Source organism: Schistocerca cancellata, chromosome 8, assembly GCF_023864275.1.
Source record: "Schistocerca cancellata isolate TAMUIC-IGC-003103 chromosome 8, iqSchCanc2.1, whole genome shotgun sequence".
Lineage (NCBI taxonomy): Eukaryota > Metazoa > Arthropoda > Insecta > Orthoptera > Acrididae > Schistocerca > Schistocerca cancellata.
In genome coordinates, this window is record NC_064633.1 from 400,111,631 (window position 1) to 400,183,719 (window position 72,089).

Consider the following 72,089-nt stretch of genomic DNA (forward strand, 5'->3'; position numbering starts at 1 on the left):
AACCATGTCATCATATGACAAAATTTCATTAAGTGTATTGATTGTATCCATTAATTAGGAATATGAAGGTATGGATTTCAGTTTCAGTATATCAATCTGCTTGACTGATTGTGATGTGGAACCCTGTTGTGTACAGCTGATTCGAAGAATCTCATTTTGTGTTCCTTTGAGTAGCATTATGTGCCAATATTGTAAACAGAAACACAAGTGACGGTTGGGGAGGAGCAGTGGTCTTTATAACGGAAAGGTTTGCTTATTGTTATGACTTGAGATATTCAAATAAAAGTAGACACTCCCTTTGTTACCTGATGTCCAATTAAATCTCTGTATTTACATTGTTCAAAATTCTTTGTTCTTAATTTCAATATTGGAGTAATTTAATAGTATTAGTGATCTACATACGTTTTATAATATATAGTCTTATCTGTATACTAGGGATGGTTATTTGGTTGGCCTACAACACATGAGGGCGATCTGTACTTTCAACATGACAATGCACCACTCTGCACGCACTGAATTGTGTCAGACAAGTTTCAGTACTAGTCTAAAAAAATTTAAATGCTTGTATGGCTCCTCTTTTTACCTTACCTGCAATGCACGGACATCTGCGACGAGGTGTAACCATCTCTGTTTAATCTACTCATTCTTTTTTCGTCCCTATGATCCTACTGATTTTTGTTCTATTGTCCCGTCACATGTAACTTTTCCTGATAGCTTTCGTTCTTCTACAGACCAGTCAATTTTTGCTATAGATTTGATTCCTTACAAAGGCTACGAGAAATCACTTGATACATTCTCAACTATAGTGAAACCTCTGAAACATCATTTACTCGTTTCGACGTTATTATTATTTATTCACTTACACTTCTCGTACGCTACACACATCTTATTATTAATTGACTAAGTGTGTCTGGTTATGCGTAAGAGAGGGCCTGAAAAACGTAATCTTAACAAGTAAATACGATATTTCACTCTCTGTGTTGTTCAGAAGTACGTTGCAACGTTGCGAATTCAATAATTAAAATATCTCCAGTGTACAGGAATGTACATAACTAATATACGACTACAAGTTGTGGACACATGGTTCGCGACTTATAGAAGTTTGGGACTGTCCATGAAGTATGCTCGGATAGCGTAGTGGTACACTTTTGGCTTGAAGTAGTCTGCTTGTTGTGAGGAATACAAGTTAACGTTCAAGGATAGCTCAAATCCCGAAAAGAGGCCTAAGGAGCATATGGGTGAATAATCTCCGATGCCTTACTTGACAGCCGTTACTGCGAGGATGTTAAATTATAATTTAATGGGAGTTTCATTAATCTGCGGTTTGTCCCAGAATGTGACACTGGAAGAGGTTAATTCGCAAAATGCACTACAGCAAGGGAAATCAATTAATAACAGTGTTAACAGTGTTTATCGACAGGCATAATGAAACAACCGTACCGGTTGTGTGATAACCCGAAGATATTTCCACAAGACAACAGCCTGAAAAATAAGCCTACATTCTTTTCTTGAAGTCACTAGGATTAGATATACGCGTGTAGATTGGTACAACGAAGAGGCCCAACTGTGTCTGGGTTAGGCGAGAGCTTTTCGTCGACATATATCATTAAAGCATGCCCAAGAGAAGATACACATCAAACCAGTTGGCGCTACGTTTGGAAAAATAATTGGCTGTGTTTTGAAGGTCAGAAACTGGAAAATGACAGTGATCCGCTGAAAAATTTGGGAATATGGAATAAATGTCAAGTTAAGTTTTATGAAATAGCTCCGAGAAAAAGGGTTAAAACTGACAGTAATTGTTAATGTGAAATATTTGATTACGTGTGATTTAGATTAGTTGTCTTAAAGAAGAAATATTTTGCCACAGACAAAAAAATAGTAAGACGACCGCTGGCAATAAGCGGGAAATCCGGGTTCGAGCCCCGGACCAGCACAAATTTTCGTTGCCGTCATTCCATTACACAGATGATGGCTATCTATATTCAGAACTGTGAATACCTTTCATGTAGTTAACAAGAAAAATAAATATGTAAATAATAAATAGATATCTTTGGGTACTGGGGTGGTCCTTGTCTTTTATCGTTTTCTAGTAGAGTCCACATTGCAACTCGTTGTCGGCAGCATTAGTCTGATAGGTGTTACGTGATGTTAGGTGTAAACGCTCTGATACTTCGACGGAAATGAAAGGTGTTACACCAAGATGCATTGGTCGCATATTTATCAAACCTTGGAAACGTTCATCAAAGAACGGGTATTGTAAACTTTCATTCCTTTCGGAAATGACGTCCATCATCAAGATAAGTATGCGATGTGAGCCCCGTAGCAAAGAAGATACTCTTCCTTTCGTTGTGGCAAGGAAGCAGACAACCACAGAGTGTCATCTTGAAGCACTTCTTGCCGTGCTTGGAACATGTTCTGTGTCATTTCATGACGACTGCTGACTAAAGACTGGTATGAAGTTATACGTTTACTGATAGCATCCCAGACACGTCTACCGGGGAAAAGTAATATGACAGGCAAGCCAGTCATGGATGAGTTCATACTTCAATGAGTCTGTGGTGTGAAGTGAAGTGTTCAGAATTGCATTATCCTGCTCGAATATGACATTTGGTTCTCCGGTCTTGACGGGTTTGAGAACAGGATGTACCATTCTTTCCACATATTGGCAAGCATACAAACTCCCTTCTTGTAGTGGCGTCCAATAACTCTCCACACAGTGATTTCAGAAGATGGGGAGGGAGAAGTCTTGAGAGTCGCTGCTTCCTGTGGCGTTTCATCAGGCCGTCGACGGATACATTGATGTCGATCTGACCGAGAAACAGGAGGGAGATTCATCGTGGGACACCATAGGATGTCACTCAGTGCTCCGTAAACCATGCTAGTTTCTGTTGGCTGATACAGCGTCAGCGGTAAACGATGCAGCTTGAGGTTTCACAGCAATCTATTCCTGACGGTCCGTGGCCGCGCATTCAGTTGTTCTCATCCGTGTATCCGTCAGAACCAGTCTAACAATCCTACGATCTCCTGGTGGTGGTCCTTCTTGCCGCGCTGTTGTCGCAACTCGTTCTGCAGTCATTGCAGCATAAGAAACTGTCGGTGTTATATGTCGGCACGATGCTTCCATGTCACTCATGCCAATGGCTTGATCTATGTCAGAGTCCAAATGATAGAGATAAGTTGCATGCGCACGTCCTCTGGAAAGGCTGTGTCGTGATCTACATCTGAAAACATCCAGTAACGTTATAAATATTTAACAGCTATCTTTCACTCACTCCATTCATCATCCATAGTATTGGTATTTTTCTGTATTGGAAATGTGGTCGAATAAGCACAATATTCCAGAATGGGGAGACGAGGTACTGGCAGAAGTAAAGCTGTGAGGACGGGGCGTGAGTCGTGCTTGGGTAGCTCAGTTGGAAGAGCACTTGCCCGCGAAAGGCAAAGGTCCCGAGTTCGAGTCTCGGTCCGGCACACAGTTTTAATCTGCCAGGAAGTTTCAAGGATAATATTGTAAGCAACATATCCCACAGACGTGGAAATACTGATGTATCACTTTGGAAGCGTTCGCCCTTGGTGGGGCCCCAAGAAGACCCTGAAGCGCCCTAAACGTCTGTTAGCCAGACGATATATCATCAACTTCGGCACTGCTGTCGTAACCTAATACCATAATAGTACAGAAGCAAACATGGATTCTGACCTACCTGCAGACCTCGAGGATAGCAGGTGGTGTGAAGTGGAGCAGCCTCCCGCACTTTCACCGCCGATGGTCACCCTGCTGGGGTCACCTCCAAAGGCTGCGATGTTCTTCTGCACCCACTCCAGAGCCATCACCTGATCTTTGAGACCCGCATTACCGGGAACCACCTCGTCTTCCAGACTGAGGAATCCTGTAGATAAGACTAACACTTGTAAAGAATATATTACCCTACATAGCAAAGAAAGTATCGTATTGCACTGTTGGCTGGGAGACTTGGATCCGCAGGTTCAGCAGCCTGATTGGAAAAAGGATTATATTTCTATATATATATAACGCGTTTCAGTGTTCTATTGTGATGCTGAAAACTATGAGTAAGAGAAGATTGAGGCTCAAAAACGTTACTGAAAGAAATGCCACCAACGCCAAATAGAACAGTAGGATATCGTTGATGTCAACGGCTCCTTCCAACAGACGAATTACGAATGTTATGGATTATTAGCAGCAATGGAGATGGCGAGAAGTTATTTGTAATTGTGATAACCAGTTTCGGCTTAAACAGCTAGCAGTCTTCAGATTAATAAAGGACAAATACTGCCGTGTCTAATCGACAGGCCGGTGGTAGACACATTGGCATCCCACTGGTCTAGGTATGAGACACAGCAGTGTTCACAGTATTTGATCTAAAGATGACTCTTCGTTTTAGCTGAAACTGGTTATCACGATTATAAATAAGACTTTGCGATCTTCACTAAGAAGATTTACTTGTCACAGTCCATAACCTTTAACATTAACAATCGCCTGTGTCCAGTCTGGCCATGTCAGGAAACAATAGGACGAACTATCATCAACAGTTTCACAGACCGCCCTTCCGTTAGTCGAGCCAAGACATTAGAAATTTGATCCAAGACATTGCTGCAGCAGCAGATGATTAAGAAAATGATGTAGCCCACTCTCTTTACCAGTTGAATATTGACACCCAAAATTTCTTCTATCAAGAGGATTCGAAACTGTTACATCTGAACTGAGAGCCAGAGGATAAGTGTGCGCTAGTGAAGCCGTCTATGGAAGTACTTTCATACTTAAGTGCTTATAGTGAAGACTGCGATTGAATAGTATGCAATTCTAATTTACATTGTTTTGTGAAATCCCTGTGTCTCTTAACGTATTCTGTCTCGTTGCATAAAAAGAGAACACTTCACAAGAGATAGAAATTTCGCTAAAAGTAGCTGTATCTTCTTGTTGCGGTTGATTTTAACCGAAAGCCATTGAAAACCACAAATAGAGTACCGTACCTCAACCTGTTCAAATATTTGGACTTACTGGGTGTATGGATTAGGGATTTTGTGAAGATGAACTGTGGCAGATTGTTGGAAACAATTGTGGCTATCATTTTCAATGTGTAACAAAGTAATATGAGTTGCAAGTTTTTTGTGATACATTTATCATTAGTTTCAGTAAAAACTCACATCATTCATTTTAAATATAAGCTGTTTCAGTTTGTTGCATTTTGATAGAATACATTCTTTAGAATTTTGAAGGGATCGGAAAACGAAAAGTTTTTTACGAATTTTTCAGAAATTGTACTTTATTTCTAAAAGTCGAAGGACAGGAAACGGACATTAAATGAAACGGGAGTGAGACTGAGTTGTAGCCCATAAGACTTATTATTTAATCTGGAACAGAGTGAGCAAACTTCAGGAGAAGTAGGGGAAAGGTAATGAAAATACAGGGAGAAGAAATAAAAAAACAAAGAAAGTTTGCCATTAGAGACGAATAAAGACTAAGGGCTTGGACGACACTTGAACGGAATGGATACTGTTGTCAAAAGAGGTTATAAGATGAACGCAAATAAAACAATGGGCACAGAGTGGGAAATGTGACGCTCTATGTAGTGGACAAGTTTGCTATTTGGACATCAAAATAAATTATGACGGTAGTGGGAGTGAAAATATAATACACAGGGTGGTCCATTGATCGTGACCGGGACAAATATCTCACGAAATAATAGTCCAACGAATAAACTACAAAGAACGAAACCTGTCTAGCTTTAAGGGGGAAACCAGATGGCGCTATGATTGGACCGCTAGATGGCGCTGCCATAAGCCAAACGGGTATCAACTGCATTTTTTTTTAAACTAGGAACCCACATTTTCATTACATACTCGTGTAGTCCGTAAAGAAATATGAATGTTTTAGTTGGACCACTTTTTTCGCTTTGTGATAGATGGCGCTGTAATAGTCACAAACATATGGCTCACAATTTTAGACGAACAGTTGGTAACAGGTAGGTTTTTTAAATTAAAATACAGAACGTAAGTACGTTTGAACATTTATTTAGGTTGATCCAATGTGATACATGTACCTCTGTGAACTTATCGTTTCTTGGAACGTATGCTGTTACTGCGTGATTACCTGTAAATACTCAAAATGATGTCTGTCAACCTCAATGCATTTGGCAATACGTGTAACGACATTCATCTCTACAGCGAGTAGTTCGCCTTCCGCAATGTTCGCACATTCATTGATAATGGACTGACGCACGTTGTCAGGCGTTGTCGGTCGATCACGATATGAAATCTCCTTCAACTTTCCCCACAGAATGAAATCCGGGGACGTCAGATCCTGTGAACGTTCTGGCAATAGTGTATGGTGCTTCGACGACCAATCCACCTGTGATGAAATATGCTATTCAATACCGCTTCAAACGCAAGCGAGCTATGTGTCGGACATCCATCATGTTGGAAGTACATTGCCATTCTGTCATGCAGTGAAACATCTTGTAGTAAAGTCGGTAGAACATTTCGTAAGAAATCAGCATACATTGCGCCATTTAGATTGCCATCGATAAAATGGGGGCAATTATCCTTCCTCTCATAATGCCGCAACATACATTAACCCGCCAAGGTCGCTGATGTTCCACTTGTCGCAGCCATCGTGGATTTTCCGTTGCCCAATAGTGCATATTATGTCGGTTTACGTTACCGCTGTTGGTGAATGACGCATCGTCGCTAAATAGAACGCGTAAAAATCATCTGCCTTCGTTCCGTAATTTCTCTTGTGCCGAGTGGCAGAACTGTACACGACGTTCAAAGTCGTCGCCCTGCAATTCCTGGTGCAGAGAAATATAGTACGGGTGCAATCGATGTTGGTGTAGTATTCTCAACACCGACGTTTTTGAGATTCCCGATTCTCGCGCAGTTTGTCTGCTACTGATGTATTAGCCGCAACAGTAGCTAAAACATCTACTTGGGCATCATCATTTGTTGCAGGTCGTGGTTGACTTTTCACATGTGGCTGAAAACTTCCTGTTTCGTTAAATAACGTAACTATCCGGCGAACGGTCCGGACAGTTGGGTGATGTCGTCCAGGATACCGAGCAGCTTACATAGCACAAGCATTCTGATCACAATAGCCATACATCAGCACGATATCGACCTTCTCCGCAATTGGTAAACGGTCCATTTTAACACGGGTAATGTATCACGAAGCAAATACCGTTCGCACTGGCGGAATGTTACGTGATACCACGTACTTATACGTTTGTGACTATTACAGCGCCATCTATCATAAAGTGGAAAAAGTGGTCCAACTAAAACATTCATATTTCTGTACGTACTACACGAATATGTAATAAAAATGTGGGTTCCTATTTTAAAAAACGCAGTTGATATCCGTTTGACCTATGGCAGCGCCATCTAGCGGGCCAACCATAGCGCCATCTGGTTTCCCCTTACAAGCTACACGACATTCCTTCTTTGTAGTTTTTTCGTTTGATGCTTATTTCGTGAGATATTTGGCCAGGCGACTATCAATGGACCACCCTGTATTCATTGGAAGAAACAGAGAACATTTTGTGGTAAAGAGAAATATATAAATGTAGAATATAAATTTTAGTCTTTGGAAACCTTTTGTGGAAGTGTTTCTGTGGAGTGTAGCCTCATATGGAGGTGAAACAAGGACGATATACAGAACAGACATGAAGGGAATATAAGTTTTTGAAATACAGTGCTACAGAAAAATACTAAAGATTGGATGGGTAGAAACAGTTACTAATAAAGGAGAGTTGAATTGAATTGAGGAAAAAAAAGAGTATTAATGGCACATCTTGAGTAGAAGAACGGATGAACTGGCATAACACGTTCTAAGGCATTAGATTATTCACCAAAAAGGCCACAACAATCAACCTTTTAATCAGCGAACAGATGACAGTTTTGTATGAGAAAGCCTGCTATATGACCACGGTAGAAATTTCAAACGGTTGCATCCTGCGCAACTGCTCAGCCCTCGCTTTCGACCAGCCTTCTTGCTGGTGGTGGATGCTTACTGCGCTGCCGCCGAAAACAGACCCATCCGTACTGATGGCTAAGTTGTTTCAACGCCATGAGTCGACGTCGCAGCACGGCGATAGCTGCGCGGTGGTTGTTTACCAAACTGGATTTTAAAATGTGTCGGAGGATACGTCCTACCTAACGGCGTCTTTCTTCTGGTGTCACAGTTTAGGCCTAATTTTCGATAGAGATATTAAGCAAATATACCTGTGTGGCAGATAGCGTGAAGCTTGTATTACGGATCTGAGCTAATCGCTGACAAATGAAACTATAGTCTGAACGTACCATACAAAAGACGCAATCTTGTAAACGATAGCAACAACCAGTGTCCACATATTGCAAGTACACAGCATGTCTAGAATTATTTTTTCCAGGAATGTTAACTAACGCCCACGGACGATGTCTCGAAAACATGTGAGTAAAAACGAATACCAAACTGTGTTTTGCTACAAAGTGAGCCGTGCCGCGAGGATCGATAAGTCACGGCACCCTGCTGGGATCCAAAGATTCTACACCATAGAGAAGAGCGTCAGCCGCCAGGAGCCTCGCAGTCCGTGTGCCGTGGTCTCATAGCGTGGTCGGAGATCGAGGAGGGACTTAATCTAGGGTAGAACATGCTCGCTGGAAGAAGACAGCCTTCCGTCGTCCGAGGACGCTTCGTCCAGCTGAGTCCAGGAATCGCTGCCCGTGTTCAGCGAGCACTGTGGCTGTGAGGAACTAAAGAGCAGCGTGCAGTCGACAGGATGGAGCAGTACTGAGTCGTCTGGGCGGCACCAGGAGTCCGCCTTAGTAGCCGAGGCAGTAGATTTTCCGCCAGGGGAACAGACACGCAGCCTCAGATGGTGTTGGAGCGCGGGTGATCTCACCGACACCCGGAAGACATCAGATCGGCAGCGTCCCGTCAGCGAGTTGCGGACAGGATATCGTGTGGAAAGCAGCTGTCGAAGGAGGGACTCGTTGGCCGTGGTTGTACGACCACAACACCTATGCGGGTCTGGTACTACAGGCAAGACCCTACCAAAACACTGTAGAAGGTGAGCGCGTTTTTAAAGTAATTTACACTGTGGCTGCTCTTCTGCATTATGTGAACTCGAATGAAATGATTACACCCCGGCATGTAGTTTTGCCGGGAATGTTGTGTGACTCACTCCTAGTATCACTCAGAATTGTATAGCGTTGTGTTAGCCACGTTTAATGCCATTTGGTTAAACCAGCATTGATATGAAACACTCAAAAGATACAGTGTTCTGATCAGCCTTACAGTTCAGTTATTCATGAGTTTTATTCTTTTGTTCCCGTGTTTTATAATAAGCTTTTGAGGGTTATTTAAATTGGGCTGTTACTGTGTGCCAAAGGTAACAGGACTTGCTCATGTAATTTTACTTCCAGAACGAGACTAGATGTGCGATTAATTTGTTCATCTACTTATGTTTTGCTTGTTGGTGAGAAAATTGTGTCTGCTTTAAGAAATTGTTGTACATCTGGAACCGTGCCGAACGATAACGAACTGTTCTCGTTCATTCATTAAATGTCTGGCGTTACCTTGTGAACTTGGTACCTGCCTGACATTTGAATTCCATTGTGTAATGTTCATTCAAGAAACAATTGTGTATTTTTCTTTCAAGAAAGGGGTTTTTGATTTTATTCTGTGTCATCAAATTAATACTGGGTACTTAAAAGAGGTACCATTTGTCTGAGGGAAACTCATTACCTTTCTACATTGTTTCTTTTATTAATAGTTTGATCGGTTCAGAGTATTCGAATTTTTTATACGTGTTTTAAGATATCTTTATATATGTGTGTTCTAGAGGTGCCTGGTGCTTGCGATACAAGACCAGTGTGTGCTGCGGCGCGTCCAGACTAATGGGAGATACCGGAATTTGATTTACGTCTCACGGTGCGTCACTGTGAAGTGGGCTAAGTGTGTTCTGCTGAAGCAGCTGGTCGTTGTTTTTGCATTGTTAAAACTGCTATCTTGTTCGTCACTTTACCGTAACACGGAAGGTCTAATAAACTGTGTTACTGCTACGAACTATGTTCAGTGTCCCGTTAACCGGTCCTTCCACTCCCTAAGCACCCACATCGGTTGGCCGTGTATCACAAGATAACGCAGTTAATCATATTCTGTATTTTGGAGGGATAGGAAAGGAGAGCTTACCGTTTGGTGCATCTGTACAGAAACGTCCTTATTGCAGTATGGTTGCTGTTGTGGTCGCGGAGTGTAAAGATGTGGCAGGTCGTGAGTACTCACCCAGAGCGGACAGTCGGTAGTTCATGGTAACGACAACGATGCCGCGGTCGAGGAAGAAGTCTGGGCCGAAACCAGCCAGCGAGGCCCCTCCATGTTGGTAGCCGCCCCCTGGAATCCAGGCGAGTACGGGCAACAGCTCCCCAGAGGCGTTGGCCGCCGCCGCCGCCTCCTCGGGCACGAAGACGTTGAGGTAGAGGCAGTCCTCGGAGCCCTTGTCCGGCTGCAGGCACAGCGGCGCCTCCTCCAGGGCGTCCCGTACGCCCTCCCAGGCGACAGGGGGCCGGGATTTCTGCAACAGGCAACGCTTTGTTCCCCTGACTCACTCGGCATTTGGCCCCTTCACTGGTGGGCTAGGAAGTTGGATGGCGAAGTGGGCGATGTATACGCCCTTATTATGTATTTCTCAGTTACAAGTTACTCTAGCCTTCAGCCCCTAGCACGTTCAAACAATTTGTCAAATTTTCCGTGTTTGTCAAATTATTATCCGGTGTACTTGCTTGTTTCATGTTTGGACGAAGACATATGAAATTTTGGAAGAAATATTGATTTTTTTTTTTTAATTATCGGCCGATTCGACAGAGACCTTGCAGTCTGAGGAGATTGTGACCAACGCAGAAACGTAGCGCAGACCCGTCCGATCTCACGCGTGCCACCCGGCCGCACAATGTTGGAACGTGCGGACACTCTCATTCGAGGCGATCGACGGATCACAAGCAAACACCTCGCTGCTCAAGAGGACGTGCTGACGCACTCTTTCACTAATTGAGTACCAAATGGGGTGTGTCCGTTGGGCTCATAGCCGCATAATATAAGACCACAAAGAGGAACGAAGGACTATCTGTGCTTGCGCGTCATGAGGCTGATTGTGACAATTTTTTGTCGAGTATCCTCAGATGCTACCAATAATGAGTTTATCACTTCGAACCGGTAACAAAGAGGAAATCCATGGAGTGGCGCCACACCATCTCTCCTCCGAAGAAAATGTTCGTAGTCGCACCCCCAGCAAGTAAAGTCATAGCGACGGACCTCTGGGACTATGAAGAGGCTATTCTGTTTGATGTCCTTCGCCGTGGTGCAACGATGAACTCTGAAATGTATTGTGCTACTCTCTGCAAATTGGAGAAAGGACTTGAGTTTGATCGCTGCCACAAAAATACAAACGAACTTCTCCTTTGCCATGACGACGCCAGGCCACACACAAGTATGCGCATCCGCGAGAAGCTCACAAAACTGCATCGGACTGTTCTTCCTCATCCACCCTACAAACTGGATCTCGCAACTTCCGAGGTCCCTCTGTTTGGCTCAATGAACAATGCACTTCCAGGGAAGAAGCACGTGGTTAATTGGAACGTTATTTATGCAGCCAGTCATTGGCTCCCAAGTTCGTCAGTGGAATGGTGCCATTCAGGGATGCAGGTGGCGTAACGCCGTCACACTGAACGGATATTATGTCTAAAAATAGCCAAAAGAATGGGGAATAATATGGTGCATTGGAATGCTGAATGAAACCAACCTGCTTCCAGACAAAAGTATTGCTTTACTTAACGAACAATCCTTGTAAAATAAAAGCGTCATAGGGAAAGAAAGAAAAAAAGATCTCAGGCCATTATCAAAATGGTAGAGATGTTGCATCCTTTACATACATATGTTAAACACGAGGACGCAAGAAAAAGAGCATCAATATTCAATGTACGACGCGCCATACCTCTTTTACTCCATCACATGTTACTATAACAAAAATTCGCTCTGCGAGCATAGCGCATTGACGTGATGCTTCCGGGATTCGGGGAGGAGGGCATGATCCGAATCGAATACGCTTGGCAGATTAACGATGAAGGCTTTTAGGCTGTTTCCCACATTTACTTAGATAAATGCTTGGCTAGTATCCACGTCCGGCTTCAAATAAACGCTACACAATCATTTGGAAAAAGTTCTCGCACTTGCACATGTGCTTTACTCGAGACGCAGACAGGTAAGGTACAAAGATCCCTCCCAGGTGGAGTGGTGACGTCAGGGTCATCCGGCCACTAAGTACCACTGACATCTCTGCAAGCCCGTAGGGAAACAGGAACTGTTAAGGAAGACGAAACAGAAAGAGAAGGAGATATTTCCAATGTAAATTAGTCTATGAGGTGCAATGAGACATAAAACATTTTCCAATTCTCACATATTATATACAGAAAAACTGGAAAATATTTTCGCCTAACACGTTTTACTTTTCAATCTGATAGCGAAGTAATTCTAACAAGTTTTTAAAAGTTTCATTATTCAGTCGGAGAAACTTTCGATATAACCATCAGTTTCTGGGTGTAATATTTCCTTTATCAGAATTTCATGGGTACATTTAGCTCTCAGTTTCAACTATTTACTCAGCCAGCGACTTTTTTCTGTGTCTTTTTTATACACAGTGATAACGCAATGCAAGAAACGCTCTTGGTTCATTCGTTGCCTTTGGAACTACTGTAAAAATACTCATACTTCGCGACGGGATACACACAATGTGAGACCTGAAATACTTCAAAACTGAGATAAAGTTTGACAAACTTGGTTTTTACCTCAGCTCGCTTTTTTGACAATCCCTAGTAAATCATCAATGAATTTAACAAATTTCATCATTTGCTGTGGTCTTCAGAGGCAGTAAAGTTGATCCAGGGCGGAGTGAGAAATCTGTGAACGAGATGCGGAAAACCTATCAAACAGGTTTGATCCTCTTGTAGGCAGAGACCAGGTTGATATCAACTGTCGGAAGTTGTGTTATGTTGGGTGCCCACGGATTACAAAGGACAAATACACTTCCGTTATTCACCATTCTGTAGCGGATAATGGATTATATTATACTGTGAACACCAAACGCCACTTAACTTATACTTTAGATTTTACATCCCTGTTGGCTATGTTAACTTAAGTTTCATCCTTATAAGAGTTTATTCCCACTACAGAAGAAAGCCATTCCAACATCAGAAGGAAAGTTTGCGTACATCACGGCTACTGTGTGTTACTGAAGCTTTCAGGGTGACATCGCAACAGCATGCCCAGAGGAGACTCACGTGCAACTTACCGATATATGTCAGATTTTGAGAAGGTGAATCATTCTTGAAATACCGAAATTTAATAAACTCGTGGCTATTTGCCCAACTTGCTACTGAACGATCAGATTCTGTTTCCTTGTTCACAACTTCTAACAGCAGATACTGCAGATAAGACTGTCCACACTACTTTGTAGTCTACTGCTCTCAAGATGTGTCTCACTTGCAATATTAACTTCTTTAACATGATATAGCCTCATACAGTCATCAAACTTCACTGTTTTTTGCTCAATTTGTTTTTTCTCTGAAATTGCTGTAATTTGTCATAAAATTAATTAACTGAACTTGTCATATACAGTGACGGGAGAAAAACCACAACACTAAATTATATTTAACGTAGAGCAATAAAATTTCGGAAACATTCTTGTCTTGGTAACATATTTAAGTGATTAACATTGCAAGATCATAGTTTAATGTAAGCGCGAGATAAGCCACTGCAAATCTGAAGTGCTAGTACATTAATAACAGTTGTAGCCACCAGAGTGTTGAATACAAGCATGAAAATATGCATAAATTGTGTCGTTCATGTGTCGGATATCAGTTTATGGCATGGAGTTCCATCCTGTTGCATTTTGTCGGCTTGTAGAGGGATGGTTAATGCTGATTGTTGATGATGGAGGAGCTGTCGGCCGATTATGTCCTATATGTACCCGATTGCAGACAGATCCAGCAGGCCAAGGCAACGTGTCGACACTCTGTAGAGCATGTTGGGTTACAACAGCGATATGTGGACGAGTATTATCGTGTTGGAAAACACCCCATGTACTGTTTTTCATTAATGGCTGATCGAATCACTAAACTGACGTACAAATTTACTGTAAGGATGTGTGGGATAACTACGAGAGTGCTCCACCTGTCATACGAAACCGTATGCCAGACTACAACTTCAGGTTTGGTTCCAGTGAGTCTAGCATGCAGACAGGTTGGTTTTAGCCCTTCAACCGGCCTCCTTTTAACCAACACATGGCCATCACTAGCACCGAGACAGAACCATGTTTCATCATATGAACAAGAACTTCCATAATGCCCTCCAATGAGCTCTTTCTTGACATCACTAAAGTTACAAATGGCGGTGGTTGGAGTCAGTGGAAAACACGCTATGAGACGTCTGGCTGAGAGCTGTCCTTGGAGTAAGTGATTTGTAACTGTTCGTTGTGTCTCTGTGGTGCCTATCTACGTATCGATGGATGAGTATGTGTGAGAGAACTTAGGTCTACCTTTTATCAGCAAGTACAGAGGTGAGACTTGGCCACATATTAGTTCAGAGTAGACATTGATTGAATTCTGACTTATTCTAATCAGTCAGTAGTATGGTAAAGAGACAGTTATTCGAATTTTGGTTAACAACAGTAATAGTTAGGTCATCATTCATGTACTATAGTACTCAACGGTATCCGAGCGACCTGAATTGCGTTTCGCCTGAATAGTATGCAACTCACACTACTTAACAGTCTTGCAGGTCCTGTGCTCTCTCTTCGGTACTGTCGTTTGACTATACAAAATGTCTACTACAAGAGGCCACATGAGAAAACGGTTCTGTACACCTATCAATCCAGATGCAAATTAAATCACAATAACGTAAATATCAGTAAACGCGTTGTTAGAAATGACATCCATTACGCTTGTGAAATCAAAAATTATTGCAATAAATGACATTTCAAAAAGGAAGTTTCACCTTGAAATTATTTTGCGAGCATTTTTCTATTGGGCTGAGACCCGACCTGAATTGCGTTTCGCCTGAATTGTATGCAACTTTCACGACTTAACAGTCTTGCAGGTCTTCTGCTCTCTTTTCGGTACAGTCGTTTACTGTACAAAATGGCTACCACAAGAGGCCGCATGAGATAACGGTTCTGTATGCCTGTCAATCCAGATGCAAATTAAATCAGAAGAATACAAATATCAGTAAACGTGTCGTTACAGATGACATCTATTACGCTTGTGAAATCAAAAATTATTGCAATAAATGACACTTCAAAAATCAAGTTTCAACTTGAAATTATTTTACGAGCAGTTTTGACTGGGATGAGACCCGGCACTGAAATTTAGTAATTACTTTTCCAGTTAACTAACCACGATAGATCCTACATACGTTTGCAGTCACTAGTAACAAAGTGTGCGCAGGTGTAAACTTGAAATAGCAAGGCATAGTCTTTTGTGATGGGCTGGGATTCAACCCAGAAACTCATCGGATTGTTAAGAAAGCGCAATCAAATGTTAGAAATCGGAATTTTTTACAAATGGCGTGCTGATTGGAACTGAAATGACAAGACGAATAAATTTTGACCAACCAAGAGTAGAACGGAACACCTATCGTCATTGACTTCCAGTCACGAATAGACATTAAAAATGGTTTATTTCACCAATATCAAGATGTAGACATGTCTGAACTGGAATGAAGTAAAATTTTGTGCTGGATGGGATCGAACACTGCACATATCATCGTCGCTGACTATCGAATTCCTTTCACCAGTAACTAAGACAGGCATTTTGAATCTGAAATGGTATGACGAAAATTTGTGTGGCTGAATGGAAGTCGAAACTGGTACCAGTCGCTGTTACTGAAAACCCACAGAGAAGTGCTAAAAATCGGAACAATTTGTCACCTGCAGCTTGGTGTGCGCATGCTGCAACTTGAATGGCACGATCAAACCTTTTGTTCCACACCAGATTCGAAGGAGACACCCGCTCTTATGGAGATGTTGAGGAGTTCGGACTCTTGGGGAAACAATGGAACGAGAGTACTGCATCGTCTCGAAGAGGCCAAACCCACCGAGAAGAGAGATCTGAGTTGGAATCCCAGACCAGCATCAACAATACCAACATCTCCATATCAGATGCAATAAGAAATAAGTGTCCGTTGACCTTACACGACTAATCGCTTATTAATTCAAAAAAATTCGTGTAAGAAAGGAAAGTCGTGACAAGAGTTTCTACCTGGAGCAACTACCGCCTCCGTCATGGGCCAACCTACAGCGACTCTCCTAAAGTAGACAGCGAAGTGATGTCATACTTAAAGCGGATTTGGAACAACTGTCCATTCCCTACGTTATTCAGCTTGCGTTACCAGGGGGGAAGAGGGTGTGTTGGTGGTTGTTAAAAATAATTGCCTGATGCCTGAATCGATCACGGACCTTAAGCATACACAGCTACAATCATTCCATCAACTTACAGACTGGCTCCTGACTATGTTGTAAAGAAGGATGCTCCACACGGAAATAGAATATTGATGCTCTGAAAGCTCACTACAACCTGTTCAGTCATTTCCTTGTTCGTCCCCATGCGTGTTTTTGACTTGATTTTTTAACCGCTGACTTAAAGGCGAGAACACGGTAGAATGAAGAAATTCCTGTTGGAATCGTTCCTTTCCACTTGTGCTTATGTGCTGAAACACGCATTTACGATCTACTCATAAATATGGTGCAGTGTAAACGCAAAGGCCAGATATGGTACACATTCTCATCTTCAAGCTTATAAATCACGTTTCGTCTGATATACTTACGTAGATAAGGGCTTAGTGATCTTTTCTCATACAGCGTATTATGTGAAGAGTATTGATGTATGTAATCCACCAGCCAAACGTATACCTAAAAAACCATCCAAGCGCGAGTATGACTGAGTATTCCGTTCAAACTTGATTTCGTTTATAGATAATAATAATAATAATAATAATAATAATAATAATAATACTAGTAGTAGCAGTAGTAATTTCGTTTGGTGCAGTACCATGGTGCAAGTACTTCTATTGGGCGCCACCTTCTTAGTTCTTTTTATTTTTGTTTATTTCTTAACAGCATTATCTCGAATGAGGTACTTAAATGATCCCTTTTAAAATACAGAATAATGTCTCACTTGCAGAGAACAAAAAATAAATGCTTTGTACATGAGTAAAATGTGGCAGGTATGATGATACAGCAAATAAAAATCTCTTTTGTTTGAAAATGAAAGAAGATGTTCTTCATAGCGTACCTCAGTAAAGCTAAACGCGTCTGGTGGGAAATATCAAACATTTTTGTAGTTGCAACGACAAAACAAAAATACCCTCAAGTAGTGTAAATAGTGATTTGTTTTGCGAAATCTGGGACAGCTATGATTGTGCTAAAAATGGTGATGAGTGGCTTGGTTTCATCACTTTCCGCCGGGGAAGCGTGCACTTTAACGCCTGTGTTATTCAGAGAAATATAGCGGTACCTTGCACCTATTAAGAGAGAGACTGTAAGCTTTCTGAAGGCGGCTCCTGTATTCACGGTTGTCATAAAAAGGCAGTAAGTAATCTCTGTGATTTACTTAAGAATTTGGCAGCTTGAGTGTATCGGTATTAATACCTCGTCGTTTTTGTGCTTCGTTAAGAGACATTGTTACAAAAATTCTGCCTTATTCAGGGTTGTGCTGCAATAAATATTGGGCTATTTGTTAAAGTATTCAGTGGCGCGAGTGAAGCTCTGTCTGTTATTCAAAGAGACCGCCATATAGAGGTTAAAATATGGCGATGGTAAATGCTGCTGTTCTAAAATTGGGTAGTAAATTCTCAAGTGATTTCGAGTAAATATAATATTTTATTTTTTGTGAACCGTATGTAAATGGCCAACTGTTTGAGCTCGACCATCTTCTGTACGTATTTGTCATGCACTATCTGAATGTATAACCCATTCGTCTAGAGTGGAATTCAGCAAGTATTCTAGCCACATATGTGCAATAGAATTAATTATTCTATGTTACACATTTGTAAAGAGTCTAAAATTTTGAAATTGTCACCAGTTTTGGTGTCATTGTAAGTGCACATTCCTTCAGTAATAGATTTGTACCCCTATCTTATCAAGCCAAAATTGTGCAATAGTTATATTAACTAAGTTTGAGAGAATTTGTCTTTAGATCTCGGGGTCCATTCCTCCCACTCAGCAACTGATTGTGCTGGCGTCAAAGAAGCGCTCATGGTTTTACTGGTGTCTTGAGATTGATTCTTACAGGGGGCATCAAGAGCTGTATTTAGCTGTTCATGTGACAGGAATTTTATCACGACGTTATGATCAATATAGAGTACTTATCTACCGATCAGCATTCTTCTTACTAGCTAGCGTTTGTTCAGTTGCCCAGTCGTGCTTCTCAACTTCCGATGTTTGAAGTGTTCCGCTGGACTTTTAATATCTCTGTCGCAAGAGTTTGCTTATCCAAGAAAGTTATACGAGGGCTGTTCAGAAAGTAAGCTCCGATTGATCGCGAAATGGAAACGACTATGATAATCCGATAAAGCTTTGCACAGATGTGTTGGGCAGTGTCTCTAGTATGACCCTAGATAGCATCACGTCACTCCTCTCATTTCTGAGCTCACAGTGATCGCGTAAAGTTGTCTAGAGAATAGTGTCTCCCGCCAAGTACGAGGACCTGGTGAGAAATCTCGCCTGAAGCTATACAGCCAACATTACATAACTGTCGTGCAGTTTCTTCTACAAGGCAATATTCTCAGCCGCATTCTGAAGGGGCAATGAAGATGCTCCTGCATCGTTTTCAATTGGAAATGTTTGACTACCCACAATACAGCCCGTAATTGACTCCCCCTGCGTTTCATTTCTGCTCCCATGAACCGCTGGCTATGAATACAACATTTTGGCACAGAAAACGAGCTGTAGGCCAGCGTAGAGAATTGGCGGAAAGCACTGGCGGCTGTCTTTTATGATGAGGGTATTGGAAAGTTGGTACAACGCTACGACAAATGTCTTAGTCAGAACGGCAACTACGTAGAGAAGTAGCTGGATGGTGTAGCTAACTGTTAAAAATAAAACATTTCTAATTTTCACTGTAGTTCCCATTTCGCGATCAATCGGAGCTTACTTTCTGAACAGCCCTCGTATATAGGCAGTACTGTACGTTGCCAAAAGTGGCTATCTGCTGTCATATCCCTTGTTGACTTATTTTGAAATGCGGAAGTGCTGTGTGAGTTTGGTTAGCTCCTACCAGCAGCAGATTACAGTTGGTGACTGTGCCTGGCAACTCACATGCAATTGTCGGTTTGTTTTCGTAGGACCAGCAATAGACTTGTGTGTACCTGGTCTGTTCTGTGTCCTGTGTTCGGGAATTGAGTATAACTCGATGAGGAGTGGTCCCGCTGTGACGTGCGAGCAAGAGTTAGTTACACATGACGGATATTAGTTGGCAGTCCAACGGTTAGAATTGTTCCTGCCGTCCGTAACCACAAACTGCTGTCAGAGCCGGTTTGTAGCATCATTGGTGGTGTGTTCTCGTTTGTTTGGATGGCAAGTTCGGCATTCGGTTAAAGTTTCCCTGCGATTAGTTCCACTGTGACGTCTAATGAGGAACTGGATTGTTATGGGGGAGGAGACCAGACAGCGAGATCATCGGTCTCATCGGATTAGGGAAGGACGGGGAAGGAAGTCGGCCATGCCCTTTAAAAGGAACCTTCCCGGCATTTGCCTGGATCGATTTAGGGAAGTCACGGAAAACCTAAATCAGGATAGCTGGACGCGGGATTAAACCGTCTTCTTCCCGAATGCGAGTCCAGTGTGCTAACCACTGTGCCACCTCGCTCGGTACGTGTAATGAGGAACAGATGTGTCATGTGTGTTTGCTAATTCAACCACGTGACATAGTGTCGTATATTTGGCTGTTTTGACTGTCTGCTACGTTTTAATAGTTTGTTTTAAGACTGTGTAGCTACTGTCTGAAATCTGACTGGGCGGCCAGTGTGTCCGAGCGGTTCTAGGCGCTTCAGTCCGGAACCGCGCTACCGCTACGGTCGCAGGTTCGAATCCTGCCTCGGGCATGGATGTGTGTGATGTCCTTAGGTTAGTTAGTTTTAAGTATTTCTAAGTTCTAGGAGACTGATGACCTCAGATGTCAAGGCCCATAGGGCTCAGAGCCATTATAACCATTTGAAATCTGACTGAATCGGTTCTTACTGACGGGACAAGAGTAGTGTTTACTGACGACGAAATAATTTTCCGAGATGATGACTTGAAAATATTGCGTGCGTATAGTAAGCGCAACACCAGCCACCAAAGTGAGATTGGAGGTACAACTGTTCGTTAGATGTCACTTAGTAGCGTGATGTGTCAGTATGTTGTTTGTGAGAGCTGTGTCTGACACAATACCGTATTTGTCTGGTTAGATTTTAGTTTGCTATGATCTCGTCGTTGTTCCTGCTTGTAAGTACGTCAGAGTGCTTAAGGCTATCGTCGTCGTGTTTCCTTCAATTTGTTTCGTTTGTTCCCGTTGTAAATTGGGGATGATAGTGTCTCCGATTGACTTGTGGTCTCAGAATTGTTGTTGTGCATTTTGATTGCGTTTTAAAAAATGCGAGGGGCTTTTGACGCGTACTATAAACATGTTTTATGCTTTTCCATGTTTTTTTATTATGGGTGTCTTCACTGTGACTTAACTGACCTCGTGTTGAAGAAATAACGGACGTGTGTTTGTTGTCGCAATGTTCCTCGTCTCTCAGTGGAGGCCCTTGATTGTAAGTTATGGCTAGTGCCTGTTTAGTTTTAAGCGGAATAGGTCCCCCCACCCCAAACACACACACACACACACACACACACACACACACACACACACACACACACACACAAACACACGTGGACTGAAGTCCTAGTTTAAGTTACGACTTTTATCGGTAATAGCAGACAAGTTAGTTTTGAGGGACTATTTACGTAGTCGTAAGTAATGCCAAGCTAATTAAGGTACTGTGAGTTCACTAGTTTGAGTAAGCTTAGAGCGGCCGCTGTTCCCTTCTCAATATACTGCTTTGGGTTACTACGTGGGCATGTAGAGAAACAATAGCTACGTAGCTGTTTGACGGAGACGTCTCGTCTGTGTCCATTCTGTGTTTTTCTTATGTTCAGAATTTTCTGTGGCGTGATTTTCATTAACGTGTGAAACGGAATGCGCATAAATAAATAAGATGGCCCAACTCGTTAAGGTTTTTCGGTTAAATTTTATGCCAATGTTTAAGAAATGTTCTACTATTTCTCTCTCTCTCTTTTTTCTTTCCATTTCATCGAACATTGTTGTTGTGTCTTGCAGTGAGACTTTGTCACTTATTCAGCTCTGTGTTATAGAGCAAGATAGGTCCGCTCTCCTTGTGTCTTGCACCTTCAGCAGCTGATGGGATGAGTGCCGTCGTTCACATTGATGGCGCATCAGTACTGGTGTTACAGGTCCTTGCTTCCAGCACATGGGTCAAGGAAGGGACATCGGGCGTCTGGATGGGCGCTGCATGCAGCCAACTGTGCATACGTTTTAGAAAAATAAATAAAGAAATAAAAAATAAGGAACATGAAACTTCACAATAAAAATCGCTATTAGCTCTGAGCGTTCTCTGTTGTAAGCAACCCCCTCTCCACTGTCCCTTTTCCACGCTCTCGGCACGTTTCAAACGTCACTTCAGACTTCAGACACATCTTTGTTCCTAACCTACCCTAGTTATCCAGCCGGCAAATGGGCTCTGCAGTTCAACATGAACTCCTCACATCGTTGAGAGCTGAAGGCTAGGTTCAAACGAAGCTTCAAAATTCTATGATCCGAGCGAGACTCGAGCACACCTCCTGTCGGTTTCCTGGTACGCGCCTTACCTCTCTTTTCACATTTATATATTTAATAGTTTCATACAACGTTTCAGTACAAACAAGGTGGAAGGTATAACGTAAGAATAATATAACGTTACGAACAACGTTAGCTCCGCAGGTGTTTGTAAAGGAACTGAGTAAATGGCAAAACAGTGCAAATGAAGTAAGTAATATGTTATCTTATAAGTGTATTGTAGTCTCAGGATAATATACTGATAAAATGGAATAAACGACTGACAGAGTACGTTAACTATGGATTGATTTCTCTGCTGCGTGAGCTGAAGATCACCGAAATTCGTTCACCTCCAGCACGCGTAACAATCATTGGCATCTCTATCATTTACCCCTCGGACTAATGTCTACTAGAATTTATCTGTGGGGTGTGTGTTTCATTTTAATTCCGACTCTCCCTTTATGACGAGAAGCCTCTATTTCACGGACACTCCCTCTTCTGCATGAAATCCGTTCAGTTAGTTTCGCTGTGGGATACGGCGAAATTTTCTGCCGTTTCCAAGCAAGCTTACAAACAGAGCTCTGAACCGATGAAATGCACATGACAATAACAGGGTGGGGCGAGGGGAGAGTCGAAGAAAAGGGGGAGAGATGGTGGCAGACGACTCCAGCCCTCTCTGTCTTCGTATACATGACATGGTGCAGGTCCAAGTAGGTGGAGTCCAATTCGTGGGCGTGTGCTCCCATTGGTTGCTGGAAGTCCTCTGTAGAAGTTTTGAAATCCTTCGAGAAAATCTATCCTCTAAAACTGCCGAACAAGGATTTCATAGTGCTTGCTTCCTACGCGAGCCGATTAGGCTCGTGTTAAGCTCGGAAGCTAGAGATGTGATAGGCCGGAAGTTCGCCTCTTACCGGTGCAGTGGAGCGAAGGTGGCAGTTGAAGACGGGGCGAGCTACAGGCTGGAACCCCCCGCCCTTCCGCCAACACCTCCACCTAGACGGAACCCAACTCCCCTGGCGCAGAACCGCCAAGTATGTTGGCGTAACCTTGGACTCTCGTCTCACGTGGAAGCTCCACATAGACGAGGTCTACAGGAAGGTCTGTGCCAGAATGTCTATCCTATTCCCAGTCCTCAACACAACCAGCTCCCTTCCCTACTCTGTAGGAGTAAATGTATATCAGGCCCTTATACGGGCCCAGTCTGGGGATACACTGCGAAGCAGCATCTAGACAAACTCCGGATGCTGCAGAACAGCCCCTCAGGAGGGCACTGCATCTACCTCTGGGATTCCCCTCTCACGATCTGCACGCCAAGCTGAAATCTTCTTCCTGAGAAAGCGTTTCCAAGAACTGTCAAGGGCCTTGAATGAGAGCTCTTCCAGAGCAGGAAACGACCTCATCCACTCCCTAGGTCGGTATGACATGTCCCGCGACAAGCAAAAACTCCCTCTGACGATCTTCAACGACTAAGTCGAAGGGAAAATCCCAATCTCCAGTCCCTAACCCTGTTCCCTCCCCCATAAAATCAATCATCTCACCAACCTCAGGCAAGTACCAGACACACACAAAACATTCATCACATTACACAGACATCCAAAAATCATAGACAAGAAACGCGTGGAGTAAAGGCGAAAAGGCTACAAACCCCCTGCCGGTCGGTGTGGCCGAGCGCTTCTAGGCGCTTCAGTCCGGAACCGCGTGACCGCTACTGTCGCAGGTTCGAATCCTGCCTCGGGTATGGATGTGTGTGATGTCCTTAGGTTAGTTAGGTTTAAGTAGTTCTAAGTTCTAGGGGACTGATGACCCCAGATGTTAAGTCCCATAGTGCTCAGAGCCATTTGAACCATTGCAATATCCCAAACACAGTTCCCCAAAGAGGGTAAAGTAACAGATGAGAGTGAGTGACGGGCTGTAGGCGTTGGAGATGCTGTTGGCCGGTGGGATAAGGTGTGCAGCTGCACCGTGAGGCAATAACGGCGAGGCGCAACGCAACTGCTTGATGGTGTGCCGTCAGTTAGTTCGTGATCGGAGGTGGTTAGTAGGCCCACCTCCTTATATCAAACTCTTCTTGAACTGATGAAATCTTTGCTACCTGTGTCGTGAACAAAATTCTTTACACAGCTCTGTTTTAGGTTGAACAGTGTTTTCGTTTTCGTGTTTCAGTGAATTTAATTAGCATAAGTTGTTTTTTCTCACTCTTTGCTTGCCCCGTGCAAATCGGTTAACCAAGTTTTAAGTCTATCAACACCACGAATATCAGTGAATTGGTAAAAACATCTTACTCTCTTGTTCGTTACCCTCAGCAATGATTATCTCTGTTGCAGAATGTTGTATCACGCACTAACTTATAAAATTATTTCCCTTGGTCCTATAGAGGCTCTCTCCTAAGATGATCACTTCTACTGCTAAGTTATTATCAAGTCTGCGTTTTGTAAGGGACCTCAGCGTTTAAGAACATTATTTACTACGCAATTACACTTCCTCTATGTAGAAAATAACTGTAATAAATACAAAGTTTTCAATTCAGTCTTTTACTGCAAGCATCCTAAGTCATTTTCAGATGTATTAGGTAGTGGTTTATATATAGAGCTAAATACTGGGTTCGTCTCCACAATGACAGACTGCTCTGCATGTTTTCATTGCGTCAGGTTGTCTATAGGTGTCTATGCATGTCAATTATGAATTTAATTTAATGCATATTGCTTTCTTTTCATATCGTTATTTTTATCGGGGTATTTCTTGGCTGAAATATTCACGTTTTCAGAATATTCTGCTATGATACTGAATTTTTCTGTCACAGTTGAGTCAGTTATATTCAATGCGAAAATGTTTTTGGATAGAATGGCTGACCATCATTAGATGTATTCGGAGGATTTTACAAGTGTCACATTTGTGGCAATTACATGGTATTGACAAAAGGTTCCTCTGTCAGGAACAACCGACGAATACATGTGGAGGTGCAGAAGGCGTGGATTGAATTGGATACAAGAATTTATCCACAGTTTATCACTTTTCGCGTTTTCGTAGTTGGTGTGTGCAATGATACTTTTTAGAATTTTCATTTTTAGAGCTGTTGTCTGTACTACTGTGGACAATGACGAAGTTTGTAATGGATATGTAGATTTGACCTGTGTATTTGAAACTTAGTTATCGATTACGAGTATACGACTTGTGTGTTTGTGAAATATGTTGTGCAGTTCTTTCCTTTAGCATTTCTGTTTTCTGTGTTGCTCTCTGCACTGTTGCGAAAAACAACAAACTTAGGTTTTCTATTTTGCCCTTTTTCAGTAATGCCTAAAGAGAGCAACACCCTACAGTTAACTTCTTAACGACTTATCAGTTCGGACCTATTGGAAATGACACATAACAACGTGAAATCAATATTCGAATTACCGATTCCAGTGTCTTCTCTTTTTGACAGTAGTTCAGAAACTGACAAATAAATCAAAATGCTATAACAAAATACTTCACAGACCTTCTACATTAACGGTGAAAATACTGAACCATGGTGTCACTGATAGTTTTTAAAGTAGTATTTGTCAGACATACTTCGTTGTTTCCTACGAATGTCCCACGTTTTTTTGCGAATTTAGTTAGGCAGCAAAGCAAGAGTACAGCTTTGCACTCGCTTATGTGACAATTTCTTAACTGTTTTGAATGAATATTTCACTGTTTTCGACAACGTGGTTAGACACGCACCTAACGACGAAGCTGACATTTACATCAATTACAACGTCTTTATTTTCCCAGTAGTTCTGAGAAGATCAATTTAGCAATACAAAAACCACTGTAATAACCTATTCTAAAAATGGTGAAAATGTTAAAACATTTTATGGCCGGAATACATAACTACAATAAACCCATATACGTCAGTTGTAGTTACAGATTACAAGCTACTCGGAGAATAATGCGAAATGCAGACTTCCTATAAAAAGCTACTGCACTCACCTGCTGCAAAAATGCTATATGGGTCAATCCTAATTATTGATTTCAGTATTTGTTACTTTTGTAGATTTCCAGTGCTTGTGTTAGGAATTTGCTGTCAGTTTTTCCATGTTTTCTGTTATTGACATTGTCATTTTTACATTCCCTATGTGTTACTTTTTACTTCATTTTCCCGATGTGTTGATTTTAGTTTCTCCCCGTCCATAACACCCAGTTTCTCGGGATAGTTTCACGTGGTAGTAGTAATGAGAGATGAGAAAGGCTAATCGAGCTCTGCAACACATTTCAGCGAATACTCTGTTCTAGAATCACAAGAAGAGGAAGTAAACTTGGAAAAGGGCAGGAGACACGAGGAGATTTCAGTTAGATTACTTCAACGTCAGACAGAGATTCCCAAACAAGATACTGGATTGCTAGACTTGCCCAGGAGCAAATATAGAGTCAGATCAAAATGTAGAAGTGTTGAATAGTAGGCAGAAGTTCAAGAGACTGATGAAGACGAATCAGTGCACAAAGAAGTGGATTACTGAACTACAAAGAAATCAAGTGAGATGCTTGAAGTTCTCCGATGCTGTAGATACGGCATCAGGAATATCTCAGTAAGTAGTTCAGCTGAAAAAGAGATAGAGAAGATCCAACGGACAGCAGCGCGCTTCGTTACAGGATCATTTAGTAATCTCGAAAGCGTTACGGAGATGATAGATAAACTCCAGTGGAAGACTCTACAGGAGAGACGCTCAGTAGCTCGGTACGGGCTTTTGTTAAAGTTTCGAGAACATACCTTCACCGAAGAGTCCAGCAGTATATTGCTACCTCCTACGTATATCTCGCGAAGAGACCATGAGGATAAAATCAGAGAGATTAGAACCCACACAGAAGCATACAGACAATCCTTCTTTCCACGAACAATACGAGACTGGAATAGAAGGGAGAACCGATAGAGGTACTCAGGGTACCCTCCGCCACACACCGTCAGGTGGCTTGCGGAGTATGGATGTAGATGTAGATGTAGAACGTCTCTAAAAAGGGCAATCACAGAAATTAGGAAGGAAAACATAGTTACAAAGAAGGTAAGACCGAAGAAACCATGGGTTACAGAAGAACTACTTCACTTGATCGATGAAAGTTGAAACTACAAAGATGTCCAGAGAAATTCAGGTACGTAGAATAACAAGTCACTTAGGAATGAAATAATTAGGAAGTGCAGGGAAACTGAGGCGAAATGGTGGCATGTAAAAAGTGAGGAAATAGAGCAAATGATTGTTGGAAGGATTAACTCACCACATATTCATGTCAGAATTACCTCCGATAAGACGAAAAGTAAGGGTAGTAACTATTTAATGCAGAAGAGAGAGCAGATAGGCGGAAAGAGTCCATTGAAAGCCTCTATGAGGGGAACGACTTGTGTGACGATGTGATAGAAGAAGAAACAGGAGTCGACAGGAAAGAGATAGGGAATCCAGTACTAGAATCTGAATTTAAAAGAGCTTCAGAAGTCAAAAAAGGCAGAAGGGATAGATGACATTCCATCAGAATTTCTAAAATGATTAAGGGAAGTTGCAACAAAACGACTATTCGCGTTGGTGTGTATGAGTTTCGCGATATACCATCTGACGGGTCTAGTGAAGGAGGGGATACAACCCGTCGGCTTTGATCAATGACGTCATACGTTAGTCATGGATAGTAATGTCTTCAATTCGCTTCATAGATAATGAAACAGTGCTGTGTTCCGGATAAGCGCTATCATTGTACATTAAAATAATTGAATGTGAATCTAAAAGCGATCTCTTAGTATTCCTTAAATTATTCATCGTGTGATTTAATAAAATGAATTGGTTGTTTTATATTCAAACGGATTCTTAATTTTATTCGTAATGATATTGAGGTAATTTGGAGTATTAGTTTTTTGCTGTAGAACAATTTTTACTGTCTTATTTTTGTTTATAGGAATGGATTTGTCTGTTGCAATGAATCTTGACGATTTAAGAGAAGCTATGGGCGAAGACATGTTGACCACAATTTGTTTCTTGCAAATGTGTGGTCTTATTGCTGAATACGTCCAATGTCGTGAGTGCGGCGGACATATGCGCCTCACCAGTGTATCAAGTCGCCGTACTCACGACTTATTTGTATGGAGGCGCAGCAGAGACCGGTTGTGGCGATCTATTGGGAGGGGAACGTGGTTCGAGAAATCTAAGCTCGCACTGAGAGACATAATGAAAACCACTTATTGTTGGTGTTCAAGATATCCTGTGTGGCTTTGTGTGCATGAATGTCGTGTGAGTAAGCGTACGGTAGTGGACTGGCACTCGTATTGTAGGGAAGTTCGTGGGGAATATATGAAATATAGGGGTCGTTGGGGGGTCCGGGTGTTATGGTCGAAATTGACGAGTCGCATTTTGGGAAAAGGAAGTACAGCAAGGGGGAACACCCGGTGGGATTATAGGTGTGGGGGGGGCAGTAGTTTGAGGTCAGCATTGTGACGATGTAGTGTTCAGAGTAGTACTAAATAGAAGTATGGAAGTTTTGGTTAAGTTAATTGAAGATCAGGTTGCAGAGGGTTCTATTGTTATTTCAGACGGGTTTTCTTCATATAGTGATTTAAGGGATAGGGGTTATCAACATCTTGTAGTAAACCACAGCATTCAACATTGAATTTAGTTCATTATCCACAGGTGCCTGCACTAACAGTATAGCGGTGTACTGGACAGCGGTAAAATCTCTTATAAGGAAAGGGAAACGTCAGATTTCGACTCTTCAAAGCCACCTAGATGAGTATTCGTGGAGACAAAGTATTCCGCGGACATAGTGCCCGTTTAAATGTTTTATTAAACATGTAGGCAAAGTGTACCGTACCAAACATCTCAGCTAATTTCACAATTTCACAGTGGGGGGGTGGGTGGAGGGGGGTGAATGACAGTGTGTGTTTGTGTGTGTGTGTGTGTGTGTGTGTTTCTTGTGAGTGTTGGTATGTGATTTTCGTTCCTGTCTGTCTAGGCGAGCTTCGGTTATTCCTCGATATTTCCGTGTGGTAAGTTCACTTTTCCATTTGCTTCTTTCACTGTATTTCACTATTTTGACATATTTCACTGTATTTTCGTGTTGTGAAGTACGTAACAGAAATTTTTCAGCTGTCGAGCTTCTTTCGTTTCCCAGCACTAATATCAGTACGACATTTTCGAATGTGTACTTGCGAAACACCCGACACAACTAAAATTTGTATCCCGTCCTTCACTTCGCCTTTGCACTGACACTATGTATGTCTATTGGAGAGCAAGATACAAGTGTTGCGTACAGATATATAGCTCATGTAACGAATGGGATACTCCGAGGCAACAAAAAAACTGTACCCCATAGTTGCGTACGGGATACAAATTGTACATGCGTCGTCTTCTTGTCTCCGTGTAGTTCAATTGAGGTACAGGTTGCAAATGTAACGTACGCCTATTTCCACCTTTTTGTTACCAGTGTACATATATAGAGGTCAACGGAAGTCTGGTATACATAGACGTAGGTCCTTCTGTCATCAGTAGTACTGATATGTAAGCAAGAAAAGACTGTTAGTAATAGCGGAGACGAAATAAAAAACACATCTACAATTTGTATCCCGTGTTCCATTTAGGGTTTACTGAGGCGGAAGATAGATCGTTCAAGTGAAGAACACGACAGTAATGCTAGTGAAAACGAAGAAATCGACTTACGACAAACTCGTATTCCGTACTGTACGTAGGCAACACACTCCGAATGAGCTTTTAATTTTTATAGGGTGTTTCATTTAAGGTTTAGTGAAGCAGGCGATACATAGTTCAAGTGAACAACAGGACAGCAATGCTAGTTAAAACGAAGAAATCGACGTACGCTAAACTTGTATCCCGTACTGCACTTAAGCAACACAGTTACAAAGAGTTTCGAGATACAACTGACATACATGTACCGTGATGTATTCTTTGCTAGTAATATATTTCATTCATTTCTTTCCATTGTATTTTGTGTACAAATACTAAGATACAAACACGCGATATAGTTAACGTGAAAATACTACTGGCCCTTATGTATATGAAGCACAGTTTTTCTCTCTCGCATTCCTTTGTTTCTGAATATTCTTCTCAGCTCTTTCATCTTTGTAATACATGCTCTCTGGCCAATTCTGACGTCATTTGTCAAAGCCGACGGGTTGCATCCCCTGCTAAACTAGTCCCCATCTGACTTTCGGAAAAGCAACATCCACTCGATTCTAAATATTTCAAGAGACGGCAAGTGCGAGAATTGCCGCGAATAATATGCTGACTATTAGAAAACAAAATTGAGGATGAGGTAGATGACGGCCTGTTTGGTTTTAAGAAGGGTAAGGGCACAAGGGAGACAATTCTGACGATGCGGATTATAAAGGTACAAAGATGTTGGCAATTCAGAGAAAAATGGGGGCAAGCTATAAGGAAAGTAATATACAATATACCAAGAGCCAAGAAGGAACAGTAAGAAGTATGACCAAGAATCAAGTGCAAGGATTGAAAAGGATGTAATCTTTCGACCCTGATTTTATGCTCTGTAACAGGCAGTAAACATATGCGTTTGAGCATAACGATCATGGGAGGGGACTAGCTAATTTTGTCAGCGACTGTACAATCAACGAAATGTCACACTTTCAACGTCGCTAAAGGTATTGTTGCAGTCGCTCGGTAACGTGATTCGCTAGTCTCTCGTCTTTGTCACGCCAAGTACGAATCGAAGCAGTGGAATTCGCATCTGCTGAACAGCAGCGGCCGAAGTCGAGTCAGTCGCAACAGTCTTGCTCGACAATGTTGAGGAAGTGGGGCCACAGTCTTTTCCAGAGGCCGGTCATGAGGAGCGGCGGTCCGCTGTACTGGAGGCTGTGCTTCCTGGACTACATGGGGACGCCGCTGGGTGTCGTGGCGCTGGCGGCGTTTGGCATGATAAGTGCGATGTGTGCGCTGTCGGATGTACGGGAAGTTAGGCAAAGCGGAGCGCAGGAAACAGAAGGGGCGGCCGGAGCCGGCAGGGCTGCGGATGGCGAGCGACGGCGGAGGCTGGTGAGCCCGCAGACAGAGCGGTACCTCAGACTGTCGCTGGCCATCTTGAACCTAGAGAACCACCTGCTGCTGGTTGCCGCCGTCCTCTGGAACCCGTTGATAGCGCTGCCTTGGCTGGTGGTGCAGTCTGTGGAGGTGGTGGTGGAGGTGCTCCGGTTGGTCTGCCGGCTCTTTTTGCGGGACGCCAGAACCAGTGTGACGCAGTTCTGTGTCGCAGGATCGGCCGTTTACAATTTCCTACAGGTCGTGTGTTTCTTGTTAAAAAAGCTTTCATACTGTTACAATTGAATTCACGGTTCTACTATCCAGAATACACTGTACTAATTCGTCTCAGACGCTGTGTCGTTTCATTTACGTAAACTACCCGAAACCTAAACAATGTGTGAAAAATTATCCAATACAGTTACATGCGAACCTGTTGGCGCAACCTATCAAGGAAGATGCTGGGCAGCTTACTGAAATAATAGGTCTCAACTGAACATTGCTACCTGAAACGGAGGAAAATGGTCCAAATTGAACTGTGTTGTGGTATTTTCCATTTTGTTGTGGTACAAAGACTACTGCACTTTTCAGACGTATCTTGTATTTCTGCAGTATATTATACATTGTCTTACGTTTAAATATATGATAATTATACAATTATAAAGTGCTGGCAGTGTTTTCATTTGTGGTAGCATTGATTGATCTGTTGGTAAACTAGTGATTTTAATCTGTGTTTCGGGTCTACAATAGGGAATAATGGAACTTTAATACTTTTAACTACTAATCCGTATTGTCTTTTTTATCGCGTTCACTAATACAGTTGTCGTATCAAACGCACTATGATTAATGGAGCTAGAAGGAATTTCTGCCCTGAAAACAAGTAAAACAGTTTCTTTATTATGATGCAACGGGAACAAGTATAACAGAATCCCCTTATTCAGAAGAGCCCAATATTTAATCTATCTTATATATATTTTTAAATCATTGGCTGATAATTTGAAAATGACCTGGGGTGCTTGAAGTAAAAGATTGAATTAAACCTTTAGATTTATTTCAGCTGCTTTCCACACGCAGAAAGATTAATTGTGTAAGAAGTAATGTTCTTAAAAGCTACTGAGCATACGAAATGCGAACTTGACAATAACTTTGCACTTGAAGTGATCAACATGTCGAAGTGATCAGCATGGGGACACCTCTACGGGAACAAGGGAATTAATTATATCAGCATGTGCATGATCCATCATGCTGCAACAGAGATAAGCATTGCTCAAAGCAAAGAAATAGAGCCGGCCGCGGTGGTCTAGCGGTTCTAGGCGCTCAGTCCGGAACCGCGCGACTGCTACGGTCGCAGGTTTGAATCCTGCCTCGGGCATGGATGTGTGTGATGTCCTTATGTTAGTTTAGTTTAAGTAGTTCTAAGTTCTAGGGGACTGATGACCACAGATGTTAAGTCCCATAGTGCTCAGAGCCTTTTGAACCATTTGAACCAAAGAAATAGAGGTAAAGTTATTAGTTATTCAGTGAAATTCACGACTCTGATAATCTTAAAACTTCATGAACGTATTTGCACGGGACAAGCAAGAGCATGGCTATAAAAAGTCGATGTCAATTAGTCACTGAAAAAAGAACACCGAATTCACTGTCAACCTAAAATAGGGTGCTCTAAAGAAGCTAGATTAAGACAGACGTGCCAAAGACTTTCAGGAAATCTGGAAGTGCTTCGTACAATGAACTGGAACTACTAACCAGCTCTGATGACTAACTAACAATCGGTACGCTAGCAAGCAGTTCCATTGCATCTCACCGTCATGACCACATGGTACAGCGGCACAGCATGTCCTCACCTGTCATCAGCTCCTTCAACGCGGCAAGCCTGTAACTCGTCCCGCCTTCAGCTGCCTCGCTTGCTCCACTACACCCGCGAGAGTTCGCACTTTCTGGCGAACTTTCCGGCCATCCACAGTACCTTTCTGAGGCAACACGACGGCTCGCGTTAAAAGCGAACATTACGAATCTCTGGTTCGCCTGTTTTAACGTACAGACTCTCCCGAAATACCTCCAAACTTCTACCAGAAACTTACAACAAGCAATGGAAGTACACGTCCACAAATTCTGCAGGAAAGAATTTCATCCCAGATGGGGATTGTTCATGCAGTAGTGTCTGCTGATCATAAACGGAGAGTCAGACTGAAAATGAAACACATAACCCATATATCACTTGTCACAAGCATTAGTCTGAGTAGAAAATGATAAAGACGGAATATGAAAATGATAAAATACCGTATCTAATTGATTGGCTATTCTCTAACGAAGGTGAACTCAAATCAGCTAACGTCTTTCACAATAAAACTTATCAAGTGAACACTGGTGGCAGAAAACGTGCGAAGAGGTCACGATTGATCTGTGTGGTGGCGTTTTCCACTTTGTTGTGGCACAATGACAACAGCAAATGCTTCAGATGGTCTTGTACGGAGGTTGGTTATTTAAAATGGTTCAAATGGCTGTGAGCACTATGGGACTTAACTTTTGAGGTCATCAGTTCCCTAGAACTTAGAACTACTTAAACCTAACTAACCTAAGGACATCACACACATCCATGCCCGAGGCAGGATTCGAACCTACTACCGTAGCGGTCGCGCGGTTCCAGACAGTAGCGCCTAGAACCACTCGGCCACTCTAATTAATCTATAGTTCAATTTGATCCATTTCATCGTTGTATTATCTTGAGACTGCAGTACACTTACAATGATCAACGATGACTTCACCTGCCCCTGTTTTACCGTTTAGTCAGCTCCTTTAGAAACTCCTGTCGTACTTATGTTGTACTTAACTACTTAGCGCTCTATTATACTTACATTAAACCTTCGACAGATACTGTTTCCAATGAAACACTATATAAATCTATTAAACATGTAAATGCCGAGAAAAGCAGTAAGCCGGGCATCCGCAGACGGGCAGGAGGTGAGGACGAGTCTCGGTCGGATCACTGATTTCTGAGACTTCGTTCTGACGTAGCCTTCATCTCTCAAAGATGTGAAGTGCCCACGTTGAACTTATTTCCTCTTTGCCTGGCTAGATAACCGTGTTAGGTTACGCACACACAAGTCTCGAACTTTTGTTGTCATGTTATAAAAGTGTAGCTATTTACGTTTCCAATGAATTGATTTTATGAGGAACATCGGCTTTTATTTTCAAACAAGAAATTTTTTATTTGCTTCATAATTACAACTGTCACATTTTACTCGTGTAGTGGGCATTTATCTTTTGTTCCCCACAGGGAAAGCATTATTCTTTACTTTAAGAAGAGAGCATTAAATAGTTCATTCAAGGCACTTCGGTTATAGGTAAGGCAATAATAATGTTAAAGGAGCAGGCCGACGAAAGCGCTCATGGAGAACATAAAGAAGGCCTAAAGGGGAGGAAACAGTTGGATAAACAAAAAATATAAAGAAAAAAGCTAAAAAAATAATTAACAAAACAGGGGTAACCAATTGAAAGACTTGCACCAGGGAATTGCGCCACACAAAATTATTATTATTATTATTATTATTATTATTTCTATTTTTCTCAGACCTTAGGTCTGGTTAAAAATGGAAAGTGACGCGGACCTTCATCAAGCGTGACTTCCTTTTAAAAAAATGGTTCAAATGGCTCTGACCACTATGGGACTCAACATCTTAGGTCATAAGTCCCCTAGAACATAGAACTACTTAAACCTAACTAACCTAAGGACATCACACACACCCATGCCCGAGGCAGGATTCGAACATGCGACCGTAGCAGTCCCGCGGTTCCGGACTGCAGCGCCAGAACCGCTAGACCACCGCGGCCGGCTGACTTCCTTTTAACTGTATGGTATATGTTATATTGCATTTAGGAACTTTTGGGTAATTGAACATGTATCAATGATTACGGATTTCTGTAATTGTATATATAAGTTTGGATGTAGCTGTATTGCATTGATGTACTGGTGGATATTGTGTGGTATGACTCCTGTAGTTGATAGTATAATTGGTATAATGTCAACTTTATCCTGATGCCACATGTCCTTGACTTCCTCAGCCAGTTGGATGTATTTTTCAATTTTTTCTCCTGTTTTCTTTTGTATATTTGTTGTATTGGGTATGGATATTTCGATTAGTTGTGTTGCTTTCTTCTTTTTATTGGTTAGTATGATGTCAGATTTGTTATGTGGTGTTGTTTTATCTGTTATAATGGTTCTGTTCCAGTATAATTTGTATTCATCATTCTCCAGTACATTTTGTGGTGCATACTTGTATGTGGGAACGTGTTGTTTTATAAGTTTATGTTGTAAGGCAAGCTGTTGATGTATTATTTTTGCTACATTGTCATGTCTTCTGGGGTATTCTGTATTTGCTAGTATTGTACATCCGCTTGTGATGTGATCTACTGTTTCTATTTGTTGTTTGCAAAGTCTGCATTTATCTGTTGTGGTATTGGGATCTCTAATAATATGCTTGCTGTAATATCTGGTGTTTATTGTTTGATCCTGTATTGCAATCATGAATCCTTCCGTCTCACTGTATATATTGCCTTTTCTTAGCCATGTGTTGGATGCGTCTTGATCGATGTGTGGCTGTGTTAGATGATACGGGTGCTTGCCATGTAGTGTTTTCTTTTTCCAATTTACTTTCTTCGTATCTGTTGATGTTATGTGATCTAAAGGGTTGTAGAAGTGGTTATGAAATTGCAGTGGTGTAGCCGATGTATTTATATGAGTGATTGATTTGTGTATTTTGCTATTTTCTGCTCGTTCTAGAAAGAATTTTCTTAAATTGTCTACTTGTCCATAATGTAGGTTTTTTATGTCGAAGAATCCCCTTTCTCCTTCCTTTATGCTTAATGTGAATCTTTCTGTTGCTGAATGTATGTGATGTATTCTATATTTGTGGCATTGTGAACGTGTAAGTGTATTGAGTGCTTCTAGGTCTGTGTTACTCCATTTCACTACTCCAAATGAGTAGGTCAATATTGATATAGCATAAGTATTTACAGCTTTTGTCTTGTTTCTTGCTGTCAATTCTGTTTTCAGTATTTTTGTTAGTCTTTGTCTATATTTATCTTTTAGTTCTTCTTTAATATTTGTATTATCTATTCCCATTTTTTGTCTGTATCCTAGATATTTATAGGCATCAGTTTTTTCCATAGCTTCTATGGAGTCACTGTGGTTATTCAATATGTAATCTTCTTGTTTAGTGTGTTTTCCCTTGACTATGCTATTTTTCTTACATTTGTCTGTTCCAAAAGCCATATTTATATCATTGCTGAATACTTCTGTTATCTTTGTTAATTGGTTGAGTTGTTGATTGGTTGCTGCCAGAAGTTTTAGATCATCCATGTATAGCAAATGTGTGATCTTGTGTGGGTATGTTCCAGTAATATTATATCCGTAATTTGTATTATTTAGCATGTTGGATAGTGGGTTCAGAGCAAGACAGAACCAGAAAGGACTTAATGAGTCTCCTTGGTATATTCCACGCTTAATCTGTATTGGTTGTGATGTGATATTATTAGAGTTTGTTTGGATATTAAGTGTGGTTTTCCAGTTTTTCATAACTATGTTTAGGAAGTGTATCAATTTAGGATCTACTTTGTATATTTCCAATATCTGTAGTAACCATGAGTGGGGTACACTATCAAAAGCTTTTTGGTAATCAATGTATGCATAGTGTAGTGACCTTTGTTTAGTTTTAGCTTGATACGTCACCTCTGTATCTATTATCAGTTGCTCTTTACATCCTCGTGCTCCTTTGCAGCAGCCTTTTTGTTCTTCATTTATAATTTTGTTCCGTGTTGTATGTGTCACTAATTTCTGTGTAATGACTGAAGTTAATATTTTGTAGATTGTTGGTAGGCATGTTATGTGGCGATATTTAGCTGGGTTTGCTGTGTCTGCTTGACCTTTAGGTTTCAGATAGGTTATTCCATGTGTAAGTGTATCAGGGAATGTGTATGGGTCTACAATGTAGCTGTTAAATAATTTAGTTAGATGTGAATGTGTTGAGGTGAACTTCTTTAGCCAGAAATATGCTATTTTATCATTTCCAGGGGCTTTCCAATTGTGTGTAGAATTAATAGCTCGGGTGACTTCATGTTGCAAAATTATCACTTCAGGCATTTGTGGTATCATCTTGTATGAGTCTGTTTCTGCTTGTATCCACCGTGCATGCCTGTTATGTTGTACCGGGTTTGACCATATGTTGCTCCAGAAGTGTTCCATGTCTGTTATGTTTGGTGTATTGTCTATTTTAATGTGTGTGTTATCTATTGTTTGGTAAAATCTCTTTTGGTTTGTATTGAATGTTTGGTTTTGTTTCCTTCTACTTTCACTTTTTTTGTACCTTCTAAGTCGTTTGGCCAATGCTTGTAATTTCTGCTTCTTTTCATCTAATTGCTCTATTGCTTCTTGTTGTGAAATTTTACCTAACCTTTTTCGTTTTTTGTCTGATATTTCATTTCTTATAAACTGTGTTAGCTGTCCGATGTCTTTCCTCAGTTTTTCTATTCTAATCTGTAGCCTGTGTTGCCATGCTGGTTTTGTGGGTTTCTTCTGTGTGTTGGTTGGTTCTGATCTCTGCCTAGTGTGTATGTTTAGTGTAGTGAGTGCTCCTACATAAACCAGTAGTTGTAACTCTTCCATAGTTGTGTTTTCATTTATTTTGTTGTGTATGATTGTGCTGATAGTTGTCATTGTTGTTTCGACTTGTGGGTTATTTGGTGGTCTATGCAAGAATGGTCTAATGTCTGTATTTGTGTCTTTGTATTCTATATATGTCAGCTGAAATTTTTCTTCTATATCTAACATGTGTGTCACTTCGTGTTCTATTTGTGCTTGTTCTGGTGGCTGTCTTAAGATGTCGTTTTCCTCTGACTGTTTAATTGATGCGTTTTGTTCTTTGTTTGTTTTCTCTGGGATGCTCGAGTCCGTTACTGTATTTTCTTCTTCTTCTGATTGCACATTATTTTGTTCTAGTATTTGTTGTACTTGTTGTTTGATGTTTATTATTATTATTATTATTATTATTATTATTATCATCGTGTATACACAGAATCAAGCTTGTACGGAATCCTCAGAGAGCGAGTTCTACTAGCAGTCGTCCAGGTGTAACGCCGCAAATGCATATCCTCCTATTTCCATCTACTGCACTGCAAATTTTTTTCCTTATTTTGTTACCTGAAGATATGACGTTTCTGTGTCTTTATACACTCCTGGAAATTGAAATAAGAACACCGTGAATTCATTGTCCCAGGAAGAGGAAACTTTATTGACACATTCCTGGGGTCAGATACATCACATGATCACACTGACAGAACCACGGGCACATAGACACAGGCAACAGAGCATGCACAATGTCGGCACTAGTACAGTGTATATCCACCTTTCGCAGCAATGCAGGCTGCTATTCTCCCATGGAGACGATCGTAGAGATGCTGGATGTAGTCCTGTGGAACGGTTTGCCATGCCATTTCCACCTGGCGCCTCAGTTGGACCAGCGTTCGTGCTGGACGTGCAGACCGCGTGAGACGACGCTTCATCCAGTCCCAAACATGCTCAATGGGGGACAGATCCGGAGATCTTGCTGGCCAGGATAGTTGACTTACACCTTCTAGAGCACGTTGGGTGGCACGGGATACATGCGGACGTGCATTGTCCTGTTGGAACAGCAAGTTCCCTTGCCGGTCTAGGAATGGTAGAACGATGGGTTCGATGACGGTTTGGATGTACCGTGCACTATTCAGTGTCCCCTCGACGATCACCAGTGGTGTATGGCCAGTGTAGGAGATCGCTCCCCACACCATGATGCCGGGTGTTGGCCCTGTGTGCCTCGGTCGTATGCAGTCCTGATTGTGGCGGTCACCTGCACGGCGCCAAACATGCATACGACCATCATTGGCACCAAGGCAGAAGCGACTCTCATCGCTGAAGACGACACGTCTCCATTCGTCCCTCCATTCACGCCTGTCGCGACACCACTGGAGGCGGGCTGCACGATGTTGGGGCGTGAGCGGAAGACGGCCTAAAGGTGTGCGGGATCGTAGCCCAGCTTCATGGAGACGGTTGCGAATGGTCCTCGCCGATACCCCAGGAGCAACAGTGTCCCTAATTCGCTGGTAAGTGGCGGTGCGGTCCCCTACGGCACTGCTTAGGATCCTACGGTCTTGGCGTGCATCCGTGCGTCGCTGCGGTCCGGTCCCAGGTCGACGGGCATGTGCACCTTCCGCCGACCACTGGCGACAACATCGATGTACTGTGGAGACCTCACGCCCCACGTGTTGAGCAATTCGGCTGTACGTCCACCCGGCCTCCCGCATGCCCACTATACGCCCTCGCTCAAAGTCCGTCAACTGCACATACGGTTCACGTCCACGCTGTCGCGGCATGCTACCAGTGTTAAAGACTGCGATGGAGCTCCGTATGCCACGGCGAACTGGCTGACACTGACGGCGGCGGTGCACAAATGCTGCGCATCTAGCGCCATTCGACGGCCAACACCGCGGTTCCTGGTGTGTCCGCTGTGCCGTGCGTGTGATCATTGCTTGTACAGCCCTCTCGCAGTGTCCGGAGCAAGTATGGTGGGTCTGACACACCGGTGTCAATGTGTTCTTTTTTCCATTTCCAGGAGTGTATATTGTAATTGTTTTACTATTTGTATATATATATTTATCCATATATGTCGAAGTATAACTGGTTTGTTTTGTAAATATTATTTGTATGTTTCGTTGGGTCTTGCCTAGGGAAAACTATGCTATCGAACGATTACATCGATAGGTCGTGTGGAGAACCAAAGTGTGTAGGATCTTTGGTTGTGTTAACTCTGCTGCATGGAGCGCGGGCAGAGCAGAGAGAGTCTGGCTGGAGTAGTGCAGTGGGGCAGGTGTGTTGTGTGACGCTCCCGCGAGTTGCCGCGCTTCCGGGGTTTGGCAGCATGTAATTGTGCTCGGATTGCTATGATAGTTTCTGACACGGTGTCACGGACGACAAGCATTAGCTGGCGCACATCAAGAGCCCGTTTCGCCTGGTGACCGTGTCGATAAGAAGGCGCGCCAACATCCAGCTTCTGCAACAGCGACGGCCGACAATGAGTGACTGTCGCCACCTCCTCGATGGACGACTTCAAACCTTCGATCAACCAACAAGGAAGACTGGAAGCACGTAAAGCGTTAGAACTGTATGGCAGACCTCAGCTTTTCAAACTGGTCCATTTGTGTCACCAAATTACAGCAATGTAGCATGAACATTTGTTGCTCATTGTACCAATTGCATTACCAAGCAAGGTCCCTTCCTTTTCCTGAATGAAACCGAGTGTCGTTGAAATTCAAACGCCAGAATTTAAGTAATATCATTCCATTTCACTGCTTTAATTTCAAGGTTCAGTTAAAGTATTCATAGCTGGCTACAATATTTAGATTACACAAGCAAAAATTAAGAGTGCGAGTTTTGTTACCGTATTTTAGCTAACCTGTGACTGCAGCTCAGCTTGGTATGTACTAAATTTTACTATTGTTAATTGTTCAGAATCATTTAATTCAAGTTCAAAGTTAAATCTCTTATTTCTAAATTGCGTAGATTCAAGTAGCTTTTGAAATGATCGTTGAGGTAGCCCAAGACTAACCGTATTTTACTGAATTTCGATGTGCTTCAGAAAGAAAGCTCACTATTAATTTCAGTCACTAAATTAACTTTCAATTTTCCGGTTTTATTAATTATTTTGCTAAATGAAGTCAGAGTGTAGCGAAATTTATTACTTCAGACAAACTTTCAGTTTTCACACTACACGTGTCAACCTTCAGTTGCCACACTTCTAGTGCTAATTATATGTGTAATAACCTTTCTTTTTCAGTTACTGTAGTAATTGTCCATAGGACTGGGGATCGCAATTTCCCCCAAATCTCAAATATCTAATTACCGCTAGATAATTGTTAACGTAACGACCGCACATTTACTTCCTTTATTAACTTTACCCATTTTCAAAATTAATTTCCACCAATTTCATTTGCATTTTTCCTTTCATTTAGATGTAACCCTTTCCTCCCTCTTTACCGACAGATTAACTTCGGTGACGATTGCTTTTCCCAAATTTCCATTAGGTACACGCGGTTTAATTTTTCACTGTCATTAAGGTCGATAAGTGAGGGGGAGGTTACACAGGGTTTAGCTAAACTTTGCCCTCATGGGTTACATCCAGCAGTACTGTTCACATAATGAGCTGCCTGAGAAAATGTCACTAAGCCCTTATGTAATAACGTGAGTTAAAGTTTAAGAACATAAAGATGAGATTGAGCTTCGACCTCTTCCTCCCGGCATCGTCGTCGAGAGGGGGTAATTTTAAGTAGACTCCGGATTGGGCACTGTCTTTCTAGCCGTTGACATCTTTTAAGTGGCGATCCTCCCCCGCTTTGTCTCCGCTACTCTCAACCGTGGACGGTGAGACACCTTTTACTTCAGTGCCCCTATTTTACTCCGCTACGCGCCCGTCTCCAGCTGTCGCCTGATACATCTTCCCTTTTAGCGGATGCCGCGCCCTCAGCTAACCGCTTTCCAGAATTTACCAGTGGCAGCGAGATGACATGGGTCATTTGAACCTCTTTTCGTGGAAAACAACCGCCCCTCAATAATAGTTTCCTAAGATTTTCTTCCGCTTTTAGTTTCCCTACTTCTTGAGTATGGCTCCCATTACTGCTGATTTAAATTTCGTTTTTTCACCCTTCACTGAGCTACAGAATGGGCACGTATGACCGTATCAGTTTTGAACCCTAGAACCATAATCCAAAAACAGAGAAGATTCACAGGTGGAAAGTAAATCCTCCTGCAAAAATTCACCCTTCCTACTGTGTGGCCAGTTCGTGCAGCAAGGTGTTATGTGGCCTTATCTCAGTGATTAAAAATCGGGCCAGAAACGCGAATTGGGTAGACACCTAGTGTATATCGCTGTGGAATAACAAGAAAATGAATGCAGCGAACTGGTTGTAGTCAACTTCAAGAGAAATAGAGGTCTTTTTCCGTGTGAAGCATCCGTCTTTCCTACACATTCAAGAACCAGTCATCTGTGTACGTTGGTGGCCTGTTGGAATGCTGAATATCCGGAGTCGATTAACCTCTTTTAACAAGCACAAACAGACCGTCTTCACCTCTGGTAATGCAAGTTGAACAATGTAGGGAATGTACAGTGGCTCCAAATCCACATTAAACACGACATCCCTTTGCTACCTATCTGGGGGAGACTCGGTGTAGTCGGTACAAAAAGAGGCGGTTGTTCCACCGGGTGGAAACTGCGTCACGAGTCTGTTTTCCTACAAGAGAAGCTTTTTATTTATTCATTTACTTTTTAGTAATTAGCGAATCGTCATCTAAGGTCAGCGGGTACATGCTTCTTATTCTACCTGAACTTGGCAGCTCCACCCTGTGACTGAATAACCAACGAAAGGATAACTTTCTACGCGTAAGTGAGTGGATTGCCAGAAGTTTGAACGTGGTACGGAAGCTAGAAAATTTGCAAAGGGAATAGTGACCGCATGTGAAGTGAAATGGATAGTAGACAGTGACTTACGGTCAGACGAGTATTGGGTAATATCAACAGCAGCAAAAGTGGCGTAATGGAAGTAGGGTCCACTGTGAATAGGAAGTTAGAGGCGAGAGAGAATTACTGAGAACAATTTAGTGATAGGACTGTTCTGATCATAATCGACAGCAAACGAACAACGACAACAATAATTCAGATATACATGTCGGCGTCGCAAGCACAAGATAAAGAAATAGAGAAAGTATATGAGGATATTAAACGGGTAATTCAGTACGGACAGTGAGATGAAAATGTAATAGTCGTCAAGGATTGGAATCCGGTTGTAAGGAATGAGTACAGGAAAGGGTTACTGGAGAATATTGGGTTGGTAGTGATAATGAGAGATCAGAAAGACTAACCAAGTTCTGAAGTAAATTTTAGCTAGTAATAGCGAATAGTTGGTTCAAGAATCACAAGAGGAGGAGGTACACTTCGTAAAGGATGGGAGATGCGGGAAGATTTCAGCCAGATTCCATCAACGTCCTGCAGAGATTCCGAAATCAGATACTGGACTGTAAGGCACACTCTAGGCCAGACGTAGACTCAGATCACAATTTGGTAATGATGAAGAGTGGACTGAAATTTAAGAGACTTGTGAGGAAAAATTAATGCGCAAAGAAGTTAGATACTGATGTACTAAAGAATGAAGAAATACGCTTGAAGTTCTCTGAGACTATAGATGCTGCGATAAGGAACAGTTCAGTAGGAAGTTCTGTTGAAGAAGAAGGAGCGTCTCTAAGGCGGTGGTCACGGAAGTTGGAGAGAAATACGTAGTACAAGGAAGACAACTACGAAGAAACCACGGAGAACAGAAGAAATGCTTCAGCTGCTCGACGAAAGAAGCAAGTGCGAAAATGTTCAGGGAAATTCAGGAATACAGAACCAAAAGTCACTTGGGAATGAAATTAAGAGAAAGTGCAGGGAATCTAAGGAGAAATGGCTACATGAAAATTATGGATAAATCGGAAGAGAAATGACCGTGGGGAAAAGCCAAAACAACTTTCGGTGAAATTAAAAGCAAGGGAGGTAATATAAACAATGCAATGGGGGTTTAGTACTAAATGTAGAAGAGATAGCGAATACATGTAAATTGTAGTACACTGGAGTACTCTGTGAGAAGGAGGGCTATCTAATGACATGATAGATGAAGAGAAAAGAGTCGACAGGGAAGAGATGGGGAATCGAGTATAATAATAAGAATTTCAAAGAGCTTTGGAAGACTGAAGATCAATAAAGCAGAAGGAATAGACAACATTCCATCGGAATTACAAAAATTATCAGGGGAAGTGGCAATAAAACGATTATTCACGTTAGTGTGTAGAATATATATGTCTGGCGATATACCATCTGACATTCGGAAAAATATCATTCACACAGTTCTCAAGACTGCAAGAGCCGAAAAGTGAGAGAATTATCACATGATCAGATTAATAGCTCATGCATACAAGTTGCTGACAAGAATAATATACAGGAGAATAGATAAGAATATTGAGCATATGCTAGATGACGATCAGTTTGGCTTTAGGAAAGGAGCAAGATATTTGGAAACCTGAGCAATAGAGGAAGGCGAGTAGTTACGATACGTACAAGAACCAAGAACGGACAATAAGAGAGGAAGACCAAGAACCAATTTTCACGGATTAAAAGGGACATAAGGCAGGGATATAGTCTTTCGCCCCTGCTGTTAAGTCCATACGTCGTAGATGCAATGCCGGAAATAAAAGAAAGGTTCAAGAGATGGATTAAAATTCGCTAACGGCTTTGCTATCCTTAGTGAAGGTGAAAAGACATTACTAGTTTTGTTGAATGGAATGAACAGTCCAATGAGTACAGAATACGGATTGAGAGTAAATCGAAGAAATGAGGTATGAGAAATAGCCTAATTGAGGACAGCGAGAAACTTATCATCACGATTGGTGATCAAAAAGTAGATGAAATACAGAAATTCTTCGCCGGCCGCGGTGGCCGTGCGGTTCTAGGCGCTGCAGTCCGGAACCGCGGGACTGCTACGGTCGCAGGTTCGAATCCTGCCTCGGGCATGGATGTGTGTGATGTCCTTAGGTTAGTTAGGTTTACGTAGTTCTAAGTTCCAGGGGACTGATGACCTAAGATGTTAAGTCCCATAGTGCTCAGAGCCATTTGCACCATTTGAACAGAAATTCTTCTGTCTAAGATACAAAATAACCAATGAAGGGTGGAGCAAGGAGATGAAGGGTGGAGCAAGGAGGACATAAAAAGCAGACAAACACTGACAGAAAGGGTGTTCTTGGCCAAGAGAAGTCAAGTAGTATCAAACACAGGTCTTAATTTGAGGAAGAAACTTCTTAGAATGTGCATCTGGAGCACAACATTGTATGTTAGTGAAATAGGGATTGTGGGAAACCCCGGAACGGAAGACGATCAGAGTATTTGATATTTAGAGCTGCAGAAAAATATTGAAAATCAAGTGGACTGATAAGATAAGCTATGCGGAGGTCCTCCGCAGAGTCGGTGAGGAATGGGATATATAAAAAAATACTGACAGGAAAAACGGACAGTTAAAAACACTAGAGGATAACAGAGATTGGGATACAGCCAGTAAATAATTGAGAACATAGGTTGCAAGTGCTACTCTCAGATGAAGAGTTGGCACAGGAGGGGAATAACTGTCGGACCTCATTGTTCCCTCAAGATTGCGAACTCCTCACGGACTGAATGAAGAAAGCGTGTCTCGGTTCGAATCCTGGAGTGGCATGAAATTTCATTCGCGTCATTTCCAGTTGTAGCACGCTCAGACCAAACTACTGGTGACAAATTGTTACGATTTTTATCAACTCCCCGTGCGTTTTCAACAATAATGAATGATTGGTACCGGTTTCGACTTACAGTCGGACAAAGAATTCTCCGTCGTATCATTTCAACTTCAAACACGCCACTCTTAATTACTGGTGAAAAAGAATTCGATAGTCAACGTTACTTCTTGTGTACTCAGCGACGATGATGCTCCGACATGGGTACATATCGCTTCTATTGAAATAATCAGATTTCAACGTCTATTCGAAATTAGAAGTCAATGATGACAGGTGCTGGTTTCGAATCCCGATAGGTCAAAATCTTTTCATCTCGTCATGTCAGTTTCAATCAGCTATCATTGGCTCTGTATTGAATTCATATTGAGGATTAACGACGAGGTCCGTGCTTTTTAGGCTGTTTCCCACATCCGACCAGGTGAGTATTGGCTGCTGCTCCGGTTCTTTCTCAGTTGCATACAGATGGGGTACAAAAATTCCTCCCACGGTGAGAGAGGGGGGGAAGGTGGATGCTGAGAGAGAGTGTTGGCTACAGAATGGGCATCCTGCCATTCTTTACCGCTAACGTGGCCAAATCCAAATGAAATGCATGCTCTGTAATGTTGCAGGATACGGCACGTTCAAAAGTGGTTCAAATGGCTCTGAGCACTATGGGACTCAACTGCTGAGGTCATTAGTCCCCTAGAACTTAGAACTAGTTAAACCTAACTAACCTAAGGATTTCACAACCATCCATGCCCGAGGCAGGATTCGAACCTGCGACCGTAGCGGTCTTGCGGTTCCAGACTGCAGCGCCTTTAACCGCACGGCCACTACGGCCAGCGATACGGCAGGGGACAAGGAGACTCACAGCAGACAAATCACAACCATGAAGTTTTTTTTTTCGGTGAAAATCTATAATGAAATTACGGTCAAGAATGTCTCTTCCAAATGCCAGCACACATTGGCTGGAGTGAGGAATGACAGTGGAGGGAATAAAGTGCCCTCATGCAAATGTTTAGTAACTCATTTTTCCCATGTACTTCTCTGAGTGAAATACTATAATTTGAATGTGTTGTTATGTACAGAGTCCTAAGCACTTGGATATAAATGATTAAAATGAAGTTTTAGTAATAACCTAATTTTTCGAAATATTACAGCAGTTATTGTTGTAGTTGCTTAGGCTCAAGGTTCCCGAAATACGCAGAGGTGACAACAGTAATGGGATACCTCCTAATATCGTGTAGTTTTAAGTCCACTGCAGAAATATCGAGCCATGCTGCCTCTATAACCGTCCGTAACTGCGAAAGTGTTGCTGGTGGTGGGTGTTATCTCTCAATTACGACCCATAACTGTTCGATGGGAGTCATGTCGGGCGATCTGGGTGTCCGAATCATTCGCTTGAATTGCCCAGAATGTTCTTCAAACCAATTACGAACGACTATAGCCAGGTGCAAGACATCGTTGTTTGGGGGACATGAAGTCCATAAATGGGTGCATATTGTGTCCAAGTGGCAGAACATAACTATTTCCAGTCAATGATCGGTCGAGTTGGACCATACGGCCTAGTCCATTCAATATAAACACAGCCCGGACCATTGTGTGCTATTAGCTCAGGCTTTCGCAGTCGGTCATCTGTTGCCGTAGCTCATTAACGCCTAATTACGCCGCACTGTCCTAACAAATACGTTCGTCGTACGTCCCACATTGATATCTGCGGTTATTTCACGCAGTGTTACTTGTCTGTTAGCACTGAAAACTCTACGCAAGCGCCGTTGCTCTCGGTCGTAAAGTGAAGGTCGTCAGCCACTGCGTTGTCCGTGGTGAGAGATAATGCCTTAACTTTGGTATTCTCAGCACTCTGTTGACACTGTGCATCTCGGAATATTGAATACCCTAACGATTACCAAAACGGAGTGTCCCATGCATCTAGCTCCGTTCTGTTAATTCTGTTAATTCCTGTCATGTGGTTATTACCACATAGGTAACGGTTTCAGATCAATCAGCTGAGTACAAATGACAGTTCCGCCAATGCAGTGCCCGTTTATACTTCGTGATCATGATACTACCTCCATCTGTATATTCACGTATCGCTATCCCGTGACATTTTGCCACCTCCGTCTTAAAAGCTTAAAAGTCAATAAAATCTTTCTTGATCATCCATTAAAAGGATATTAATGGTGTTAGACTAAAATGATTTTCAGTAATAAGGCAAAATTATTTGAAATTGTGGCTGATTGGTTCCTATTAAAAATGGGAAGCAATAACTCACTGGAAAATCTTAGTATGCATTCACTCACTGACTTACTGACATCGTTAATACTCAAGTTTCTGAATTAGTGAAAAAGACATTTTAAATACGCAATAGTGAAACAAAACTAGCTAAAAATAATTTAGCAAATACTTATGGCTGACTGACTATTACATAAGAAAAGGGCAAAAGCCACCCACTCCGATACCATTTACATTCTATTTCATAACAATTGAGGGAACAGTCGTGTTCAGAACCTTTTAAAATACGAATTTACACTAAGGATGGGAAAATCGATCCTTTAAAACCGATGCTTTTATTTTAGTTCTTAATAACCGGCATTTTTCAGTATAACAATTTTTCTTATTCTTTACTAATACCCGAATTCAAAATACCTGTATATCAATTTGCCACGTTTACGGTGCTATAATTTTCAGGTTTCAAATAAAACCTTTTTAAAAAGTTTATTCGTAAAATTTCTATTGCTTTCAAACATTGGCTTATTATGCGAAAAGCAATCTACGCTGTTTTAAGAACATTGAAGACAGCCATAGACGAGCAATAAATACGTGACACGAAAATCGTTATAGCACTGCCGAGACAATAATTTAGGCGTTGCTGTGTGGCATGGTATGTTACACGTCGCTCGTGGATGTGTAGCGTGCAAAACTTGTACACACCTGGTCTGTCATTGCTGAGACAATAATTCATTCATGGTTTATTATAAAAACAGAAGTTAACAGATGTGCTGCCTACGTCTACACAATATGCCTTTATCTGCTTGAGAGGGCAATAGAGCTCTGCTACCACAGCTTTGACCCTGTAACAGTGATTGTTCGTAATACCCAAATAGTGGTATGATCCTCGACTGAAACAAAAATTTTGAGCAGAATGAAAGGGAGACTATTGATGATCTGTAGTAGTATTCAACCTTTTATTACTTTTCGAGAAAAGCAGCGAACGGTGGACGGACAAAGTTTCTTTTATTTATCTGTTTTATTTGGTATTTTGATTCTGCGTATCATGAAACGGGTAATGCAAAAATCTATGCCGGAGTCTCAGAATTTTTCAATTTTTGTTAGATGTCTATCTTTATTACTGCAAATAATATTAATAAAAGAAATGAATATCTGTTTAATAGTCAGGTTAAGCTCGAGATGAAAAGAAAACCGTTGTTTTAGTCATACCACCATCCCTAGCTTACACCCGTGCAGTCATCTGAAAGTCAAAGTTAACAGAAAACTGTATGGGTGCCCTCCTGTCAGCAGATGAAAAACAGTCAACTAAAATGTGGCGTGCTGTGAGTGGTACGTCACAAGCGTGGCACCCAGACTGGTCCTGTAGCTGGAAGAGAAAGGTATGCATCATCAGCTGAATTTCTTCAGTACAGAGGCGTGTCAGCAGCACTTTATTGCACCTCCGTGAGTGAACGGAATTGAGCTGCTGATTCACAAACCGCCACTTGTTATCTGTCATTTGCAGACTGACTATTTCTACAGCTTGTAGTGCATGGAAGATGAATGTCCACGGGGACGCAGTATCGCACTACTTACCACGAACCGCAGCTCCCCGATCGGCGGCTCGGCGAACGGGATGGCGAGGTACCTGTGGTACGTCGTCCCCAGCACCGTCTGCTCCACGCTGCCTCGCAAGTCGCCCTGCTCCACCGTGGCGTACACGTACTGCGCCTACGGTCAGCACAAGATGGAGTATAAAAATGTGTTCCAAGAGTGTCACTGAATGTATACTCCTAACTAATGGACAATAGTAAGAGAAATAAATAAATACACGTATGAATTAAAAAAATATGACATGATGCATGTAAAATGATGAACACATACGTATTATAGGAATGGATATATGCATGTAAGGATACTAGGAAAATTTTCTCAATATAGTTTCATTTACTTCATTTTTCCGAAGTAATTTCCGCCACATTGAATACACCTCTCCATCCTTAGAAACCAATCCTTAAACCAATTCTCCCGCGTTGTCCCAAGCCTTCAGGAGGTCTTCATGACTTGAAAACTGCACTCCTTCCAGCTTCATTTTCACCTGCGGGAACGGCACAAAGTCACAAGGAGCAAGGTCTAGACGTAATATTCGGTGCGGTGTGGTGAGCTGGAGCGTTGCCGTGATGGAGGAACCAAGTGTCCATTCTTTACTTCGGGCGCAGGTCCTTCATATACTGGATGAATCTGCGCAGCCACTGCTCAGTGTACCACTAAGCTGTGACTGTCTTCTGTGTGTCCAAAACAACAAGCTCCACAATTCCACTCGATTTGATAAGAACAGCTATCATTTTCTTCTTTACTGGTCGGGGGTTTTCTGACAGCAACGGGTGTGTCGTCATCTTCAAAGGCCCAAACTTTGTTTTGAGTGTTAGTCGGCACATCGTAATAGTACAGCCACGTCTCTTCACCTCTCACGATCTTATTCACATACGGAGATTGTCACTTAGAATACCTCTTTAACGAGTCCGGGCATCAAGTCATTCGTAGTGCCATCTGCTCTTCCGTTAGTCTATGCGGTAGCCAGAGACAAAAAGTTTTTTTACTTGCAAATGATCATGCAGAATCAAACGAAGGACTGGTGCATTCAGCCCCAAGGTATCCTACATCCGCTTATAGCTCACTCGCTTGTCTTCGTCTAGCATTTTCATCACAGCATCACTGTTTTCCTCCGTAACTGATGATGGTGGTCTTCATGTCCTCTTAGAGTCCTCCAGAATGAAATTTCGTCTTTGCAATTCTCTGTAACCCCTGAATATAGTTCTACGATGTCTACACACATCACGGAGTGCAAGAGTCAGTTCTTTGAAGTACTGTTCTATGTTTAAACCTCGCTCGAAGTTGTACCGCAAAACTGCTCAAATCTCACTTCGTGACCACGATGCCATAGCAAGCATTCAAACTAACCCTACTAGAGAACGACTGCCTCCACAGACTTGGCACAGCGTTTACAATGCAAGTACGAAGTATTCTCAGAACACAGCAACAATGAGCCTCATACGACTTATTGTTGCGTCGAATTGCAAAACTTTCATAGTACTGTATGTCTGTCCACATCACCCCCTAAACTACTACACGGACTTCAACCAAACTTGACACACTTTTTACTTAGTGTCCGGAAATAATTGCCGTACGGGTAAGAACTACTTCACCTACCAAAGGGGTAGGAGTGGGTGAAAAACCAGTGTACCCGACGATTCGCAAATAGTCATCATTTACTCATCCTTTACTCAAGAATGAGAGCACTTATCAACAAACTTTACACATAATTTCAAACCTTTAAAAAACTTTTTCTCTCTAATAGCCCCCACAAAATGAAGACGGGAAAAAAGTTATGCCTTACTACTTTTTCGTTGTTCACGCAGTAAAACTGATACATAAATCATGGTGTTTTAACTTATTACGTCTTTACTCCCAATTGTATTCGCACGACATATTTTGTAGAGAGTATTCTCATATGTCACTGAAAGTACCAGCAAAATTATGTCTTTGTAAGACATACGGTTCAGGAGATATGACGTGATAAACACTGAGATACGTGGAAAACAGCTGCATCATGAGTGACGTTTAAACTTATTACTTTTTGCTACTAACTCTGCCCGCAACGTATTTATCACACAGTATCCATACAAGTCTCTGAATGTACCTCTAAAATAATATCATTGAACAACACGTAGTAATACTGAGACATGTGGAAACCTGCCACATCATGTACGACGCTTTAACTTGTTGCTATTTTCATACTAACTCTATTCGCAACACATGTCACAGACAATATCCGTTTAAGCCGCTGAATGTACGTTCAAAAATATACCATTGTAAACTCATAGTTCAGGAGATATGACGTCATAAATATCGAGTGACGTGAATATGTAAATCGAAATTCGCTAGAGAACCAGGTGAAATGTGTGTATAGATATGTATGTAATACGTTAAATATATGTGAAATATATTTGACATGTGTGTACGTCAGCAAAGCCAAGCGTAAACAGCTCATCCTAAGCCGCTAGAAGGATTTAAGTCAAATTTGGTGCAGTCTGGAAAGAAATACTGTTGGTGCAAAAGCGATCAGTTTCCTGTTATGGAGGGGGGTGGGAAGAGGGAGGCGATAACGTGGAGAGAGAATAAGGCAGGAGGAGATGGACAAAGACAAGAACAGGAAGAGATTGACAGAAAGAGGATCAGGAGATGGACAGAAAGGGGAGGGGGTGGAGAAGGTGGTCAGAGAGAGGGGGTGGATAAGAATGATGAGTATGACAGCGAGGGGAACCTAGGAGATGGGCAAAAAGAGGGAAAGGAGGAGATGAACTAACAGAAGATTGGAATAAATACGTTCACAGGCAATGCTGACCACTCAACTAGTTAATAATTAAGAAGAAAGTGGCAAATTTTGACTCTAGAAATCGCCTTCTCCTAAAGATACATCTTCTAATCACTGCCGAATAACGGTGAATAATGAAATACTTTTGACAAGTCTCAACACAATTTTAGTAGTCAATATCAACTGCATGATGCCATCTCCAAAATCACTCCCTTTTAGTGGGCAGCGGGTGGCTATAAGCACTCGATCCTCGATGGGTACGCTCTTGTTCATACTTTTAAATTCTGTCTATTGAGCATGTAAGGTGCTGTTATGGGAGCGCAGGTCAGGCATTCATTAGCACGCCCAACAGTAGCCGACACTACTGTTGCAAAATACCACTGTTTGCGTCACAGATACTCATTAGTTTACTTTTTTAACCTCAGCTGGCTGTACGTTAGCTTCAGAACCAGCTCTCTGTTCCCAAACTTACAATGCAAAATAATTCTCAAACACGAAATAAACTACTCGTGTGAGTAAAAGAAGACAGTCTGAAAATAAATCGGGACGAAACTATATAGCTAAGGCAAGAATGAAAACAGCAAACTATAAATCAATTATATGTTGTTTCTGTGGTGTTCATCTCGAAAACTGGTTACCTGCAGCTCTTCGCACATTCTGTCCATCTTGGGCGGAACTCAATGTCCTCCGTACGTTGCTTTTATTTTTCAAACAAACACTTTATTTCATGCTTTTCCCTCTTAGCTAATTTCCTGCCCTTGGACATTTTCAAAGTATAAGGTAGTGAAACAAATGACAAAAGTTACAGCTTCTTCAAGAATGGTAGAATAAAGTTAAACATGTATAAAAATTTTATATATCTACGTCAAAGGGAAAAACTGTATACACATATGTCATTTTCCACACAACAGTGTGGAGGGAACGCCATCTGATGGTATCTCTAATACACGTTGCTTATGAACCTGGTTGTAATGGGAACAAACTCTATACACATTACTAGTTCGCAAAACTCACATCTTTATCTCTGAGTAACAGCTGCAACCAAAATCCATTTCAGCTTCCTAACCATATTCATACCTAGGTCTCCCTGTACAATTTTTACTTCCGCATATCTCTTCAATGTGAGACTGTGTATTCATTGAGGTTTCACATCAACCGAAGCCTTCTTTTAATCAAGCTGTTCTATTTTCCCCAATTCGATTCACTACCTCCTCCTAAATTTTTCGATCTACCACATTCATTCTGCATCATTCCTTCAAAAGCGATTGTCCTCCTGCCTGAACCTCTTATCGTCCATGACTCACTTACGTACGATGCTACACTCCAGAAAAATACCTTCAGACAATAGTCCCTAGCACTACACTGGATGTTAAGAAATTGCTCTTTTTAAAATGTGCTTTTCCTGCTAGAGCCACTTGGCGCTCTCCCTTCTGTTCCGTCCATCATCGGTTGTTTCCCAAATAGCAAAAATCCTCTACTGTTTTTAGTATCTAATTTGCTAATTTAATGGTCTCAGCTTCTCCCGATTTAGATGGACCTCTACCAATTTGTAAGGCTCCAGAATCACTGCTTGAAAATTTTCTTGTCAGTACTTTATAATCGAGATTTATTAATTTGTTATTCAAAACCTCCTTCTTTGCGATTAGAATTATTACATTCTTCTTGAAGCCTTAAGGTGTTTCGCCTGTCTCAAATACCTAGTTCAAAATGGCTCTGAGCACTATGGGACTTAACATCTGTGGTCATCACACCCCTAGAACTTAGAACTACTTAAACCTAACTAACCTAAGGACATCACACACATCCATGCCCGAGGCAGGATTCGAACCTGCGACCGTAGCGGTCACGCGGTTCCAGACTGAAGCGCCTAGAACCGCACGGCCACACCGGCCGGCTCTCAAATACCTGCTTGCCTCGACTATCAGTGGTCTGTCAAACGCTTCTCGCAGTATTATTTCTCTCATCTCATCTGCATCTACTTCCTCTTCCCATTCCATAGTATTGCTTTCATTTCCCTTGCACAGCCATTCTATACTTCCTTCAACCTTTAAGCTTTTTCATCATCGCCTAATCTGGTTTTCCATGTGAGCTCACGATAACTATACAGCTGCTTCTCTTATCTCCAAAGGCCTCTGCAATTTTCTTATAGGTGGTATCTATATTTCCCCTGGTGCTACATGTTTCTACGTCTTTGAGTTTGTCCTACAGCCGTTCTTAATAATCCATTTGGCATTTCATATCAATTTCATTTTTAAAAGTCTGTATTCTGTGTCACCAGCTTCATTTGCTCCTTTTTCACATTTTCTCTGTCCATAAACTACGTTGAGTACTTGTGTGTTATCCAGACAGATTTCTCTTGTGATCCTTTGCTACCTTCACCATTTCATCTCTCAAAGACATCCAGTCATCTTCTATCGTATTCCTTTCTCATGTTCCAGTGTACCACAGCCTAATTTTCTCCCTGAAACTCTCTTCAACCTCTGGTTCCCTCAGTTTATCCAGGTTATACAACCTCTAATTCGTACCTTTTTGCATTTTCTTCTATTTTACTCAGCAATTCATAAATAACGAACTACGATATGGGTCCTTAGCAAACGTCATACAGTTTAAAATAGGGTTTCTGAATCTCTGTTTTACCATTATGCAATCAGTCTGAAATTTTCCAGTGTCTCCACGTCTCTTCCGTGTGTATATTCTTCTTTCGTAATCCTTTAAATAAGTACTGGCGATGATTAAATTATGCTTTGGGCAAAATTCTATCAGACCGCTCCTTCTTTTACTTTTCCCCCAGTCCATGTTATCCTACTATTTTCTTTTCTTTTTCTGCTCGTAGTATCGAAATTCAGTCACACATCACAAATTTTCCTCTACTTAAACAATCCGAATAATTTCTTTTATCTCATGATGCATTCTTTAAATCGTTTTATCGTATGCTAGGCTATTTGCCCTGTATCCTTGTACTACCGAGGTAGGTGTTGGTTTCGCGTCTTTCTTGGCTACGATAATGCGTCCACTAGCTTAGCTGCATTAACAGACCTATTCCTCCTGCGCCTATTTATGTGACTATAATCCTATTGTGACCAGACCATAAGTCCTGTTTTCCTATCACCACATTTCACAAATTCTCAGTATAGTAACTTCAACCTAACAATTTATCTTTTTATATTTTCTAAGCTACATATCCGATTAAGCGTTGTAACATTCTACGTTCCTACCCGTAGAATTCCTGTTTTTTTTTCTTGTTGAGGATGGAATACTATTTTTAAAAAATAAAAATCTTCCGTTGCACAGAAGCTATGCAGTATAAACCTAATTGATCACAAAGTATTCACGCAAGAAAGCAACATGACGTTTACTGATCTCAGCAAATTACTCAGTAGCGAGTTCCATTCAAGGATAACTACGATCTGACTACAGACACGGTGCCGCAGTTAGGACATCCCAAATATATCAAGAATGTGTGAATGCGAGGCATATTCAAATAGTAAGTCTGCTGTGACCATAATGGGCTGTGTTTCATTTTTTTTTTCAATGTTGAACGTTGGCAACACTGGGTGGTAGAGGTGGAGGGGAATCCCCTCACCAGAACTAGCGTCGCAGGCACGCGGGAGTACGTAAATTCAAATTCTAGAGTCGAGTTGTGTAAAACATGTTGGTAACAAATTCCACCAAGAGCGAGGCAAGTGCTGTGAGCCGCTTCCTACTCGCCGAAAACCTACTGTAATTTTTCGTTAAAAAACGGTTTGTGGCGAAGGTATTATGAACAGAACGAGTGTGTTTAAATGGTGTAGGTAGCTTAGTGGCGGAAGAAAAAATATTCATGACGACCAGAGGGGTGGAAGACCTTCAGTTTTGACTTACGAGTTGGTGCAAAAAAAAAAAAAAAAAAAAAAAACGAGGAAGACCTTTGATTGATAGTGGATGAAATTTCTACGATGTTTCCACAACTATGCAGAACTCTCTTATAGTAGACATTCACAAAATCGCTGGGATACCGAAAACTGTGAGAAAGATGGGTCCCACAACAGTTGACAGAGCAGCACAAGAAACATCGGGTCAGTAGACCCGCAAGTTTCTTCAGCGACTCGAATTGGAAGGTGCGGTTTTTCTTAACCATATGATGACTGTATATGAAACAAGTGTGGCTCGTTACACGCTGAGACAAAAAGACAGTCGTCACAAGGGGATCACACCAATGCCTCACCTGCCAAATACTTCAGAACCACAACTTTGGTAAAACAAATTATGGCCTCTGTGTTTTGGGACCGAATAGACATCATTTTGGTCGAATTTCTGCCTCATAGTGAGACCATCAATGCACAACGATATGACGAGGCTTTAAAAGACTCAAAAGGAGCATTCGAAACGAAAGGAGAGGAATGCTGACAAGTGGAGGGTGCTTGCTGCACGGCAACGCTCGTCCACACACTGACTTAACTACTAAGGCGCTCTTTGAACCTTCCCTCACATTCAATTTTTCTAACAAACATAAAAATCTAGTACTCTTACTTTCTGAATGTGCCTCGTATACTGAGTTACGGTTTTCGGTATAAGGGACAATGGCACGAATTTCAGGACGTACGCATAAATTTTTGTTTATAGCTGTTAAGTTATGACACGCACTTACTTTCTCTTAATGTCACTATATATTTTTCCCTGTAGCATTAGAAAGAAGTATGTATTGGGACTTTAACGGCATGAAATATCTAGAACTTGATCAAATAGTAACAAGATAAAACGGCGTCGTGAGAAAAGGTCCCACAAACGTCTGCATTACTGTACCAGATGTAGACAAACATCTAATTCAGATAAGGTTCGAGTGTTTATTACTATGACTGTCATATCAAGTGCTCAAGATATTTATTTTGAGCAGTGACACATGCTATAAACCGATTCTAAGCAGACAATACTGGTCGTCGAATTTCGTCTGGACGTATCGGCTTTCCATGCGTTTGAGAGTCTTTAGCGTTCCCTCATAAACCTCTTGTTTCAATTTTACAAACAGTACATCTTCGGTGAGAGTCGAGGATGTTTTGTTTTCCGAATGACCGATTCAACCATTTCGAAATGTCTTGGAAGGAAGTCTCCAATCTTGTGTGCGATAGTATATCTGTTAGGAACTGCATATCTTGCTGTTGACAGTAACGTCAGTCAGTTACCAGTTATGCGGTTTTGACTGTTCTCACACATTTTTCACTCTCCGAGTTTCTGGACATCTTAATTTATTCGCAGAAAGGAATACTGTTACACCAGAAAATATTATTAGTTTTTGTTAGACTGTACACGGAAGCTAAACACAGTTTATAGCAGACCTCCAAACTTGGAAGATAAACAGATTTAAATAAATTCATATGTCTGAAATGACAATTCTTGTTTCTTTAAAATATTGTCTTGCTGGACTCCATAGTACACAAAACGCAGAAACAAGAGATGCACTCTCTTCTTTACCCATCACCCAAAGAATGCAATAATTGGTGCACAGTACCATATTTACAAAAACATTTTACTAGATGTAGCCAGAAAGCTTCAATGTCGGAAATTAGAAACTTCATTTTTTGTGCACAACACGGCTGGACCCTTTTTGTCCAATGTCAAAGGTAGCACTCGAACTTTGGAAAATAGTGGATTACAACGATGATCCAAAACATTATATCCACCTTCTTAATTGCTTGTTTGTCGGTCTTTGGAACGAAATACCTCATCGATTCTGCGTACCAGGCGTCCGACAGTTTGTTGGTAGGTTTGTGGAGGTATGCGGTATTAGACGTCTATGCGTAGGTAATGAACTGCTAATTTGCGTACGTGATGATGGCGTCCGATAGCGACCCATATTGGTTCCACAGGATTTACGTCAGGCGAATTTGTTCTCCGAGGCATCAATGTGAGTTCACAATAATACTCCTCAAACCACTGTAGCACGGTTCTGGTTCCCAGACACGGACAATTACACTGCTGAAATACGACTTCGTTGTCGGGGAAGACATCAAGCATAAAGGGGCAGCAGGTGATTAGCAACTGTTAGCTTGTCTTAGGTTACTATCAAAGGTACCAAGCAAGTGCAGGAGACTCTCTCCCACAGCATAATACTGTTCCCACCAATCTGCGTCCGTGGCGCGCTGCACGTTTCGAGTCGCCGTTTCCTCGGTGAATAAGTTTGTGTAGATTACCATCGACCAAGTGTAGCAAGAATGCGATTCAACCGAAGAGCCAACACGTTTCCATTGACCGGCGGTCGAATCCTGATGGTCCCGTGCCCACTGCAATTGTAAATGAAGATGTTGTTGGGTAAACATGTGCACACGCAGGGGTGGTTTGCTGCGGATCTCTATGTTCAACAATGTACGATGAACGGTGTGCTCTGAAAGACTTATGCGTGCGCTAGCATTGTGCTCTTTCGGCAGGGATGCCCCAGGTCACCATCTATCCTACACAAGCTACGGATCCCCTCGTTCTCTGAACGGTTGTGAACGTCCAACCATTTAGCGCCTAGTGTTGTCATTGTTCTACATTTTTTCGCAGATGCTCACGACAGTAGCACGTGAACATTCGACGAGCTTCACCGTTTTCGGGATACTTGTTCACGTGCTCTGAGTAATAATAACCTGCCCTGTCTCAAAGTCGTCTATCTCAATGGGTTTCAACATTTGCAGCCCATATCTTCGCTAGGATGATCTCCCGTCCGTGTCTGCTCCGCTTACATACTTTTAGTACATTTCACGCACCAGCAACTCCACCAGATGGCATCCAACGTCGCGATGGGCAGTGGTCATAATGTTTTAGCTTATTGGTGTATATGAAATCACTTGTAATTGTGGCAAATTCAAGACAGGTCGGTCTTACATGGCCACATGCACCCGTTTGAGGTAACACAACTGAAGTTGGAAACTTATGAGAGATGACTCTACTTTCGCAGACCACCTGCTTAAAGACGGCCACAGTTATGAGGTGAAACACGATATATTACATCACATCCACAAGGTAAGGGAGATGCACTACCTTGAAATAATGGAAATGAATAAACGTATATTCTTCAGCCGAAGCTTAGTACTGAATGACCAGACACAGCCCACTTACTCACAACTTCTGGCTGCAGATACTACTCATAATCCCGCCCAGGCCATGTTGTAAAGTACCACTCTTACTCGCAGGCCCCATTTTCCTCGGTTTGAATACTACAATTTCTCTTGCTGTACGAAAAAATTTTATTTTGTACAACCACAGCTGCTTCACTTACCTGCTTAATCTCACTAGCATATTTTATTTTCTTTATAATTTAGAACCTGTTCAGGTAAAAATTATTGTATTCATCCACGACTTTGGTGCACTTTACCAAAGTTTATTGTTCAATTTATTTTCTTCTATGAACAATTTTGTAATTTGTATGAAGTTCAATAGTCAATTTTTCATTTATTTTATCTAACAGTAAGCTAAATAGTCCTACATCTCATTAACACTGTAATAACACCTCTAGTTTTATTCCTAAATCAACATTAACATTTTTCATCTCTGGAAATAGGGATATTCTACAGATGCACTAGTTTAAAATCTTTGATCCAAGAAAATTTCATTGCACCACATACGTATCTTTGTACCAGAGCATGGTGTAACAATCGAAAACCAGTTTGTGGATAATAAATATCGTAGAATATGACACCAGTGTTGTGTGTGTTTTCATTCATAATGTATAAAATATTCTACTAAAAACCAACAGAACTGTCAATCAATGCAACAATACGTTCCTTTCTCGTCAGAGAGCGTAACACTTTTCGTTCTTAAGGAAGAAGGAAGTGAGGTTATGCTTTAAGGTCTCGTTCATGTTCAGACTATAATCCATATATCATACTCTTGAACTACACGAGAATGAGGAAGAAAATCGGTCGTTTTCAGGAGCAACACCAGAGGAATATTTGAACATCGATCCATCCTCACTACGAGGATGAAAGTTTATGGTGTATCAACCCTAAGGACACCTTTATTATGTTCGTTCCTAATGTGACTTGGATGTATTAGTAATACTTACATCACATGGCAGGGCAGAAAAGACTGCTACAATGGCAGCCAGCAGCCAGTGGAAATCCACACTCTTCATACGGATACTTGTCTCGTGCTGCAGGGTGCAAACGCTCACGTGCGATATTTTTACAGCCTTTTATTCAGTTTCCCAAAGGCTACTCTTTCAGAAACAGACTGTGGGAATCGATTAATAGCTCTTCTACTAAAAGATAGGGAACTAGATGCTCCGATAATGTAGTTGTTTTCGTTCAGCAATCACGCTCATCTTTAATGTCGCTCTCATCTCGAAATGATCATCTGCACACTATCTTGAAGAACTGCGGGAAAACCGAAGAACACCACAAACTGACATAAGATTAGGTCATCACCGATCTTTGGACACGTAGATATAATCTAGGTAGAACCACACCGAAGTGTATTTCAGCTTTGAATTACATTGTCAGGAAAAGCTCTTACGCAGTTTTTGGGAATGAGAAGCTTCAGATATAATAATTCACAATCAACTGTATCTATTTTAAGAATATCCCTGAGCTTTACTTGACCTATTGTCAAACATTTTTCTTCAACAGCACATACTGCAACGTAAAATTAGAGTCAATGGGAAAGCAGAGATAGTTACATGCCAAACTGAAAGGCAAGCAACTTTTTTCTAACAATAAAAACACGAATGAGGCCAAAACAGCGGAAGGCTGCACATTATCACCCAAGTATCCAAAAACCAAACGAACATAAACTCTTTCTGGTCTTGCGTGAAATACTTAGGGAATCAAAATTGGTCGTCTAAAACCTCGTTGCTCATGGTGACAGCGAAATGGGTCGTTTGACTAAACAGCGTAAAGTTTACCTTACAGGCGTCCGTTTCGGTTACTTCAATCAATTTATTTCATCTAAATATGTCACTAAAGTGCAAATAATGAGGTACTTCCAACTGACAATAATTATTGGCCAGGTATTGAGACCGTATGGAGAGACTCGTGGTGGGTAAACGCCCTGTGGAACAGATGAAGTGCATACTCGGCTTCGTTTCAGAAGATGTTAGACGTTTTTCTGTGTAGAGCTCCCAACAGCTCTTTCGCATGACCTCCTAAACTTATTACACGAGAAGGAGAAATAGTCAGGGGACCTGTTTTACTGTCATCGAGAATTTCACGGTCTCTAGTATTCGTTAAGATCAGGAACAGGGAACGTTATATTATCACATATTGTCCAGTCACTATCGCTGCAACCGCTTGAAAGGCTGAGAGAAGAGGAGCCCTGGTTATGGTTGATGCATTGTGAAACATCACATTTTTCTCTCTGATAACTAAGTTCCTCTGTAGTTTCTAAATCCCGTCAGCGCAGAGGCATCAGTATTTTTAGGCGAGCCTTTAAGACACTAAGACTCGGAGGCGTTATCTGTGCCATTTATGTACCTTTAGAGTATACGAGTAGGTCACAGATTGCAGCTCCTTGATAGATGCTCAGCAAGAAGTTGTCAATGTAACTGTCCTATTTCGCTGAACAACGAGAGCTTAGATGGACGACTTTGATCCATTGGGTGATATATTGATCAGATTTTCTTTCCTCCTGTCCCTTGGCTATCCACCAGGGTGACAATGTCTTAATTCGTGAATACTTGTATTCATAAAATCTTTATACGTTACAAAAACGTCACTGGAATTCACCTTTATTGTGAAGATCTAAAATAACTTGGATTTTCATCTAGTGACTTGGCATTTTGACCCTAGGTTGCCAACCGGAAAGTATAGGCGTTCAACAACAGCGCTACATGCCTCAATCGCTTTCATAAACTCAGCGTTGCTACAGCACTAGTAGTGATTGGTATACGTTAAAATATGATATTTTCTCAGAGATTCTTGCTACCCCTTTCAAGATAAGAAAATATATTCAGATATATAAGTGTTATGTTAGTAAACTCGTTATTTAACCGTCGTATTTTGGAGGAATTTGCAGCAAAGGTATTTCGTTACATCGAGCGTTATTGTTTCCTTATGGAAACCGCATCCTACTGGGAGTATTTTGAGTTTTTGAGACAGAAAAATTGCGATACTACAAGTAACTGAAGATATAAAGTTCGCTCCATACAGAACTCCACCTCATATAAGAAAAACCTGATGCAACAGGGATGCAGAGCCGTCCGTTAAGACCAAGCAGACAAGATAGTAGTAACACCATGGTGCTGTCACATTGCGTGGTACCGCCTTCGCACTGGTTCCACACTAGAGGCAATGCAGTTGCTGTACAACCTGTATGAACCAAAAAGAGACAATGTGATAAACCCCAACTGGAATTTAATCTCTGTGCCTTGTTCGAAGTTTTTCACATAGCCGGTCGGTGTGGCTGTGCGGTTCTAGGCGCTTCAGTCTGAAACCACGTGACCGCTACGGTCGCAGGTTCGAATCCTGCCTCGGGCATGGATGTGTGTGCTGCCCTTAGGTTAGTAAGGTTTAAGTAGTTCTAAATTCTAGGGGACTGATGACAACAGATGTTAAGTCCCATACTGCTCAGAGCCATCTGAAACTTTCTTTTTTTTTCACGTTCTTATATCTCACTCCTTGACAGTAGTATCTCTTGCTGTCGAGATTCCATTCCCTGAAACCACTTTTCGTTAAATGGTACTGGTGTAAACCTGACACTTTTTGTCACTCCAAAGATGATGCTTGCGACCTAACATTTTTGAGGCTCCTATGGAAGAAAATTTGTAGACCGACAAACCTACGATGTCCGTGGATATCGCACTTATCGTTTAAATATTTCATCTCACTGTTTTGTCAAGAACTGAAGGTTCACGGTTTGTCTTCAGGGTTTTTTGAGGTTCTTTTTGTTAATGTAGCCAAAGAATAAAAATCTTATTTGATGTTTTGATTTATTTGTGATTTGGTAACCAAACGAGACACTAATAGTAACATCTGCTAAAAATTCAACGTAGCTGAAATCGCTGTTGCCAACATAATAACTGTCACACGAACACACTGATAAACACGCAAATAACACGTAATGCTGTATTTTGTGTTCACCTGTGACACCGACGCACCGCCAGCCTCAACGGAGACAGTTTCTTTTAACTTGTGGCACGTGTTATCAGTATTTGATTTTACTCCTATTTCTTGTGAACGTATTGAAGAGCACAGGTGATGGTACCTCCTGTATGGCTTTTGTCACTGATATACCACAGGATTTTCTCCGTTCTACTAATTTGCATTTGCATCTCAGAACTTCAGTCTTCAATGTACTTTGTAAGGTAACAATTTTCTTCTCCTCATACGAAACATTTTGATAAACAAACAATGTCCTATTCATTAAGCTAGGAAGAAAGAAATTAAGTGATTGGCAACTAATGCCCGCTGTTTTTCTTGTCCAGAAACTATTGTGCAATGAAGAGAAAAACTGTGCCAACGTCATCCAGCAGTGAGTGCCTCAACTCATTTTTGAAGACAGTGAAGCAATGGCTGAGAAGGAGTGTACGCGTACGCCATCCGGGGTCATAATATTCAGCGCCTGTTTAATTTTGTGGCATTTGAGTAAAGATAAATTACTAGTTTATTATATAAGTGGCGTTCAATAAGTAATGCAACACATTTCTTTCTCAAAGTGGATTGGTTTTATTCAGAATTCCAATACTCCATATTATTCTCCACACCTCTGGCTACGAAACCCTATTTTTCAACATAGTCTCCGTTCAATGTGACAACTTTACACCACTATACTGCGAGAGCTTGTGGTACCACTCTACTGGTTGACGTCGGAACCAACGTCTTGCCGCATCAATAATCTCCCCATTATCCACGCACTGCTTGCCGTGGAGAGCATCCCTCATTTGGTCAAACAGAAGAAAGTCGGAAGCTGCAAGATCCGGGCTGTAGTGTGGATGAGGAAGAAAAGTCCAAGGAAGTTACGTGAGTTCCTCTCGGGTGCACACACTTAAGTGAGGCCAGTTGAGCAGCGAGGTGTATGGTTGTGATCCGTCGATCATCTTGAAAGAGAGTGTCCGCACGTTCCAGCATTGCAGGAGTCACAGCTGTGTCCTGCTGGCTGGTATGCCGGAGATCTAAATGATTTTTCGTGATATTCCTCGTGAATCACTCTATATAATACTGAAAGCCAGAACAAAAGCACCGCAATTGCTCGTGAGATTTATGACGTATTACGAATGCAATGTAAGTTTGTAATGGAACACTTTTTACTTGAAACAATTTTCCTTTACTTTTACTGCAAATAATTGTTTGTTGTCAAATTTAATGAACCTACAGCAACAGGAAGTACCCTATAGGCTTTGATAAGTGAAACACTAAATTTGACCACGAGTGTACCGTGTTGAAGGATCAGGAGGTCAGTGCAAACATCCAGCATTATGCACAACTGCGCAATGACACCCGAACCACCAAACCGATCATGTAAGACAGTGCTGGAATATCATCATATGGGAGAGGTGGGAATACGAAATACACCCAGAAACATTGTGGAATATGGTGAGGCATGAACATTTAGCCAGGAACTGTCAGGATAAAGGCAGAGACGGCGGTGGAGGAAACGAGTGCAGCAAGCTGTCCTGGGGTGTTACAGAAGCCTTTTATATACGTTAGTGTTAATGCAGATCCATTATGTTCGCTGCTCGATACGAGCAGTCCTGGTACCTTTATATATTGCATAAGGATCTTCGTAAATTTGTGGCATTATCCACGAGAGGTGAACCATGTTAGGTGGCCAGTTCAAGCAAACGGCCGTTGTTGTGTGACCTGGTCACTCAGGCGCTTTTACTTAAGGTAATTACGTTTCTTGGGTGGTGGTGAGGGGGGGCGGATTTTGTCTGTCGTGTAACGATACGTAATGAGCAAAGGTCTAGCTCTGATTTTGTTCCCAGAACGTTTATTGAGTTCTGCAGACGTGTATTCATTCGGTTGTGCATTCCTCAGTAACCGATAGTGGTAGTAAGGTGTCGCTTTATCAGCACGAACAGCCCGATAACTTGTGCGAAGAGTTTGGAAACGTTCCCAGTAATCGCCTAGGACTTGTAAGTTGCAGGGAATGTAAAATAGTACTAACTGACAATATTACAGTCAGACATCCTGTTTTTCGTATGTGCCCCTTGTGAATGAAGCAGTTAATGGTCACACTAGCTCGGATATTCTGAGTAGGAGTTATAGGGCCCATCAAGTCACCGTATCCTTCACCTATTTTTCTGGTCATATCACAGATCGGTGATCATTCTGCACTATAGTTTGGCGCCTGATTTACAGTCTTGTTTTTTATCTTTTCAGAAAGCCGAAGTGTTTACTAACTTTGACCATAATCAGGCTTATTTTCAATTACCCTTGGCTCAGGAGTCAAACATGTAACGGCTTTTGTGGTGACTGGAATCTTTTTGAGTACAACCAGATGCCCTCGGCCTGTCAATAGAAGCGGTGGGGTTGTCTCGTATATTGGATAATATCATTTCGGACTCAAAGTTTGGCTGCATTTATCACCATTTAGAAAATCTTGTTACTTTTATTCAATATTTTTGGAGCATCTGGACCATATTAAGACGATTCCTAAACGACAGCGAGAAGCAGAGTTTTGAGTCAAGCCATATGAAGTAAAATTTTTTCACCAGAGCCCGATGGAAGCGTTTCACATCTGCCCACCCCCCTGAGAATGTGAAGGCACTGGCTTGCTTCATAGGCATGGCTAAAGTTTTCCAAAGGTTCTTCCCAAATTTCGCACAATTAGCCATTCAGATTAGACAGCTAAGGGAAAATGGGAGAGAATTTGCGTGGGGTTCTTCCCAGAAGGGGAAGTTCGAAGCCTTGAACGCTCCGCTGGAATGTGTTCCATTTCTGGCAAAGCCCAATTTTGAGAGGGAATTTATTACGCAAGTGATGGAATCTATATCTGAAGTCGCAACTGTCCTTCCTTAAGAACACAGAAGAGCTAGGCGCTCTGTGGCTTATGTCTCTAGAGGTTTTCCCCTTTCTGGAAATAAATTACTCCGTGTATCAACTTGAGGTACTGGTCTTATAATTCGCTCTAGAACTGTTCAAAATGTATGTAGAGCACCGTATGTTTGAGCTTGAAGCTGGTAACCGAGCACTAAGTTGGGTGCTCCGAGGCCAAGGTGGACGGGCTAATACGAGATGGGCAGTTAAGATCTCAGCTCTTAATTTCAAAGTTGAGGAGCTGAAATTGTAACTGATAGACTTAGCCGCATTTTTGGAGAGATAACAATGGAGAATTTGAGGAAGAGGAACAGGTTTAATTTATTATCACCGAATCAGGAGGAATGATGTGTTCTGTCGTGACGGGGCTGCTTCTTCCTTTTAAGGATGTATTGGAACGACAAGATACACATCCAGAGTAGTCTCCAACCAAGGGGTGGTTAAAAAAGACTGAGATTATAAGACAAACATGTTCAATGGAGAAATATCTAATGTCGCCCCGCTCGGAGACATTCGGGTGACATGACAATAACATTGCCTCAACTCATTCCATGTCTATTCAAATAATATCATAGGTAGCCACTTCTTCAATTACAAAACAAGGACGTAGATTCGTGAAAACCCAAGCCTTGCCTTGTGATTTATTTAGGTTTTCTGTGATTTCCGTAAATTACTCCCGGCAAATGCCGGGATGGTTCCTCCTTTGACACAGCACTGCCAATCTCCTTCTCCATCCTTAAATCAGTCCCAACTTGTGTTCTGTGTCTAATGACCTCGATGTCGACGGGACATTATAACCTAATCTTCCTTCCTTCTTTCCTATACATTGTCAACTATTTCAGCGAAATCTTGTAGCCATCACCGAGTCTCACGATATGTTCTAATTAGATATACTTAGGTCCCTTGTCCTGACTTACTGAAGCTCAAAAATGTGATGGTTTTACAAAAACAAGTTTTGTCAAATTAATTTCTGCCAAAAACAGCCTTTGCCATTTGAGAATGACTATTTTAGTGTGAAATCATTCGACAATGGACCTCAATGTTCATTGTAGCCTTCATAGCACTTTTTGGATTATTTCAGTCTACGCTTTGACAAGTCACAGTTCAGTGTCTGTACGTCTGTAATAAATTCCGAGGACAGTGTCCAGTGGTCTAAGTCCCATAAACTTCACAAAAGAAAGGGAAATGTAGTAAAGAGGAAGTTGATAAGTAAGGAACACGCGAATTATGTCGGTAGAAGTGTTCCCGCGAAACGTGTTGGAGATTACTGCAGGTGAGCACTGCCTGTGTTCTTCATTTCCACCAGTAAATTTTTCCATCTATTCTTCTTGATGGGTAGGTATGTAGGTGACATGACCTCAGCTCCTTTTGGCTGCAGACGCAGAAGACTGCGATGTTTTTCAACCACAACACATGAACAAAGGCAACTACTTTCCTCACAGTTCTATGGAATGGAGTCAAAAAATGCACCAGACTCCTAGTTGGCTGGTCTTATCACTGAAGACAATGTGAAACAAAGAAGGTCGCGCAAAGTAGTACTTGAAGACGGGGCATTTGTTGACAACGGTTCACTGTACAGCACCCCTTTTGTATGCAATATTTCTTTTTATTATAAAGTACGAGTGATTGCTGATGGTAACTGTTTGTTGAAAGCCACTGATGGTTTTTTGATAGCTTTTTACGAAATCTCTCAAGGTCAACTACGCACTGTGCAACAGCATCTGATCTGAAACAACGGTTCTCCAAGGGATATAAGAGGCATGCTGTGCACTTTCTCGGTCACTCAGAGCCCTTGCTGAGCATCACATATATTTATCTAAATTAAGGATTTCTCATGATTCATTCGGTAAGAATTTGTCCAAAAATTGTCTGTCTGAAACTCTGGGAAGAAAATGCATGAATTTTCCCTGGACTAATATCTAATTAAAGTGCAATACAATTGTGCTGGAAAGTGTTCAGTACCTTCAACATATCTTTTGGATATCATCTTTCTGACACTTGTACTATCTGTAACGCTTTAGTGAAGCAGGTATTTGCTGTTAGCACCAGTGATAAATCGGGATTGATTGGTTAAAAAGAACACTCATGAAGCTCTTCATAAATTAAGAATTCGCTTCAAGCAGAATCCTCGACAGGAGCTAGTGAAAGGTCGTTTCTTTCGATTACATGTAAAACTTTCCTGCACCTCAGTTAACAACTGACGGAATGTTTTATGCGGTACAGCGACAATACAATATTTTTGGTGTACACGACCTTCCCGCTGTTGAAGCCGTAATGTTTACTTATCATGAATGAGTTTCCGAGAGGGACAGATCGAAGTGACCTCTTTATTGTTTCGCAACGTCTGGGGAGTGATTTACTTATGATTTTAAATGGAAGCGCTGCTCAGAATAAAAATTGTGTCGTTGTATGTATTCTGCATATGCTAGTGCACGGTATAAAGACAGAATAATTGGCACCTATCCAATGAGACTTTATTCTTTCTTTCTCAGTGACGAAGATTTCTCCTTAATTTCATGCAAGAAGCAGAAAAACATCGTTGAAATACCTGACGGCTGGGACAAAGTCATCACCTCGTATCTAAAACATCAAACACATTTCTGCAACGGCAAAATAGACTGGTCAATGATACCTACGTCGCAAAAAGTTAATAAGAAAGGGCTAATGGGTTATAAAATTGAGGCATCCACAAGCTACGTTTTTGCGTGCGACAATCATACAGGACCTTGGTGTTCGGTTACACTTCGAAATAACCTGAAGGTTTCACGTGAGTTAAATTTCAGTCAGATTTACGACAATGTACTCAAGATTAAGAAGTCGAAAACTCAAGCTCTCAAGGGGCTTTTTTCTTTTTTCGCGAGTGACACAAAATACACTCCTGGAAATTGAAATAAGAACACCGTGAATTCATTGTCCCAGGAAGTGGAAACTTTATTGACACATTCCTGGGGTCAGATACATCACATGATCACACTGACAGAACCACAGGCACATAGACACAGGCAACAGAGCATGCACAATGTCGGCACTAGTACAGTGTATATCCACCTTTCGCAGCAATGCAGGCTGCTATTCTCCCATGGAGACGATCGTAGAGATGCTGGATGTAGTCCTGTGGAACGGCTTGCCATGCCATTTCCACCTGGCGCCTCAGTTGGACCAGCGTTCGTGCTGGACGTGCAGACCGCGTGGGACGACGCTTCATCCAGTCCCAAACATGCTCAATGGGGGACAGATCCGGAGATCTTGCTGGCCAGGGTAGTTGACTTACACCTTCTAGAGCACGTTGGGTGGCACGGGATACATGAGGACGTGCATTGTCCTGTTGGAACAGCAAGTTCCCTTGCCGGTCTAGGAATGGTAGAACGATGGGTTCGATGACGGTTTGGATGTACCGTGCACTATTCAGTGTCCCCTCGACGATCACCAGTGGTGTACGGCCAGTGTAGGAGATCGCTCCCCACACCATGATGCCGGGTGTTGGCCCTGTGTGCCTCGGTCGTATGCAGTCCTGATTGTGGCGCTCACCTGCACGGCGCCAAACACGCATACGACCATCATTGGCACCAAGGCAGAAGCGACTCTCATCGCTGAAGACGACACGTCTCCATTCGTCCCTCCATTCACGCCTGTCGCGACACCACTGGAGGCGGGCTGCACGATGTTGGGGCGTGAGCGGAAGACGGCCTAACGGTGTGCGGGACCGTAGCCCAGCTTCATGGAGACGGTTGCGAATGGTCCTCGCCGATACCCCAGGAGCAACAGTGTCCCTAATTTGCTGGGAAGTGGCGGTGCGGTCCCCTACGGCACTGCGTAGGATCCTACGGTCTTGGCGTGCATCCGTGCGTCGCTGCGGTCCGGTCCCAGGTCGACGGGCACGTGCACCTTCCGCCGACCACTGGCGACAACATCGATGTACTGTGGAGACCTCACGCCCCACGTGTTGAGCAATTCGGCGGTACGTCCACCCGGCCTCCCGCATCTCCCGCATGCCCACTATACGCCCTCGCTCAAAGTCCGTCAACTGCACATACGGTTCACGTCCACGCTGTCGCGGCATGCTACCAGTGTTAAAGACTGCGATGGAGCTCCGTATGCCACGGCAAACTGGCTGACACTGACGGCGGCGGTGCACAAATGCTGCGCAGCTAGCGCCATTCGACGGCCAACACCGCGGTTCCTGGTGTGTCCGCTGTGCCGTGCGTGTGATCATTGCTTGTACAGCCCTCTCGCAGTGTCCGGAGCAAGTATGGTGGGTCTGACACACCGGTGTCAATGTGTTCTTTTTTCCATTTCCAGGAGTGTATTTTTCAAAACACTGATAGTCCTCGGAGAGGAAGAAGATGGGCTATTCCGCAATCATAAGATATTTTCACTAGGTAGTTTTCATGTATCCATCCACCAGCGCCAAAGATATTTGCAATCCCTTATCCACTTATTAATTGTATAGGTTCTTGGTTCAGTGAGTCTGATGGCAGTGGTGGAGAGGGCAGGTGACCGTTTAATTTATCACTTCTCTGCATCTTTAATGTGACTTAATCTTTTGTTGTGTAAAAAGTTAGTTCATTAAGAGGTTTGTAAAGCATAACTGATGCACCCAGCGAGTGTTTCCTTCATATTCTACACTAGTACACCGTCAAAAAATATGTAGGCACTTTCAAGAAGCAACATAAAGAAATGATGGTAAGACGGGATTAAACTAATTTGAACGTATTTTCACTCAACTGAAAAACTTAAATCTTCGACAAGTGTTATTCTTATTAAGTGTTCCTAATCTGGAATGAACCAAGCCAAGCAAATTTCCACCTATATTTGTCTTTGAGAAGGTTAATTAAATTGTGTAGCTCTGTGTTTTAAATCTTTCCTATGACCTATATGGCATAATTACATCACTGATTTCGAGATTTGAGCCTGATTATTACCTCCCACCACCCACCGCCACATCTCTCCGCCTCCGACCTTTGGGCTATGCGTGTCGTCCCGAGACCTCACACGCCGCGGCATTTTAAATGCGGCGCCAAGGCGATGCCCGCGTGACAGCAGTGAGGCACGCCACCGAATATGGTCGTGCGGCGTTGCTGATACAGCTCGACTCCAGAGGTGAGCTCCGGAAAACAAGGCTTTTGGATGGGCGGCGAGTATTGGGGTGGATCGCCAGCTGTGCCCGGGGAGGACGATGGTTCCAAGGTCGCAACGTGATGTCGACGGCCTGTAGGACACTGCAGTCTCGGATCTTCGGATTACTGCACTGTTATGCAACGATATTTTATGTCCTCGGTATATGTTATAAACAGGCGAATAGTTTTGAACAAAACTGGTTACTCGAGAATTTTTTCTTGGTGTTATTAATATTACCGGACAGTGTGTCTACCTGGAGCGTCGGTTTAAGACGAGCCATTGTAAGGACAATGATTATGTTATTATTACCTAATATCATCGCGGAAGTTCTGTAGAGAATGTTTGTACAATTATCCATGTGGTAAGGCCGAATCGATAAGATTATCATGTTAATCGTCCTGATCTCTAATTGTGGCAATCCGTTTACTTGTATAGCCAGTAATATTTTAATTTTTTCCGCGCTCAACTCCATCAGTGTGAAAACTATGTTTGGAGTAGTTCTTCTGGAGAAATCATGTAACAGTTTCATTGAATCAGAAGTGTCACAACTTTAATTAGTCTTGATTGTTGTTAAGTAAAAATTTCAGTGCTTTCGCGTATTAATACAGAGTCATTCCATTACTAATTACCGATTGGCTGGGTACTATTAAGATTAAATGGGTTTTACTTAACTCTGATGGACATGTAGAGGAGTCGCACAAGAAAGTAATCATTGTTTAAATGATTTTTGGAGGAGTAATGTTGTCGTATGAAACATTATCACTCAATGCGTGATACATATACAATAAGTTTCTGTTGTTGCCTTGAGTTTCATTGACCACTGATGTTATTTCATTTTAAATTGTGTAACTTTGGTTAGGAAAAATATGTTCACTCACAGGTCAATATAGCCCTACCACTTCCCTTTTCCACTGTTAAGTCGATATAGATTACACAAAGCAGAATCTGAAGCACAATGTTTCCAGAAACAGAGACAATCATGGTCATGAATGTACTGCCTGAGCATCTGCTCAGTGGTAATAAGACCTTTCTGCATGGCTATAATTTCATCCAGCGAGTGGAGGTCTGGTTTTAATGTGTGCTTTGGCATCGTACGATCTTGAGCACCTGCTCAGCGGCAATAAGATCTTCCTGCATAGTTATAAGTTCATCAAACGAAAGGAGTTCTCGTTTTGATGTGTTCTTTAGGTAGGTCAGATTCTGTGTCGGCAACACGTCCAGAGCTTTTCGCAGCAAAT

The 72,089-nt window shown here is 41.9% G+C and overlaps 1 protein-coding gene across 1 annotated transcript; it reads right to left on the minus strand.

Moving 5' to 3' along the window:
- Positions 1-431: 431 nt before the first annotated feature.
- On the minus strand, positions 432-59,912 carry LOC126095598 (cholinesterase-like). The gene is made up of 5 exons (XM_049910370.1): positions 59,826-59,912; positions 49,027-49,161; positions 10,277-10,565; positions 3,702-3,887; positions 432-454 (listed from the first exon to the last, which is right to left on the minus strand). Exons 1-5 carry the CDS (start codon positions 59,892-59,894, stop codon positions 432-434), a joined length of 702 nt encoding a protein of 233 aa, XP_049766327.1. The 5' UTR covers positions 59,895-59,912.
- Between the last annotated feature and the right edge of the window lie 12,177 nt (positions 59,913-72,089).

What these genes read in the sequence shown, in the direction of transcription:
- LOC126095598 (XM_049910370.1), bottom strand. Translation starts at nt 59,894, where the DNA reads ATGAAGAGTGTGGATTTCCACTGGCTGCTGGCTGCCATTGTAGCAGTC. An exon ending in CTACCGACTGTCCGCTCTGG is followed by an intron (nt 3,888 to 10,276) that starts GTGAGTACTCAC and finishes TCTTATCTACAG; the next exon opens with GATTCCTCAGTCTGGAAGAC. An exon ending in GCTATCCTCGAGGTCTGCAG is followed by an intron (nt 455 to 3,701) that starts GTAGGTCAGAAT and finishes CATGTGTTGTAG; the next exon opens with GCCAACCAAATAACCATCCC.